The sequence below is a fragment of the Rutidosis leptorrhynchoides genome, chromosome 3, assembly GCF_046630445.1.
Source record: "Rutidosis leptorrhynchoides isolate AG116_Rl617_1_P2 chromosome 3, CSIRO_AGI_Rlap_v1, whole genome shotgun sequence".
Lineage (NCBI taxonomy): Eukaryota > Viridiplantae > Streptophyta > Magnoliopsida > Asterales > Asteraceae > Rutidosis > Rutidosis leptorrhynchoides.
Genome location: NC_092335.1, coordinates 156,725,955 through 156,793,240, shown reverse-complemented (window position 1 = coordinate 156,793,240; position 67,286 = coordinate 156,725,955). Strand labels below are relative to the sequence as shown.

General features: G+C 36.0%; 3 protein-coding genes and 1 long non-coding RNA gene across 4 annotated transcripts in view; all 4 read left to right on the top strand.

The window, feature by feature from the left end:
- The first annotated feature begins 6,810 nt into the window (after window positions 1-6,810).
- On the top strand, window positions 6,811-22,030 carry LOC139900521 (uncharacterized). Its single transcript, XM_071883288.1, has 4 exons — window positions 6,811-8,065; window positions 8,283-8,658; window positions 20,671-21,596; window positions 21,711-22,030. Exons 1-4 carry the CDS (start codon window positions 6,811-6,813, stop codon window positions 22,028-22,030), a joined length of 2,877 nt encoding a protein of 958 aa, XP_071739389.1.
- A 72-nt stretch (window positions 22,031-22,102) lies between these two features.
- On the top strand, window positions 22,103-23,014 carry LOC139900520 (uncharacterized). Its single transcript, XM_071883287.1, has one exon. The coding sequence runs from the start codon at window positions 22,103-22,105 to the stop codon at window positions 23,012-23,014; it is 912 nt and encodes a 303-aa protein (XP_071739388.1).
- A 1,170-nt stretch (window positions 23,015-24,184) lies between these two features.
- On the top strand, window positions 24,185-25,468 carry LOC139896925 (uncharacterized). The gene is made up of 3 exons (XR_011776376.1): window positions 24,185-24,615; window positions 24,830-24,906; window positions 25,254-25,468. It is a non-coding gene; the product is annotated as an uncharacterized lncRNA (long non-coding RNA).
- A 38,047-nt stretch (window positions 25,469-63,515) lies between these two features.
- LOC139896924 (mediator of RNA polymerase II transcription subunit 25) overlaps window positions 63,516-67,286 on the top strand; it is a 5,995-nt gene continuing 2,224 nt past the window's right edge. Inside the window, exons 1-8 of the mRNA XM_071879555.1 lie at window positions 63,516-63,791; window positions 64,182-64,206; window positions 64,762-64,825; window positions 64,928-65,058; window positions 65,146-65,352; window positions 65,841-66,114; window positions 66,535-66,602; window positions 66,684-67,286. The exon at window positions 66,684-67,286 is cut by the window's right edge and continues 288 nt beyond it. Of these exons, the coding sequence (XP_071735656.1) occupies window positions 63,685-63,791; window positions 64,182-64,206; window positions 64,762-64,825; window positions 64,928-65,058; window positions 65,146-65,352; window positions 65,841-66,114; window positions 66,535-66,602; window positions 66,684-67,286 (1,479 nt within the window). The 5' untranslated portion in view covers window positions 63,516-63,684. The remainder of the gene's footprint in view (window positions 63,792-64,181; window positions 64,207-64,761; window positions 64,826-64,927; window positions 65,059-65,145; window positions 65,353-65,840; window positions 66,115-66,534; window positions 66,603-66,683) is intronic.

The following is a 67,286-nucleotide window of genomic DNA, read 5'->3' as shown; positions in this document are numbered from 1 at the left end:
CATTCAAATTTCATATTCAGATTTTGATCTATCAGAATCCAACAAGTGGCATAAAGAAGAAAACATTGGACAAAAATAAAATTTGTTAGAAACACACGAATTAACTAATTGAAAATCTGTTAAGGATTCCACGCTAACTGTTCCGGCTAACTGTTCCCAGCTAACTGATTAACATTTAATTTATCGCAATTTACATTCTCGCAATTTTAATTTCTGCACTGTACATACTGTCGGGACATATGTACAACAATACGTCGGATTAATTCTGAGACAACACGTTGTATAATGGGTCATGATATATATTTATTTATTTTACGCAATTTAATTAACGGGACACGTATACAAGGTTTCGATTTATCATATCGACCCATCTATATATATATTTCGGAACGATCATAGACACTCTATAGTTGGCTATACAGGGTTGAGGTGGATTCCAAAATATATATATGGTTTGAGTTGTGATCGACACTGAGACCGGTACACGGGTCACGATACGTATTAATTAATTATGTATATTAAATTATATATGAATATATTGAACTGTTGAATTATTGGACCATTGGACAATCGGACTATTGGGTTGCTAACTTTGGACAATTAAAAATGAGTTAAAATGTTGATTATAACATATGAAACTAAACAATTCTTCAAGTTTGCCACTTGATTCTATCTTAAACCTCATTCGAATCTTGACAATTACAATTCTCATTCACAACTTTTCATGATTCTAGAAAACACCTCGATCGGAAAGATGAACCAACCACACCTTATCTCTGAAAGAAAAGATTGTGCATAAAATTTTTGCACCTGGAACCTCTCGAAAACTGAGTAAATGTTTAACCCGTATTCGTGTTAGTTCTTTTGGCGATGTTATTGTCACAAATAACCTTGCAATTCTTCTCCAAAGTAGTCAATTTTGTCACAGCTCCACTTCGACTTCTCAATAAGATTACTCTTAGTATAACCTCGATATATATATACGTTGTTCTTTCGCCATCGTTACCGGAGAACCTTTTATATCCCATCATATTACCATCAGCGTTTAATCATCTAAGAATACAACTCTTCTGAAACCATCTTGGTTTGATAACCGATGACCCAGATCTGATAACTTTGAAAATGCTGACGAAGCAGCATGTTGTAGATGGTCTTAATGACCAAAAGTTGATGATAGAAGAACGAAGTGTTAGGAATGCTCGATAGAAAATTTGGTACTGAAAACCGGATTGAGCAAACCGTGAAGGAGACTCTGAACAAATTACAAGGACTAAACTTGTACATAAAAGAATCATGACGACTTTGTAGCAAACACCTTGCTTTTGAATCTAAACCCTTACGGGTCAATTTTCATCATCATCCTTCGGCATTAGAAATTCCAAAATATTATCATATCTTCCATTATAAATATCCTCGATATTTCTGAAGATATTCTCACAACTATCCTTATTTGACATCATTTATTCCTCTGTAATATCTGCGTTACAATATAAAAGAAACTGTGTTGGTTTCTAAGTTCTACAATCTTCGAGTTTAAAATAGGAATGTTCTGAAGCAGTGTTGGGAACTGATGCATGAATTAGTATAATATAATGAAACTTGATCAACTTCATTATATTACAGTAACTCATGTTAAGTTTCTAATGAAATGTGATGATTCACAGTACCATCATCATATGCCATGTTACACGGCTCTTACATTCTATCCAATCTCCAAACATATCAGGAACATATCATCTTGATAGTTCTATCTTCCTGGATATTCTGGTAATTTGACAAATCAAAATCGTGCTATTACCATTTCTTTCTAAGAGCATTAGCTATGTTCATTCCAAATTTCATACCTACGAATTCCAGACCATTGCTCGCTTAACTCGAGGATGGGAAGATATAAAACTCAACAACCACCCAGAAACTACAAACCGTGTATATCAATACATATTGCAACGTAAAGACACGGGAGAATTAGAAGTATAACAACAATCAGAACGGGATGGAGCATACTAACGAATATGGATTAAGGGGGAAAGAGTAAAAGATGTGAGTTGTGGAACATAAGTAAAACGAAGGGGTGAATTTATAGTAAAATATCCGACAAAGAAATCAAAATCGATTTGCTGCATTAACTCAAAGAAGATCTTGATCGCCGAAGAACAAAATCTTATTACATAAGATTTTCCCTAAATTCCTTAAATTCTGGAAATCAATTCTAGTCACGTCATCATATTCACTCATTTCATTCTTTTGTGATAGCTTCACTAGTGCGCTTCACATGATCGAATCGTTTTATCCAATTCTTCCGATAATGATGAAACTCTATTATTACCTCATATTCGTCATGAAAACATTCCTATTGTTATTTATGACAACCTCTACCAAATTTCGGGGACGAAATTTCTTTAACGGGTGGGTACTGTAACGACCCGGAAATTTCCGACCAAATTTAAACCTTAAACTCTATATGTTTCCGACACGGTAAGCAAAAACCTTAATGTTAAGTCTAGAAAGTTTGAAATCTATATTCGGATAACTAGTTACCCTTTGACCAAGCCTGACGATTCACGAACCACCATTTGTAAATAGAATTGTGTATGTAAATAATTATATATTATGAATTAAGTTATTGTATGAGTTAGTTATAATGAAAGTAATATATTTATTTAAGTTATATATATAAAAGGAATGGGCTTTATTTAAAATTTATCATTTTTTTTTTATCATTAATCTTATCATTTAATATTATTATCATTATTAATATTAGTATTGATATAGTTAATATTATTACAAATAATAATCTTAATGATATAAACCTTTATAGTTACAATTTAATTATTTATTATTATTAATTAATTAGTACATTATTAATAATTTTATTTGTGATATAATATGTATAATACAGATATTTATATGCGTATGATATCAAAATCAACATCTTGTTTCAATATCTATCATTTTCAATATCTGTTTCTGTGCTACCCGTGACACAAGAAGACAATCCATTAACTTGCATAAAGCAAATCGATCCACATTGGTGATAAAGGGATCACTCATTTTTTTTTTCCCATCTTCAATTATCATTAACACTAACAGTTAAATTAATTCAATTTAGCAAAGATGAAGACATATAACATCTCACCACCTCTATTCATCCTTCTTCATATAAACCGACACCATCACCACCACTTGTAACCGAACACCATATTATACCAAACATGAAACCATGGAGCTGTTGTACTAATCGATTTCAACTATGAGCCAAGACAACCACCATCATCCCACCCCTATCAACCCAACATTACCACTTTTGACCAACGCCACCACTTTCGTCGGCCTTGAACCACCGTATCACCTTCAATCCCCATGAGACACCACCATCCGTCACCTTACAGCCCACAAACACGACACCTTGTTGTTTTTGTTCCGTTCGAAAACAACCATCGTACAACCTCCACACCCCACGTCGACTACCATTCCCATACCTATCTATCGCTGTATTTCTGTTTACAATTCGAATTGAGTAAACTACTGATATACAACTTCTCCTTTCTAGTTTAACCGTGAACCATGTCCACCCGTGACTACCACAATGATCACCAAAAACCGCCGCCATATCCCTTCACTCTCTTCTCCTTCTCTTCTTGTTATCTCTTTCATGAACTCACAAAAACCATCGGTTACCATCTCTAATCCAATTAACCACCTTCCATCACCTTCATAAAGGTTAGACGATCGCCACCACCTTTCGAAACCACAATAACAAACCATCGTGAATCAACCCTTAAATCACGACACCCACTAAACATCATCTTATTAAACGATATTGTTGCTGCTCATTAACTGCACCGTTTCATCATCTTCAAACACCACGCTACCACCTCCATGAATACCAACTTGAATTAACCACTATTGAGTCTAGGTTGCTACGGTTTCTGTGGACTGTTTCCTGTTCCAAACGTCAATGAACCATCATGCCTATCAAACGTTTTGATTTTTTTGGAAAAGATGGATATGTAAGACTATAATATTATGGGAGACAATTTGAATACCTAGTGGCAGACAAGTTAGGTAACTAATTGAAATTATTTAACTTATGCTGGACTACTTTAATAGATATGTTTTCACTTTAAAACACTAAGGAACGGATGTGGTATAAGTGCCGAGTATTTTTTTTTAGGCCATCGAATATAATTGTTTTACTTGGACGGTGAGTTTTGGGATTGTTGATGGGCCATAATATGTAAATATGGGATTTTACTTGGGCCGTACATTTGAGTTGTCAAATGGGTTGGAATAGTAAACGAATCCTAAACTAGTGTAGACATCCTACAATGAAATAATGTAAGGATTATGAGACGATTAAGAAAATGATGCGTGTGAGTTAAGATTATGATGATATTGTATTAACATGATGATGATAGTTAGAGTGTGAGGATGACAAGGATTTCGGTATTGTTAATAATAAAATGATTATGATGATCATTAAGTTGATGATGATGCTATAAATTGATATTGTGCGGGGTAATTGAATTCTTGAAAATGAAGAAGAAATAGGACAGAAAAAGAAGTGCTACATAAATTTAAAATGGGTTATAATCAGAAAAAAAAAATGGAAGAATGGTTAGGGTGATAAGCGGGTGAGCGGGAGGTTGTGGGTTCGAGTCCCGGCTTGGGCAGTTTAATATCTTTTTGAGCATTTAAAGGTAGTTTCCATCACCAAAGAAATTATTATTATTATTATTATCATTATTAGTAAAAGTATAATTTTTATAAAAATTATAGTAATTATTATTATTACTATAATTACTATCATTATTATTTTATCAAAAATATCATTAATACTAAGAATTTCCATTTTTTTTAAAAAGTTATCATTATTACTAAAATTATTATTTAAAGATTATTATTATCAATATTATTATTATTATTATTATTATTATTATTATTATTATTATTATTATTATTATTATTATTATTATTATTATTATTATTATTATTATTATTATTATTTTGATATTAACAATATTATTATTACGAACTAAATATATAAGGTATATATAATTTAAGATATATATATATATATATATATATATATATATATATATATATATATATATATATATATATATATATATATATATATATATATATATATATATTCGATTACAATTATGTGTGTTGACATATATAAATTAATGATATAGGTTCGTGAATCCGAGGCCAACCTTATACGTGTTCAATGGTGTTATATGTATTTTTACTACAAAATACAGTATGGTGAGTATATAGTCCCACTTTTAAACTCTAAGTATTTCGGGATGAGAATACATGTATTTTATGTTTTACGTTATGGACACAAGTAACTGAAAAATATATTCTACGTTGAGTTGTACCACTGGCATACTTCCCTGTAGCTTGGTAACTATTATTTACAGCGGTATTGTAAACGCGAATCCTGTTGATAGATCTATCGGGCCTGACAACCCCAACCGGACTGGACGACCAGTATTCAACGGTTGCACAGTACTTCGTTTCGTGACTACACTCGGTACAGTGTAGTAAGATTTCATAATAAAGGGAATATGCGACGTGATTAAATGTTAAGTATGGTTACCAAGTGCTCAACCACTTAGAATATCTTTATTTTACATATGAAATCTTGTGGTCCATGGTTATCACGCTGCTAGCATCAAACCTATATCTCACCAACTTTATGTTGACATTTTAAAGCATGTTATTCTCAGGTACGAATTAAGTCTTCCGCTGTGCATTTGCTCAAATTAAGGATATTACTTGGAGTCGATCATCGCAATGGGACCAACTGTTGAAGACTTCGTCCGGGAGGGTTAGGACCGGTCCTTTCACACATCCTCAGGAAACACGAACAGCTTCTCACACTCCCTAAATTCCTACCACTACTGACTTAATCTTTTCAATAGGTCAAGTTTACACAGCCTGCATCTGATTGATCATTCATCTGCTATGTCTTCACCTGACATTCCATCCACATCCACCAACAATTTCAAGGGTATGTCATTTGTGGTTTCTACCTTTATATACTTTCATACTTTATGATTTTTTACATGCAAAATATGTCAACACCAGCTACTATCGAATATTCATGTCTTGCAGAGTTATTAAATGGCCCTGTATCATTTTTCTCATACACTGTACACACATCGGATGGGAAAACACAGACATATTGTGGGTTGAAAATAAATGAAACAGCCTCCCTGCAATCAGGTAGTCTCTTAAATGTCCAATAATCTGAGATCCACGCCAGTCTAGAATTGTTTCTGATTTCTATACAGCAGCCTCACGAACAACTTTTTTCAGAAACCCAGACTATTGGCATTCATAGGCAGCCCGGGTCAACTTCCGCACCAGGTATCTTACACGTTACATCTTCTTCGCCTTCTGTTATTATGAAAGCTGACTCCTTAGGGTTCTTTTCCTGTTTCAGCTGCAACATATACACAGAAACAATGCCGTGGTAAATCCACGTTCAAAGAAGCATTCAATTCGTCGGGTAATTTATCTGCAAACTAATTGCATATTAGTTTGACCCTTTAATTACGATACCTATTTAAATTTCTTGGTAACAGGTGTTTGTTGACGTGTTTACACACCGCCACTCAAGACTAGACAACCTGGCAGGCCAACTAACCTTATCTTATGTTAATTCGTGTAGGATCAAGTGTATCTTATCATAGTCAAGGGCCTCCAACACACAAATTCCGCAACTGCAACGCTACGATGTGGTATGAAGAACGAAACAACAAACCCAAAAACACTACCAACCCATCGTTCTCAATGTGCTGCCAAAATGGTAAAGTATTACTCCCAAAATTGAAGGAGCCTCCTATACTTTTGAAAACATTACTCGACTACAATGAACCTCAGGGTGCCAAATTCAGAGAACAAATACGAGTTTATAATAGTATGTTTTCTTTCACGTCTTTTGGTGCGAAGATAGACCACTCTATCAACCGAGGGCGCGGCCCATACACTTTTAGAATTAGTGGCCAAACATACCATCAAATTGGTTCACTACTCCCGGAAGAGGGTGGGCGACCAAGATACGCACAACTATACTTTTACGACACAGAGAATGAGGCTAGAAATTGCATGTCGGCCTTTATGGCTACCGACTCAAAAACCTCGATAGACGAAACACTAACCAGGCGTCTGATTGCCATGCTTGATGAATCAAGTGCTGTTGCAAAAGCCTTCCGCATGGCTCGGGATTGGTCAGCTCACAATATGATGTCAGACTGCGCCCTCCGTTTGATTGCAAAGGTCACCACCTCTCGACAATACAATACTCCCCACGTTGCTGAGGTGGCTGCATTGATTACCAGTGACTTTGGCCACAGTAATTCCACACGTGATATTATAGTTAACAAAAAAAACTCCACACCACATAGAATATCCGAACTGCATCAGTTATATATGGCGCTTCAATACCCGTTGTTATTTCCATACGGGGAAACTGGTTATCATGAGGAAATACCGTATCATAGTAACAGTGGCCGACGACAGACCACACGAGGCCACGTTACCATGCGGGAGTATTATTGCTATAGAATTCAGCAACGCGAAAACGAAGCGACGACCATACTTAGAGGTGGCCGATTATTCCAACAATACTTGGTCGACGCTTATACGGCGGTAGAAGAACAACGTCTAAAGTGGCTCAGACACCATCAAAATGAGCTCCGCACTGACCTATACAATAATGTGTGTGACGCGGTAACAAGAGGCGATACGTCAGCTACTTCAATCGAAAAACGAATAATCCTCCCGTCTTCACATACAGGGAGCCCACGGTACATGGTACAAAACTACCAAGATGCAATGGCTTTATGTAGGGAGTATGATAATCCGGATTTGTTTATCACTTTCACCTCGAACCCTCGATGGCCGAAAATCGAGAGCATGCTGTGCTATGTTAACGGCCAAAAGGCACCTGACCGGCCGGATATCGTTGCTCGCTTATTTAAACAGAAACTAGATGGGCTCATTACAGACATTATGAAGGCAGAAATCTTTGGTACATGTCAAGCAGGTACTTTCAAGCCCACATTTTTTCCTTTCTTACAATTTTATTATCAAACACTCACATCTGAGAAACACATATTGAACACAAAGTCTCAAGCCACAAAACCAACAAGTGTAGTCCTAGATATACTTTGGTTTTCGCGTTCTGTGTCACCAGCAACATTAGCGTGTATTATAGTTATCGACCCTGTTATCAATGTTTAAATAAACTTCTATTCATGCAGGTCTCTACATTATCGAGTTCCAAAAATGCGGGTTACCCCACGTACACATGCTAATCTGGTTGATCCCCCGTGACAAGTGCAAGACACCGTCTGAGATTGACGACCTAATATCAGCTGAGATCCCCTGTGAAACACTCGATCCAGATGGGTTTAAAGTTGTCACCGAATACATGCTACACGGGCCTTGCGGTGGGAAACACATGGACGCTCCTTGCATTATCGATAGGCAGTGTACTAAACATTTCCCTAAACCGTATTACACCGAAACAACAATTGACGAAGACGGATACGCTAACTACAGGCGTCGCAACAATGGCGTTAAGTTCATTAAGAACAACACCCCACTTGATAATGGTTTCGTGGTTCCCTACAACAGGTACCTACTCCTAAAATACAACGCCCATATAAATGTGGAGTGGTGTAATCGATCTCGGGCAATAAAATATTTATTCAAGTATCTAAACAAGGGCCCCGACCGAGCCACAATAGTCATTCAAGAAAATGTTATTCCAGGTGGTGAATTCTGTGGCGAAAAAGTGATTGACGTTGACGAGATAAAAAATTATTTAGATTGTCGTTATTTATCTCCCTGCGAAGCGGTCTGGAGATTGTTCTCCTTTGACATCCATTATTCCAAACCATCCGTGATTAAATTGTCATACCATCTTCCAAATCAACAATCGGTGACACTTCATGATTCACAGAAACTACCTTGTAACGACCCTGGTTTTTCCAACGTTATTTATTAATAATTATTATTATTAATACGCTTGATTAAACGAATGTATGTTATTACATTTACATGTTGCTTTAATTGCCCGTACTTGAACTTTAAATGCCCGAAACGTCTTTGTGACACCCGGAACTTGCACGAATAATATTTTAAGGTATTATTTACATTCATGATTAATTTTATTAATCATTTTAATTAACTAAGATGGTTAGTTAATTACTTGGGCTTAAGTTGGACTTATTTGGATTATTTGCAACTTGGGCTTTAATTAGTGTAATGGACTATTGAATAAGACTCACAAGCCCACCCTACTTCTTTTAATGGACATTAAGCCCACTCTTGCATACTTGTAAGTATCATTTAAACATAAACTAACTAGTTACTTGCTTAAGGAATCTAGTTGCCTTATAATCCCCATGAGACTAACCCTTATATCCAACTTTTGTAAGCTTTTCAAGCAAGTATTTTGTGGACAATGGACTTCCCCTTGACCCCCATTTTGGCCGTGAGTTTTGAGGCCCTTTATGGGTGTTTTTGCTTCCAAATTTTCATTACTACTTGCTCACAAACTCTCTCATTTACACACACACAAAATACTTGAAACTTCTCTCAAACTTTACTCTCTTTTTCTCTCATATACTTGTAAGTATGATGAACTTTTTCTCTTCTCCTCTCCTTGTAAAAACCGATTTCAAACACCTCTCAATCATCATCAATCTTTGTTGTTATTACTTGTTCTTGTTAAAGATTAATTACTTGTCTTGATTACTAGTTATTATTTACTTACTTACTTGTCTTTCTTTACCAAGTTACAAGATCAAACTTTCTAGTTTTGATTCTTCATTTATATCTTGTATTTAACAAGAACATCAAGAACATAATCTCTCTAGTTATGTTCTACATATTTTGTTTCAAAGAATTAAAATTCATAGTTGTATAAACTCTTTACTTGTAGTTCTTGAAGTAACTTGAAGTTACTTCACTTAAAGATCAACTTGGGTTGAATCTTTAAAAGTAAGAGCAACTATGAATCATCTTCTTGTTTAGTTAGCTTTCTACTTTATTTATTTCAAAGATTTAAAGTTTATAATCTTTAATTTTTGTTACTTGTGTTCTTGTTTGTTGTATGTTACTAGAATACCACCTTCATGGTTGGTTTAGGCTTATCATTCATTTTTATTTATTTCTTATTGTTAGTTGCTTACTACACATTTGAACAAGGACATGAAACCAACAAGAGCTTACACTTTGGTGCAAGTATCATGGATCCAACACTTGGTTGTGATCTTTCTTAGTGTTCATGAACTTGTTCATAAACTTACATGTAACCTTGGTTCATCAAACACTTACAACACTTGCACTTGAGTTATGATGGACAAACCTTGGTCAAAATGATGTTAACATATCAACGAGTTGTACACTTGAAGCTATACGCATCAAGGATGAGAACCGTGATGAACATCAAGCACCGAGACAACCGGAACTCTCCAAAACCCACTGTTCTGTCCAAGACCTACTGACCTGATGCTTCTGGAACAGACCAGTATACCTGGGCTGTTCTAACCTTGATTTTTAGATATAACTTTTCGAGTAGATAACTTTTCATATAGGACTCGTCTTAATCCGAGTTACGGTTTAGGATTTATGGCCCTCCGATCGTTACCATGTCCTTTAACGTTGTGCAGAAATTTCTGACCTACTCGCACTTAGACCGTCGCCACGGTCAAACCAAGACGAGTTTGCTTCTGTAAATTTTACCACACTTAAAGGACTCATAGACGGAGCCATGACCACTGGTCTCACCTTAATTCAGTAAGGGTAGAGGCCGTGGTGACTGACCGAAGTCAGCCTTTGTTTTAAACGACTTTCATAAACGAGTCTTACTTGTTACCTTTTGTTTAATGATGATTGATGATGACCCTTATGACCTTAATTACGTACTTGTAAACCTTTTGAGACGACTTATTGACTTAGTGCTATTTGACTTAGGTTGAGGACGTTTGGACCGTTACTTGCACACCACTTTCCGACTACTACCTTACCATTACTACTAATCATTGTGAGTTATAGCATTCCCTTTTTACTTTAACTTATTTTGGGAACTGAGAATACATGCGGATTTTATGTTTTACATACTAGGCACGAGTACTTAAACTTTATATATGTGTGGGTTATATAACGGCATAAACATTCCCTTTAGCTCGGTAACGTTTAATCATCGGTTTTTGAACCGTGAACGCGAATCTTAGATATGGATCCATAGGGTTTGACATCCCCACTCGGGCTAGTAGCGCTAGCATTTAACGAGTGTTTAATACTTCGAGGTTATACGCACTTGCCAAGTGCACTTTAAGGGGGTACATTAAACGTTAAGTTAGTTACCGGGTGCCCACGGTTAAACATATACTTTTACATACTTTTGAATCGCTCGTTGTAGCACTGAAATCTCGTGGCCTACTTACATTACTGTTATACTTAAACTATAGCTCACCAACCTTTGTGTTGACCTTTTTAAGCATGTATTTTCTCAGGTGTTTGAAGTCGCTTCCGCTATCTTACTAGTCGTGCTGTAGAACCCGCTGCCTAGAGTTGTTATCGCATGACTACTTATGTTGCATTCAAACTTTTTACTTATGAACTTATGTTATGTAACGACCATTATGGTCACGTACACTTATTTAATGCTTCTACTTAGTGAAGCATACCTTTGATTTGTAAAACAATTGACGTATGTTATGACGTCACTTTTATTAATGAATGCAAACTCTGTTTTGAAAACGCATATAGTACTTAACCTTGTAATGATCCTGTTGTTGATGGTCCGTACATGATGATTTAGTACGGGGTGTCACATTTGGTATCAGAGCATTGGTTGTAGGGAATTAGGATGCATTAGTGAGTCTAAGACCGACCCGAGTAGGATTCACTAATAGGGCTAATCTACAACTTGTTAGTTTACTTGTTTCCGCTGAACTTACTGCATGCTGCTGCTTACTGTTACTGCTATATGCCGTATGCTACTACGTGATTTCACTACTGCATGCTATTACTTGCTTTCGATTGCATGCTAGTTTCGTACGATTACTGATATTGCCATGCTACTTATTGTTATACATGAATTAAACTGTTGGCCTATTATTTGCTTGCTTTATGACATACTGACATGGAAAATTTATTTTTCCTTGTTCAGATGTCGGACGTTCCACCTACTGACATCCCGAGCGGCTCAGGCCCCGTTGTTCCACCCACTGCTGCACCTGTTGCTGCTGCTGATGCTGCCGACATTCCGGCCCCGACACCCACTGGCGACCCCGGCGCCTCTAGTTCTGGAGCTAGCTCTAGTGTGCCTATCCCGACGTCTTCTTCCAGACCCCTGAGGCAACTGGCTCGCATTGGTGGCATGGAAATCCCCGCGGAGTTCGGGGAAGGTCCCTTCCGTAATCACTGGCGCACACCTTGCCGACGCACTGCCGACGGCCGCTTAGCCGTGATTACGCCAGGCCGACACCGACAGATGTTGGCCGCTTTCGGATACGTTGAGCCACCCGCGCCACCACCGCATGATTCAGACGACGGTTCTTCCACCGATGCTTCTTCAGACGACACCTCATCTGACGACTCCAGTGATGAGGAGGATCCCGCTGACCGACCGATTCAGGCACCTTCTACCCCGCCGAAGAAGCGGTATCGCTTCGCTGGCATAATTCCTGGTCGTACTGTCACTGACGCTTATGGTCGGCGTCGCAGGATCACTGCTCGTAAACGGCTAGTGCCGTACCCCGCCGACCCACTGATATTACCGTCTCCACCCAGAGCCGGACCATCCACTTCAGCACCACCGGCTCCACCTGCACCGCCAGCACCACCTGCCCCACCATCCTCCTCTAATGAGGAAATGAGGCGGGAGATTGAGATTCTCCAGACTCGAGTTACTGAGCTCGAGGAGCAGTTGGCTCATGTTTTGGACATCTTGTACCCACCATCGCCGTAGGACTTTGTACTAGATTCTGTATTGTAATCTCTTTTGTAATTTCATATTTCACTTATGTAATGTACGAACTTATTGTGATGTATGAACTTATTATCATTAATGAATGGAATTTGTGTTGTTACTTTGTGCGCAAGTGTTCTATTTACGTTATCATATCATGGTTTTGTGGTACTTATATATGCTTGCATTACTTAATCAACATGTGTTGTGCTGTTTTCATGTTGGTTGTTATATACTATATTATTATTACTTGCATAATGGATTTTGACTTGAGTCAAAATGTTTGTATAGAACATCATGGCCAACGGGAGATCTATCCCCACCGCGGCACAAATTGAGGAAATGATTAACGAGCGAGTCGCTGCTGCACTAGCTGAAAGACAACCCCAAGTTCCACCACCACCGCCTGTCAATCCACCTGTCGTCCGAGATGGGTGTACTTACAAGGAATTCCAAAACTGCAAGCCACACTACTTCAGTGGCACTGAGGGACCCGTCGGTCTCACCAGATGGTTCGAAAAGTTGGAATCGGTATTCAGGGTTAGCAATTGTTCTGAGGCTAACAAAACGAAATTTGCATCTTGCACACTTTCCGATGGCGCGCTTACATGGTGGAATACCATGGCCCAAGCGCAAGGAATTGATGAGGCGTATGCTACGCCTTGGGAAGAATTTAAATGTGCTATGATCGAGGAATACTGTCCGAGAACCGAGATTCAAAAGATGGAAATCGAATTTATGCAATTGAAAACCGTAGGGAACGACCTTAACAGCTACAACCGTAGGTTTTTGGAATTGGCTCTTATGTGTCCAACCATGGTCACCCCCGAATTTAAGCGTTTGGAGAAATACTTCTCGGGACTTCCTAAGTCCATCAAAGGAAATGTTACCTCATCCAAGCCACCAAGCGTTCCCGAAGCAATGCGCATGGCGCATACTCTCTTGAATCAAATCATCCTGGACGAGCCGGAGAAGGCTAAGTTTGAAACTGTTAGTGGTGAAAAGAGGAAATGGGACAACAACCACAACAACAACAGGGGTAGGAACTATGATCAAAACCCGGCAAAACGACATGAAGGGTTCAGGCAAAACAACAACATGCACAACAACAACACCAACCCCAACAACAACAACCGCACCAATCTGAACTACAAAGGAACCTTACCACAATGCAATAGGTGCTACAAGCACCACACTGGGTATTGCAATGTTATCTGTGAGAAGTGCCAACGATCTGGACATGTTGGCAAGGATTGCAAGGTTACCACTTTGAATGTGAAGCCAAACCACAACAACAATGGGCCTAAGAAGTGTTATGAATGTGGGAAGACGGGCCATTTCAGAAACGAGTGTCCTAACAAGCGTAAGGATGGCGGACCACCACGTGCTAGAGCCTTCAATGTTAATGCAAGGGACGCTCGCGACAACCCCGACTTGGTGACAGGTATATTCAAGATCAACAATCTTTTAGCTTCTGTCCTATTTGATACGGGTGCCGATAGGAGCTATGTGTGTAAACATTTTTGTGATAAGTTAGATTGGTCGTTAGTTCCCTTAAAGGAAAGTATGCTTGTCGAGGTAGCCAATGGAAAACTTGAAAAGGTTGACCATATTAGTCGTGGAGCTATTATCAACATAGCTGGTGCAGATTTCGAAATTGATTTGATACCTATCAAACTGGGAAGTTTTGACGCAATCGTCGGTATGGATTGGTTGAGCAAGATAAAGGCCGATGTTATCTGTGGAGATAAAGCACTTCGCATACCTCAAGGAGATGGCGAACCACTGGTTATCTATGGAGAGAGATGTACCTCGAAGTTGAACCTCATTAGTTGCGTGAAAGCGCAAAAGATTATGAAGAAGGGACGCTTTGCTATCCTAGCACATGTGAAAGCAGTAGAAACTGAGGTGAAGAACGTGAACGATGTGCGTATTGTGAACGAGTTTTCCGATGTCTTTCCCGAAGAACTGCCTGGATTACCGCCACCGAGGGCAGTAGAGTTTCAGATTGACTTAGTGCCAGGAGCTGCACCTGTAGCTCGCGCACCTTATAGACTCGCACCTTCCGAGATGCAAGAATTACAGAGTCAACTACAAGAGCTATTAGATCGAGGGTTTATCCAACCAAGCTTTTCGCCTTGGGGCGCACCTGTGTTGTTTGTAAAGAAGAAGGATGGATCCTTCCGTATGTGTATCGACTACCGTGAACTCAACAAATTGACTATCAAGAATCGATATCCTCTTCCACGAATTGATGATCTTTTTGATCAACTACAAGGATCGAGCGTTTATTCAAAGATCGATTTGCGATCCGGATATCACCAGCTGAGGGTGAAGGAAAGTGACGTGATGAAAACTGCATTCAGGACCCGTTATGGTCATTATGAGTTCCTCGTGATGCCATTCGGTTTGACAAATGCACCTGCCGTGTTCATGGATCTCATGAATCGTGTCTGCAAGCCTTACTTGGATAAGTTTGTTATCGTCTTCATAGATGATATCCTCATCTACTCTAAGAGTGAAGAAGAACATGAGCAACACCTCCGATTAGTGCTTGAACTCTTAAGACAAGAGCAACTTTACGCCAAATTTTCCAAGTGTGAATTTTGGTTGAAGGAAGTACAGTTTTTGGGTCATGTTGTGAGCGACCAGGGTATCAAAGTTGATCCCGCCAAGATTGAAGCCATCAGCAAGTGGGAGACCCCCACTACTCCAACGCATATTCGCCAATTTCTAGGTCTCGCCGGTTATTATCGAAGGTTTATCGAAGGATTTTCTCTGATTGCGCGTCCTTTGACCGCACTGACTCACAAGGGCAAGAAGTTCATTTGGGAGCCCACACACGAATCAGTATTCCAAACTTTGAAGAAGAAGTTAACCTCCGCACCTATCCTATCACTTCCTGAAGGCAGTGACGACTTTGTTGTTTATTGCGATGCATCGAAGAGTGGTTTTGGTTGTGTACTGATGCAACGATCAAAGGTTATTGCCTATGCCTCCCGCCAATTGAAGATTCACGAGCGGAACTACACTACACATGATCTTGAACTTGGAGCCGTTGTCTTTGCACTCAAATTGTGGAGACATTATTTGTATGGAACTAAGAGCACTATCTTCACTGATCACAAGAGTCTCCAGCACATCTTCGATCAGAAGCAATTGAATATGAGACAGCGTCGATGGATCGAGACGCTCAACGACTACGATTGTGAACTCCGTTATCACCCTGGCAAGGCCAATGTTGTAGCTGACGCTTTAAGCCGAAAGGAGAGGACGGCACCTCTCCGTGTTAGGGCTCTGAACATCACCATCCATTCGAACCTCAACAACCAGATCAGAGTAGCCCAAGTTGAGGCTCTCAAGGAGGAGAACATATCTCACGAGCATTTGAACATACTTGTCTCTCGATTCGAGGTTAGAGAGTCTGGACTCCGATGTTATGCCGGAAGAATTTGGGTACCTTACTATGGAGATCTACGAAGCCTGATACTTGATGAAGTACACAAATCGAGATATTCGATTCACCCCGGTGCAGGTAAGATGTACCACGACCTTAAAGAACAGTATTGGTGGCCGAATCTTAAGAAGGACGTTGCGACTTATGTTGGTAAGTGTTTGACTTGCTCGAAGGTTAAAGCCGAGCATCAGAGACCTTCTGGGTTACTTCAACAGCCGGAAATCCCACAATGGAAGTGGGAAAGGATCACAATGGATTTCATTACTAAGCTGCCGAAGACGGTGGGCGGATGCGATACTATTTGGGTTATTTTTGACCGCCTCACCAAATCTGCACACTTCCTAGCGATGAAGGAAACTGATACAATGGAAAGACTTGCTCAGCTGTACATCAAAGAGGTTGTATCTCGTCATGGTGTACCTTTATCAATCATCTCCGATCGCGATCCCCGTTTTGCTTCCAGATTTTGGCGTTCTTTGCAAGAAGCCATGGGAACTCGTCTTGACATGAGTACTGCTTATCATCCTCAGACTGACGGGCAAAGTGAACGAACGATTCAGACCTTGGAGGACATGCTGCGTGCATGTGTCATTGATTTTGGAAAGGCCTGGGAAAGGCATTTGCCACTCGCCGAATTCTCGTACAACAACAGTTATCACTCAAGCATTAATGCTGCACCTTTTGAAGCATTGTATGGTCGTAAGTGCCGATCTCCTATTTGTTGGGCCGAAGTAGGCGAAAAGCAAATCACCGGACCCGAGGTAGTTCACGAAACCACGGAGAAGATTGCTCAGATCCAAGCTAGACTTAAGACTGCCCGTGATCGCCAAAAGAGCTATGCCGATCTTAAACGGAAAGACTTTGAATTTAATGTTGGTGATCGTGTAATGTTGAAGGTTGCACCTTGGAAAGGTGTGATCCGTTTTGGAAAACGTGGAAAGTTGAACCCACGATACATTGGTCCTTTCGAGATCTTGGAACGTGTTGGACCAGTTGCTTACCGTTTGGATCTACCAGCACAATTGAGCTCAGTTCATCCTACCTTCCATGTGTCAAACTTGAAGAAGTGTCTTGCTGCACCCGAACTCATCATACCTTTGGAAGAACTTACTATTGATGACAAACTCCACTTTGTGGAGGAACCTGTTGAGATTATGGATCGTGAGATCAAAACTTTGAAACGCAACAAGATTCCGATTGTACGAGTACGATGGAATGCCAAACGAGGACCTGAGTTTACTTGGGAGCGAGAGGATCAAATGATGCGAAAGTATCCTCACCTTTTCCCGACTCCTCCATCTACCTCAGCTTAAATTTCGGGACGAAATTTTCTTTAACAGGTGGGTAATGTAACGACCCTGGTTTTTCCAACGTTATTTATTAATAATTATTATTATTAATACGCTTGATTAAACGAATGTATGTTATTACATTTACATGTTGCTTTAATTGCCCGTACTTGAACTTTAAATGCCCGAAACGTCTTTGTGACACCCGGAACTTGCACGAATAATATTTTAAGGTATTATTTACATTCATGATTAATTTTATTAATCATTTTAATTAACTAAGATGGTTAGTTAATTACTTGGGCTTAAGTTGGACTTATTTGGATTATTTGCAACTTGGGCTTTAATTAGTGTAATGGACTCTTGAATAAGACTCACAAGCCCACCCTACTTCTTTTAATGGACATTAAGCCCACTCTTGCATACTTGTAAGTATCATTTAAACATAAACTAACTAGTTACTTGCTTAAGGAATCTAGTTGCCTTATAATCCCCATGAGACTAACCCTTATATCCAACTTTTGTAAGCTTTTCAAGCAAGTATTTTGTGGACAATGGACTTCCCCTTGACCCCCATTTTGGCCGTGAGTTTTGAGGCCCTTTATGGGTGTTTTTGCTTCCAAATTTTCATTACTACTTGCTCACAAACTCTCTCATTTACACACACACAAAATACTTGAAACTTCTCTCAAACTTTACTCTCTTTTTCTCTCATATACTTGTAAGTATGATGAACTTTTTCTCTTCTCCTCTCCTTGTAAAAACCGATTTCAAACACCTCTCAATCATCATCAATCTTTGTTGTTATTACTTGTTCTTGTTAAAGATTAATTACTTGTCTTGATTACTAGTTATTATTTACTTACTTACTTGTCTTTCTTTACCAAGTTACAAGATCAAACTTTCTAGTTTTGATTCTTCATTTATATCTTGTATTTAACAAGAACATCAAGAACATAATCTCTCTAGTTATGTTCTACATATTTTGTTTCAAAGAATTAAAATTCATAGTTGTATAAACTCTTTACTTGTAGTTCTTGAAGTAACTTGAAGTTACTTCACTTAAAGATCAACTTGGGTTGAATCTTTAAAAGTAAGAGCAACTATGAATCATCTTCTTGTTTAGTTAGCTTTCTACTTTATTTATTTCAAAGATTTAAAGTTTATAATCTTTAATTTTTGTTACTTGTGTTCTTGTTTGTTGTATGTTACTAGAATACCACCTTCATGGTTGGTTTAGGCTTATCATTCATTTTTATTTATTTCTTATTGTTAGTTGCTTACTACACATTTGAACAAGGACATGAAACCAACAAGAGCTTACACTTTGGTGCAAGTATCATGGATCCAACACTTGGTTGTGATCTTTCTTAGTGTTCATGAACTTGTTCATAAACTTACATGTAACCTTGGTTCATCAAACACTTACAACACTTGCACTTGAGTTATGATGGACAAACCTTGGTCAAAATGATGTTAACATATCAACGAGTTGTACACTTGAAGCTATACGCATCAAGGATGAGAACCGTGATGAACATCAAGCACCGAGACAACCGGAACTCTCCAAAACCCACTGTTCTGTCCAAGACCTACTGACCTGATGCTTCTGGAACAGACCAGTAGACCTGGGCTGTTCTAACCTTGATTTTTAGATAGAACTTTTCGAGTAGATAACTTTTCATATAGGACTCGTCTTAATCCGAGTTACGGTTTAGGATTTATGGCCCTCCGATCGTTACCATGTCCTTTAACGTTGTGCAGAAATTTCTGACCTACTCGCACTTAGACCGTCGCCACGGTCAAACCAAGACGAGTTTGCTTCTGTAAATTTTACCACACTTAAGGGACTCATAGACGGAGCCATGACCACTGGTCTCACCTTAATTCAGTAAGGGTAGAGGCCGTGGTGACTGACCGAAGTCAGCCTTTGTTTTAAACGACTTTCATAAACGAGTCTTACTTGTTACCTTTTGTTTAATGATGATTGATGATGACCCTTATGACCTTAATTACGTACTTGTAAACCTTTTGAGACGACTTATTGACTTAGTGCTATTTGACTTAGGTTGAGGACGTTTGGACCGTTACTTGCACACCACTTTCCGACTACTACCTTACCATTACTACTAATCATTGTGAGTTATAGCATTCCCTTTTTACTTTAACTTATTTTGGGAACTGAGAATACATGCGGATTTTATGTTTTACATACTAGGCACGAGTACTTAAACTTTATATATGTGTGGGTTATATAACGGCATAAACATTCCCTTTAGCTCGGTAACGTTTAATCATCGGTTTTTGAACCGTGAACGCGAATCTTAGATATGGATCCATAGGGTTTGACATCCCCACTCGGGCTAGTAGCGCTAGCATTTAACGAGTGTTTAATACTTCGAGGTTATACGCACTTGCCAAGTGCACTTTAAGGGGGTACATTAAACGTTAAGTTAGTTACCGGGTGCCCACGGTTAAACATATACTTTTACATACTTTTGAATCGCTCGTTGTAGCACTGAAATCTCGTGGCCTACTTACATTACTGTTATACTTAAACTATAGCTCACCAACCTTTGTGTTGACCTTTTTAAGCATGTATTTTCTCAGGTGTTTGAAGTCGCTTCCGCTATCTTACTAGTCGTGCTGTAGAACCCGCTGCCTAGAGTTGTTATCGCATGACTACTTATGTTGCATTCAAACTTTTTACTTATGAACTTATGTTATGTAACGACCATTATGGTCACGTACACTTATTTAATGCTTCTACTTAGTGAAGCATACCTTTGATTTGTAAAACAATTGACGTATGTTATGACGTCACTTTTATTAATGAATGCAAACTCTGTTTTGAAAACGCATATAGTACTTAACCTTGTAATGATCCTGTTGTTGATGGTCCGTACATGATGATTTAGTACGGGGTGTCACATACCTGCTCTGTTACAAAGACAAAGTATTAAAGAAACCATGTTCACACAATGGTTTGAGCTGAACAAAGAGGATCCAGTTGCCCAGTCACTTACTTACGCAAAAATCCCTATACATTATGTATGGAATCAAGATGCGAAAATGTGGACGCCCAGGAAACTAAGGAGCTGTATTGGTCGTATTGTGTATGCACACCCTGCGTCAGGAGAACGTTACTATCTACGTATGTTACTAAATATAGTGAAAGGCCCCCGGTCTTTTGAAGAACTCCACACGGTCAACGGAATATTACACCCAACGTTTAAAGATGCATGCTTCGCATACGGTTTGATAAATGATGACAGAGAATGGACACACGCCATCTCAGAAGCAAAAAGTTGGGCATCAGGTGGACAATTACGGGAATTATTTGTCACAATGTTACTATTTTGCCACGTAAATAAACCACTACAATTATGGGAGTTACATTGGGAAGCTTTGTCCGACGACATCGTCCGTAAAAAACGAAAATTATTTAACTTCCCGGACCTAATCCTAACTGAAGCACAGATAAAGAATTACTGTTTAGTGGAAATACAGGGGATACTAAATAGAAATGGAAAGTCCCTAGGTGATTTTCCCGATCTCCCACAACCCGATCCATCGATGCTGACCCAAATGGACAACCGTTTAATTCGAGAAGAGTTAAACTATAATGTTAAAGAGATGCATACGTTACACTCAAGGCTTTTCAATTCCCTCAACCCAGAACAACTATCAATATATCAAAAGGTCATCGACGCTGTCACTGAAAAAAAAGGAGGTTTCTTTTTCTTATACGGGCCCGGAGGCACCGGGAAGACATTCGTATACAACACTATTCTGGCCAAATTAAGATCAGAACGGATGATTGTGCTTGCAGTTGCATCATCAGGTTAGCTTAACTCCCTTTATTTTTTAGTCAGTATATCTTTGCATACAAATTTCACCCATAGTGTTACTTAGATTTCGTAGACACATAACAGAACTACTGGTGTGAAAACCACAGGTATAGCATCTCTCCTTTTACCCGGAGGGCGGACAGCCCATAGCCGATTCGTGATTCCTCTTGAGCTAATGGAGAATAGTACGTGCGGGATCAAACAAAACACGCATTTGGCGGCACTCATGCAAGAAGTGAGATTAATTATCTGGGACGAAGCCCCGATGACACAAAGGTTTGCTTTTGAGGCATTAGACAAAACTTTAAAAGACATTTTAGGTGCTAAAGATGACGATAACAGATTAAAACTTTTTGGTGGTATGCCTATGTTATTAGGCGGTGACTTCAGACAGATCCTTCCCGTAATACCAAAGGGAAAAAGATAAGAGGTTGTTCATGCGTGTATCAACAGGTCAGACCTCTGGCAACATTGTCAATTGCACACACTTTTGCGTGTTATGAGGGTAAACGAATACAACGCCGAAGGACAACTTGATACCCGGAAACAAGAATTCAACGAGTGGGTCCTCAAAATAGGAGAAGGTAAAGTACCCGCACAATGCAAGGATGGGGAAGATGAACCAACATGGGTACGGATTCCTCCCAAGTTCATTATTAAGTCCAAAAAAACAGAGATTGAGTCAATTGTGGATGCCATTTTCCCAGATTTCACGTTACACCAGGATGATGAAGAGTACTTGCGTGAACGCGCTATTTTAACACCCCGTAACGACGATGCAAACGCAATCAACAAACACATGTTCAGGAAACTAAATGGTGTAAGCATGACATTCAAAAGCTCCGATGAAATCTGCAAGGGTTCCACAGATAACATTGAACAACACTATGCATATCCAGTTGAGTTCTTGAACAAGCTCAATTTTCCCGGTGTCCCTCCGCATAAACTGAAATTAAAAATAGGACAGCCAGTTATGCTGCTACGAAATCTGGGGCCGAGCGGTGGGATGTGTAACGGAACGCGCCTTATTATAACCGACTTCCAACAGTTTGTGCTTCATGCTAGAATAATCACCGGGTCGCATATTGGGAAAACAGTAATAATTCCTAGAATTGTACTGACATCCACAGAAACCAAATGGCCTTTTGTGATGCAACGAATCCAATTCCCGGTCAGGCCATGTTATGCAATGACAATAAACAAGAGTCAAGGCCAATCGTTGAAATTGGTAGGCCTATACCTCCCTAAGCCCGTCTTCAGCCACGGTCAACTATATGTCGCGCTTTCTAGGGTTACCGACCCCGATGGTCTTAAAATAGTGATGATAGATGACAGTGATCAGAATCTGCAGTCCCACACCCGAAACATTGTCTACAAAGAAACCTTCTTCAATTTAAATCACAATTTATAAAGGTACTGCGTCTTCCTTCTTACTTTCCACATGCTCATTACATTAACCTACTTTATTTTATTCTGCATTAATGATAGGCTTCGTTTTTCCGTCCGTAGTACACCTTCTACGTACCACTAAATCCTAATATTATATACATATATCACATTAACAATCTTCGTTACATGTAGGTGAAATCTAAAGTCCCATACTAATAGTAAAGCATTTATAGTAACTTTTATGTTGTCCCTTAAATTCACCTTGCAGGGAACCGTCCCAACAACCATCTCATATGTAGCTAAATTGATTGTAAAATCGTTTACTCCTCTTCCATGAGGTATGTTATGACTACTACCTAAATACTACATACATCACTTTGCTACCGTTGTAAACACCCACACAAAAAAAGGCAGTCACTGGAATACTTTCGCCAACAGCTACCTGTATTAGAGCAGTCCCCAATAACCTACGCCCCATGAATGCTTTGTTGCCTGTTATACGATTGTACTTCTCCGATATTTCTACAGATGGCTACTCAGCAAATTTGCCAACACATAGTAATTTTTATTTTTGGTTGGAAAGTTTGCCTACAGGTCTTATCCACTAACAATACAGGTTTGTTTCGTGTAAACAGGAATGGTAGCGCCCCACCCTCCTTCATCAGACTGCCATTGAGAACATCACTGATTTGGTGAAGTTACAACTCGACAGCCCAGGTTCACCACTTACATCACACGCATTGCGCCGGAATAACTTACATGTTTATGATTACTCCTTTGTATGCCAACATACAGTTAGGCGTTTGTAGTTGTCCTGGAATTTCATGTTTATGTTCAAATTGTAACTTAATCAGCGTACAAGTTTTGGTTTAGCTGGAACTTTATATTACTGGGCAAGTTTTGGTCTATGCACTGCATCTGCCCATAGTAGAGAATGTATCAACTTAACCAGGTTTCCCATCTATTATTCAACCTGCTTTAGTGGCTATGACAATTGATATTGGATTTGTGTCACGTTCATTCATTAACTGTTGCAATTAGTTTCAGATTTGTCCTCAAACACACGTCCGATACAACAAAAAGTACCCTCTTCGTGCAACGCACGGGCAATGGACCTAGTTAGTAAAATGATTGTCCATACGAAAGCAAAAGTTTATTTTTTATGACCCGAGATAGAGAATTATACCTATATATATCAACACAAGGGTTGGATTGCCGTTTCACGTATTAAAGGTAGTGTCGTTTTTAGATGGCGTCAGCGACTGCCCAACCTGGCTCTCATAGTCAAACAAATTAAATTAAATATTCACATAACACATATTTGGTTTACATCTTTTCTTCTACACACCTCTATCTGTGTACGCCACCAACTACTTCCACCATCCCCTCGCCCAACTATTCTAGCGCTTTACAGTTTTTCCCTTCGTTGCAATTGACTTTAACAATTATTATTTTTTACTCTGTTGTTAAAGATTTTGAGCCAGCAATCGTTACGAAGACGCATTTTTTTCCCTGGTTTCTTAAAATCGGTTGAAGATTTGGGGTACTGATAAGGTTTGAGGCGATAATTTGCTTCTGTTGTTGATCCTATAACGCTGATTACAAAAAATTTATTCATTCCAGGTTTGTGTGGTTATGATCTTGGCCTAGGGTTTATGATTTGGTGGGTTTATCTTGGTAATTGTTAAATTTCGAAGACGAATTAGGTAGAAATCCGTAACTTTTGTTCGATTACAACAAAAATTGGGTTTATGGGCTTATTAATTGTTGTCGATGTTTGTTGCTTCACATAAAAAATTAGGGTTGTCTAATTAACTGTGTTGATTAATTTCTGCAGATGTTTGTTGCAGGTATTATTGGTGCTTTCTCTCTACAATGTTAAGTACTAAGTTTGTTCGATGTAAATTCACAGAGGTAACTATTACTTACAAAACTAAAGTTCCAGATTCTTAAAAGATTGCATAAAAATTGGTATGTGTGACCCTTTTCTAGAGAAGGTAAATTAATCACCATAACTGCTATAAACGCATAACATCGTATACAACTGGTAAAAATTGAAACTTTGTTTCCTTTTGCATTTTATTTTCTTTTAGTTATATGAGGAATTGAGGATATAAGCTTTTTTATATGAATAATATAAAATATTAACTTTATACATTTGATAATAAGGTGAATGTATGAAGAAAATAATAAGGTTAATGTATGAAACAGTATAATATATGAAGGTGGATTGTTTATAAGGTGTTTGTTTGTTGAATTAGGTTATTTACAACATCGATACTGATCAAAGTAGGGGTTTTCAGTTGGTAACAAGGAATGTTGTTGCAGAAGCTTATAAGGCTGTTGATTTGAACAATCGTTATGAAAGTTTGTTCATCTTTAAGAAGTTTTTTTATACAGTTGTTGGATCACTGTTATAAGTTTTTTATTGCGACCATGATTGTTTATGAAATGTCCCGTTCATATTGATTATAAACGTTCCATATTAATTGATTTCGTCGCGAGGTTTTGACCTCTATATGAGACGTTTTTCAAAGACTGCATTCATTTTTAAAACAACCATAACCTTTATTTTATCGATAAAGGTTTAAAAAGTATTACGTAGATTATCAAGTAATGATAATCTAAAATATACCGTTTACACACGACCATTACATAATGGTTTACAATAAGAACATATTACATCAAAAATAAGTTTCTTGAATGCAGTTTTTACATAATATCATACAAGCATGGACTTCAAATCTTGTTCTTATTTTAGTATGCAACAGCGGAAGCTCTTAATAATCACCTGAGAATAAACATGCTTAAAACATCAACAAAAATGTTGGCGAGTTATAGGTTTATCCTATATATTATCAAATCATAATAATAGACCACAAGATTTCATATTCCAATATACATCCCATACATAGAGATAAAATTCATTCATATGGTGAACACCTGGTAACCGACATTAACAAGATGCATATAAGAATATCCCCTATCATTTCGGGAAATCCTTCGGACATGATAAAAACGAATTCGAAGTACTAAAGCATCCGGTACTTTGGATCGGGTTCGTTAGGCCCAATAGATCTATCTTTAGGATTCGCGTCAATTAGTAGATCAGTTTACTAATTCTTAGGCTACCAAGCAAAAGAGGCATATTCGGCTTCGATCATTCACCCATATAATGTAGTTTCATTTACTTGTGTCTATTTCGTAAAACATTTAAAAAACTGCATGTATTCTCATCCCAAGATATTAGATTTTAAAAGTGGGACTATAACTCACTTTCACATATTTTTACTTCGTCGGGAAGTAAGACTTGGCCACTGGTCGATTCACGAACCTATAACAAATATGTACATATATATCAAAGTATGTTCAAAATATATTTACAACACTTTTAATACATTTTGATGTTTTAAGTTTATTAAGTCAGCTGTCCTCGTTAGTAACCTACAACTAGTTGTCCACAGTTAGATGTACAGAAATAAATCGATATATATTATCTTGAATCAATCCACGACCCAGTGTATACACGTCTCAAGCTAGATCACAACTCAAAGTATATATATTTTTGGAATCAACCTCAACCCTGTATAGCTAACTCCAACATTACTGCATATAGAGTGTCTATGGTTGTTCCAAATAATATATATACATGGGTCGATGTGATATGTCAAAACATTTGCATACGTGTCTATGGTATCCCAAGATTACATAATATATTAGAATACATGTATAATACAATATAAGTTAGCTAGGATATGATTTGTATAGAATTGTTAATATTTCCCGTAGCTACAAAAATCAAAAAATATCCAATCTTGTTTTACCCATAACTTCTTCATTTTAAATCTGTTTTGAGTGAATCAAATTGCTATGGTTTCATATTGAACTCTATTTTATGAATCTAAACAGAAAAGGTATAAGTTTACAGTCAGAAGTATAAGTTACAAGTTATTTTTGTAAGAGGTAGTCATTTCCGTCGAAAGAACGACGTCTTGATGACCATTTTGAAAAACATACTTCCACTTTGAGTTTAATCATGATTTTTGGATATAGTTTCATGTTCATAAGAAAAATCATTTTTCCAGAAGAACAACTTTTAAATCAAAGTTTATCATAGTTTTTAATTATCAAACCCAAAACAGCCCGCGGTGTTACTACGACGGCGTATGTCCGGTTTTACGGTGTTTTTCGTGTTTCCAGGTTTTAAATCATTAAGTTAGCATATCACATAGATATAGAACATGTGTTTAGTTGATTTTAAAAGTCAAGTTAGAAGGATTAACTTTTGTTTGCGAACAAGTTTAGAATTAACTAAACTATGTTCTAGTGATTTCAAGTTTAAACCTTCGAATAAGATAGCTTTATATATATGAATCGAATGATGTTATGAACATCATTACTACCTCAAGTTTTGTGGATAAACCTACTGGAAAAGAGACAAATGGATCTAGCTTCAAAAGATCTTGGATGGCTTGAAAGTTCTTGAAGTAGAATCATGACACGAAAACAAGTTCAAGTAAGATTTCCATTCGAAATAAGATTGTTATAGTTATAGAAATTGAATCAAAGTTTGAATATGAGTATTACCTTGTATTAGAAAGATATATTACTTTAAATAAGAAAGATTTCTTGAGGTTGAATGATCACTCTACAAGATTGGAAGTAAGCTAGCAAACTTGGAAGTATTCTTGATTTTATGAAACTAGAACTTGTAGAATTTATGAAGAACACTTAGAACTTGAAGATAGAACTTGAGAGAGATTAATTAAATGAATAAAATTGAAGAGTGAAAGTGTTTGTAGGTGTTTTTAGTCGTTGGTATATGGATTAGATATAAAGGATGTGTAATTTTGTTTACATGTAAATAAGTCATGAATGATTACTCATATTTTTGTAATTTTATGAGATATTTCATGCTAGTTGCCAAATGATGGTTCCCACATGTGTTAGCTGACTCACATGGGCTGCTAATAGCTGATAATTGGAGTGTATATACCAATAGTACATACATCTAAAAGCTGTGTATTGTACGAGTACGAATACAGGTGCATACGAGTAGAATTGTTGATGAAACTGAACGAGGATGTAATTGTAAGTATTTTTGTTAAGTAGAAGTATTTTGATAAGTGTCTTGAAGTCTTTCAAAAGTGTATGAATACATATTAAAACACTACATGTATATACATTTTAACTGAGTTGTTAAGTCATCGTTAGTCGTTACATGTAAATGTTGATTTGAAACATTTAAGTTAACGATCTTGTTAAATGTTGTTAACCCAATGTTTATTATATCTAATGAGATGTTAAATTATTATATTATCATGATATTATGATATATTAATATATCTTAATATGATATATATATACATTTAAATGTCGATACAACGATAATCGTTACATATATGTCTCGTTTCGAAATCATTAAGTTAGTAGTCTTGTTTTTACATATGTAGTTCATTGTTAATACACTTAATGACATGTTTACTTATCATTTATCATGATTAAACATAGTGTATCAATATTTTAATTTGATTCATATGTATTTAGTAAGAAGTTGTTATAACGATAATCGTTATATATATCGTTTCGAGTTTCCTAATTCAATAAACTCAATTTTATGTATATATCTCATTGTTAAAATACCTAATGAGATACTTACTTATCATAATATCATGTTAACTATATATATAATTATATATATGTCATCATATAGTTTTTACAAGTTTTAACGTTCGTGAATCACCGGTCAACTTGGGTGGTCAAATGTCTATATGAAACCTATTTCAATTAATCAAGTCTTAATAAGTTTGATTGCTTAACATGTTGGAAACACTTAATCATGTAAATAACAATTTTATTTAATATATATATAAACATGGAAAAGTTCGGGTCACTACAGTACCTACCCGTTAAATAAATTTCGTCCCGAAATTTTAAGCAGTTGGAGGTGTTGACGTATCTTCTGGAAATAAATGCGGGTATTTCTTTTTCATCTGATCTTCTCGTTCCCAGGTGAACTCGGGTCCTCTACGAGCATTCCACCGAACCTTAAAAATTGGTATCTTGTTTTGCTTAAGTCTTTTAACCTCACGATCCATTATTTCGACGGGTTCTTCGATGAATTGAAGTTTTTCGTTGATTTGGATTTCATCTAACGGAATAGTGAGATCTTCTTTAGCAAAACATTTCTTCAAATTCGAGACGTGGAAAGTGTTATGTACAGCCGCGAGTTGTTGAGGTAACTCAAGTCGGTAAGCTACTGGTCCGACACGATCAATAGTCTTGAATGATCCGATATACCTTGGATTTAATTTCCCTTGTTTACCAAATCGAACAACGCCTTTTCAAGGTGCAAATTTAAGCATGATCATCTCTCCAATTTCAAATTCTATATCTTTTCTTTTAATGTCAGCGTAGCTCTTTTGTCGACTTTGGGCGGTTTTCAACCGTTGTTGAATTAGGATGATCTTCTCGGTAGTTTCTTGTATTATCTCCGGACCCGTAATCTGTCTATCCCCCACTTCACTCCAACAAATCGGAGACCTGCACTTTCTACCATAAAGTGCTTCAAACGGCGCCATCTCAATGCTTGAATAGTAGCTGTTGTTGTAGAAAAATTCTGCTAACGGTAGATGTCGATCCCAAGTGTTTCTGAAATCAATAACACATGCTCGTAGTATGTATTCAAGCGTTTGTATCGTCCTTTCGCTCTGCCCATCAGTTTGTGGATGATAGGCAGTACTCATGTCTAGACGAGTTCCTAATGCTTGCTGTAATGTCTGCCAGAATCTTGAAATAAATCTGTCATCCCTATCAGAGATAATAGAGATTGGTATTCCATGTCTGGAGACGACTTCCTTCAAATACAGTCGTGCTAACTTTTCCATATTGTCCTCTTCTCTTATTGGCAGGAAGTGTGCTGATTTGGTGAGACGATCAACTATTACCCAAATAGTATCAAAACCACTTGCAGTCCTTGGCAATTTAGTGATGAAATCCATGGTAATGTTTTCCCATTTCCATTCCGGGATTTCGGGTTGTTGAAGTAGACCTGATGGTTTCTGATGCTCTGCTTTGACCTTAGAACACGTCAAACATTCTCCTACGTATTTAGCAATATCGGCTTTCCTACCCGGCCACCAAAAATGTTTCTTGAAATCCTTGTACATCTTCCCCGTTCCAGGATGTATTGAGTATCTGGTTTTATGAGCTTCTCTAAGTACCATTTCTCTCATATCTCCAAATTTTGGTACCCAAATCCTTTCAGCCCTATACCGGGTTCCGTCTTCCTGAATATTAAGATGCTTCTCCGATCCTTTGGGTATTTCATCCTTTAAATTTTCCTCTTTTAAAACTCCTTGTTGCGCCTCCTTTATTTGAGTAGTAAGGTTATTGTGAATCATTATATTCATAGATTTTACTCGAATGGGTTCTCTGTCCTTCCTGCTCAAGGCGTCGGCTACCACATTTGCCTTCCCCGGGTGGTAACGAATCTCAAAGTCGTAATCATTCAACAATTCAATCCACCTACGCTGCCTCATATTCAGTTGTTTCTGATTAAATATGTGTTGAAAACTTTTGTGGTCGGTATATATAATACTTTTGACCCCATATAAGTAGTGCCTCCAAGTCTTTAATGCAAAAACAACCGCGCCTAATTCCAAATCATGCGTCGTATAATTTTGTTCGTGAATCTTCAATTATCTAGACGCATAAGCAATTACTTTAGTTCGTTGCATTAATACACAACCGAGACCTTGCTTTGAGGCGTCACAATATATCACAAAATCATCATTCCCTTCAGGTAATGACAATATAGGTGCCGTAGTTAACTTTTTCTTCAATAACTGAAATGCTTTCTCTTGTTCATCCTTCCATACAAATTTCTTCCCTTATGCGTTAATGCAGTCAAGGGTTTTGCTATTCTGGAAAAGTCTTGGATGAACCTTCTGTAGTAACCAGCTAGTCCTAAAAACTGGCGTATGTGTTTCGGAGTTTTTGGGGTTTCCCACTTTTCAACGGTTTCAATCTTTACTGGATCCACCTGAATACCTTCTTTGTTCACTATGTGACCGAGGAATTGAACTTCTTCAAACCAAAATGCACACTTTGAAAACTTAGCGTACAGTTTTTCTTTCCTTAACAATTCTAGCACTTTTCTCAAGTGTTCTTGGTGCTCTTGATCATTCTTCGAGTAAATAAGTATGTCATCGATGAAAACAATGACAAACTTGTCAAGATATGGCCCACACACTCGGTTCATGAGGTCCATGAACACAGCTGGTGCATTAGTCAATCCAAATGGCATAACCATAAACTCGTAATGACCATAACGCGTCCTAAAAGTAGTCTTTGGAATATCATCCTCCTTCACCCGCATTTGATGATATCCAGAACGTAAATCGATCTTCGAATAAACAGACGAGCCTTGTAGTTGATCAAATAAGTCGTCGATTCTCGGTAGTGGGTAGCGGTTCTTGATGGTAAGTTTTTTCAACTCTCGGTAGTCGATACACAACCTGAATGTACCATCTTTCTTCTTAACAAACAAAACAGGAGCTCTTCACGGTGATGTGCTTGGTCGAATGAAACCACGCTCTAAAAGTTCTTGTAATTGGCTCTGAAGTTCCTTCATTTTGCTAGGTGAGAGTCTGTATGGAGCACGAGCTATTGGTGCAGCTCCCGATACAAGGTCTATTTGAAATTCAACGGATCGGTGTGGAGGTAGTTGTAGTGACCCGAACTTTTCCATGTTTATATATATATTAAATGAAATTGTTATTTACATGATTAAGTGTTTCCAACATGTTAAGCAATCAAACTTGTTAAGACTTGATTAATTGAAATAGGTTTCATATAGACAATTGACCACCCAAGTTGACCGGTGATTCACGAACGTTAAAACTTGTAAAAACTATATGATGACATATATATGGTTATATATATAGTTAACATGATATTATGATAAGTAAACATATCATTAAGTATATTAACAATGAACTACATATGTAAAAACAAGACTACTAACTTAATGATTTTGAAACGAGACATATATGTAACGATTATCGTTGTAACGACATTTAATTTATATATATCATATTAAGAGATATTCGTACATCATGATAATATAATAATTTAAAATCTCATTTGATATTATAAACATTGGGTTAACAACATTTAACAAGATCGTTAACCTAAAGGTTTCAAAACAACACTTACATGTAACGACTAACGATGACTTAACGACTCAGTTAAAATGTATATACATGTAGTATTTTAATATGTATTCTTACACTTTTGAAAGACTTCAAGACACTTATCAAAATACTTCTACTTAACAAAAATGCTTACAATTACATCCTCGTTCAGTTTCATCAACAATTCTACTCGTATGCACCCGTATTCGTACTCGTACAATACACAGCTTTTAGATGTATGTACTATTGGTATATACACTCCAATGATCAGCTCTTAGCAGCCCATGTGAGTCACCTAACACATTTGGGAACCATCATTTGGCAACTAGCATGAAATATCTCATAAAATTACAAAAATATGAGTAATCATTCATGACTTATTTATATGAAAATAAAATTACATATCCTTTATATCTAATCCATACACCAACGACCAAAAACACCTACAAACACTTTCATTCTTCAATTTTCTTCATCTAATTGATCTCTCTCAAGTTCTATCTTCAAGTTCTAAGTGTTCTTCATAAATTCTACAAGTTCTAGTTTCATAAAATCAAGAATACTTCCAAGTTTACTAGCTTACTTCCAATCTTATAGAGTGATCATCCAACCTCAAGAAATCTTTCTTATTTACAGTAAGATATCTTTCTAATATAAGGTAATACTCATATTCAAATTTTGATTCAATTTCTATAACTATAACAATCTTATTTCGAGTGGAAATCTTACTTGAACTTGTTTTCGTGTCATGATTCTACTTCAAGAACTTTCAATCCATCCAAGATCCTTTGAAGCTAGATCCATTTGTCTCTTTTCCAGTAGGTTTATCCACAAAACTTGAGGTAGTAATGATGTTCATAACATCATTCGATTCATACATATAAAGCTATCTTATTCGAAGGTTTAAACTTGAAATCACTAGAACATAGTTTAGTTAATTCTAAACTTGTTCGCAAACAAAAGTTAATCCTTCTAACTTGACTTTTAAAATCAACTAAACACATGTTCTATATCTATATAATATGCTAACTTAATGATTTAAAACCTGGAAACACGAAAAACACCTTAAAACTGGACATACGCCGTCGTAGTAACACCGAGGGCTGTTTTGGGTTTGATAATTAAAACTATGATAAACTTTGATTTAAAAGTTGTTCTTCTTGGAAAATGATTTTTCTTATGAACATGAAACTATATCCAAAAATCATGGTTAAACTCGAAGTGGAAGTATGTTTTTTCAAAATGGTCATCAAGACGTCGTTCTTTCGACTGAAATGACTACCTCTTACAAAAATGACTTATAACTTATATTTCTGACTATAAACCTATACTTTTTCTGTTTAGATTCATAAAATAGAGTTCAATATGAAACCATAGCAATTTGATTCACTCAAAACGGATTTAAAATGAAGAAGTTATGGGTAAAACAAGATTGGATATATATATATATATATATTTTTTTTTTGTAGCTACGAGAAATATTAACAATTCTATACAAATCATATCCTAGCTAACTTATATTGTATTATACATGTATTCTAATATATTATGTAATCTTGGGATACCATAGACACGTATGCAAATGTTTTGACATATCATATCGACCCATGTATATATATTATTTGGAACAACCATAGACACTCTATATGCAGTAATGTTGGAGTTAGCTATACAGGGTTGAGGTTGATTCCAAAAATATATATACTTTGAGTTGTGATCTAGCCTGAGACATGTATACACTGGGTCGTGGATTGATTCAAGATAATATATATCGATTTATTTCTGTACATCTAACTGTGGACAACTAGTTATAGGTTACTAACGAGGACAGCTGACTTAATAAACTTAAAACATCAAAATGTATTAAAAGTGTTGTAAATATATTTTGAATATACTTTGATATATATGTACATATTTGTTATAGGTTCTTGAATCGACCAGTGGCCAAGTCTTACTTCCCGACGAAGTAAAAATCAGTGAAAGTGAGTTATAGTCCCACTTTTAAAATCTAATATTTTTGGGATGGGAATACATGCAGGTTTTATAAATGATTTACAAAATAGACACAAGTACGTGAAACTACATTTTATGGTTGAATTATCGAAATCGAATATGCCCCTTTTTATTAATTCTAGTAATCTAAGAATTAGGGAACAGACACCCTAATTGACGCGAATCCTAAAGATAGATCTATTGGGCCTAACAAACCCCATCCAAAGTACCGGATGCTTTAGTACTTCGAAATTTATATCATATCCGAAGGGTGTCCCGGAATGATGGGGATATTCTTATATATGCATCTTGTTAATGTCGGTTACCAGGTGTTCACCATATGAATGATTTTTATCTCTATGTATGGGATGTATATTGAAATATGAAATCTTGTGGTCTATTGTTACGATTTGATATATATATATAGGTTAAACCTATAACTCACCAACATTTTTGTTGACGTTTTAAGCATGTTTATTCTCAGGTGATTATTAAGAGCTTCCGCTGTCGCATACTTAAATAAGAACAAGATTTGGAGTCCATGCTTGTATGATATTGTGTAAAAAACTGCATTCAAGAAACTTATTTCGTTGTAACATATTTGTATTGTAAACCATTATGTAATAGTCGTGTGTAAACAGGATATTTTAGATTATCATTATTTGACAATCTACGTAAAGCTTTTTAAACCTTTATTGATGAAATAAAGGTTATGGTTTGTTTTAAAATGAATGCAGTCTTTGAAAAACGTCTCATATAGAGGTCAAAACCTCGCAACAAAATCAATTAATATGGAACATTTTTAATAATAAGAACGGGACATTTCAGTTGGTATCAGAGCGTTGGTCTTAGAGAACCAGAATTTTGCATTAGTGTGTCTTATCGAGTTTGTTAGGATGCATTAGTGAGTCTGGACTTCGACCGTGTTTACTTGAAAAATAATTGCTTAACAAATTTTGTTGGAAACTATATATTTTTAACATGTGAATATTATGTGATATATTAATCTCTTAACGTGTTTGATATTATGTGATAGATGTCTACCTCTAGAACAAGTCCCATTGACTCACCTAATAATAATGAAGAGTCAAATGTCAATTGGAATGATTCGTGGACTGATTCACAAGTTCCCGAAGAGGAACCGGAAGAAGAGTCGGAACCGGAAGAAGAATCGGAACCGGAAGAAGAAATAGAACCAGTGGGAGAAATAATAAAACGGTTAAGGCAAAAGAGATCAATAAGGGAAAGGGCATAAAAATAGAGAAATTTGATTCCAAACCCGATGAACTTTATATGTATCGTCAACACTCGTATTTCTTAAGTTGTGACAATAACTCGGGAACCTCTAAACCACCAGATTTTTCTAAACCAATGTGGAAAACGACGGCTCGTATTAGGGGAACATCATATATCCCTAGAAACTTGGCAAAACGAACCAAAACCGAAGAAGAAGAAACGAGCAAGTCGGAATAAGATAGTTGTATTCGTGTGGTGTAATATATGTAATATAGTGTGCTTATGCTTTATGATATATGTAAAAATTGCTTGTATTAATAAGTATTTTTTTATGAATCTAACTCTTGTATATTTTACAGTATAAAAACACAAAATGGATAGACAACCCAATATTTTAAGAGACCTACCCGGAGACATGATTGATGAAATCTTGTCTAGAGTCGGTCAGAATTCCTCGGCACAACTATTTAAGGCGAGATCAGTTTGTAAGACATTCGAAGAACGTTCCAAGAATGCCTTGGTTTATAAAAGGCTTTCGTTCGAAAGATGGGGGATATCACATTGGGAAATCCATAAGTTACGATGTGTTTACTTTGACGCATATATTGCGGGGAACCCAAATGCTATTTTACGTAACGGGTTAAGAAATTATTTTGACTCAATATATCCGAATATAGGACTTCGTGATTTAGAAAAAGTGGCTAACATGCAACATAAAGAAGCATGTTATGCTTACGGGTTAGTAATGTTCGCTTCTCACCAAAGTGAGAACAAGAACATCGGGCTACAACTATTAAACAAAACGTTCCCACAAGTGACGGATTCAGTAATTGGGGTAAGAAATGAGGTTTTTAGGTTATTACGAGACTGTTGGTCATTACGTAACCTTCATCCTTTTGACGACGTTACAACACATTGTCTTACTATCGGTCACAACGGTTATGTTCCACAAAACCAAGGATGGGAAGTGGTATTAGTAAAAGCAAAATGCATGACTCGTTTCTGGACGTATGAATTACGTGTCTTTATTGCCTTTGCTGAACGCCTTATTTATTAACTAGAATTATCTTCGCAACTACTTTGTATCAAAGTTTTATGTGCTATATTTCATGCTATATGTAAAATAGCGGTATTGTAAGTTTGCAAGTTATTGTATAAAGGTTTGAATATGATATATATTTTTTTGTGATTAGTTTTTCATATAGAATTGTAGTAGTTGAAATGGTATGTTAGCTACTAAGTATGAACTTAACGGGTAGGTACTACCCGAATTAAAGAGTATAAAATGCTAATATGAAGAAAGAGCTTTTATAAATAAGTTCATATTACGCTACGAAATACTATTGACTACTCTTGACATTCTATATGATTAACTCGTTTCATTTGACTATTTTGAAGGAAATGGCACCGACTACTCGACACACCTTGAATATGAGCGAAGAGGAATTTCGTGCCTTTCTTGCTTCAAACATAGCCGCAGTACAGGCCACGCTACATACCAACAATAACTCTGAATCTAGCAATACAGCTAATGGCGCAAGAAATCGTGTAGGATGCTCCTACAAGGAATTCACTACCTGCAAACCTTCAGAATTTGATGGGACCGAAGGACCAATCAAATTGAAACGGTGGACCGAGAAAGTTGAATCGGTCTTTGCCATAAGTAAGTGTGCTGAAGGAGACAAAGTGAAGTACGCTACGCATACCTTCACAAGTATTGCGTTAACATGGTGGAATACCTATCTAGAGCAAGTAGGACAAGATACTGCTTACGCGCTACCGTGGTCAGCATTCAAGCACTTGATGAACGAGAAGTACCGTCCTAGAACCGAGGTCAATAAGCTCAAGTCAGAACTTAGAGGGTTACGAACACAGGGATTCGATATTACTTCGTACGAAAGACGATTCACAGAATTGTGCCTATTGTGTCCGAGAGCGTTCGAAGATGAGGAAGAGAAGATCGACGCGTTTGTGAAAGGGTTACTGGAGAGAATCCAAGAAGATATAAGTTCACACGATCCTGCCTCCATACAAAAGGCATGTAGAATGGCTCACAAACTAGTGAACCAGATTGAGGGAAGAATTAAAGAACAGGCGGCCGAAGAGGCCAACGTGAAGCTAGTCAAAAGAAAGTGGGAGGAAAACGGTGATAAGAGTCACCAAAACAACAACAACTATCCCAACAATCGCAACATCAATCGCAGCTACAACAAACGGCAAAACAACAACAACAACAACTACAATAATCATTCCAACAACAATAACAACCGCAACAACAACAACAATCAGAAGCAGCTATGCCAAAGGTGTGAAAAGTATCACTCGGGGTTCTGCACCAAATTTTGCAACAAGTGTAAAAGAAATGGTCATAGCGCGGCGAAGTGTGAGGTCTACGGACCAGGGGTTAACAGAACGAAAGGAACAAATGGTGTCAGAACGAGTAATGGCGGAGCAAGTTATGCCAATGTAGTTTGTTATAAATGTGGAAAATTGGGCTACATTATTAGAAATTGCCCGAACCAGGAGAACACGAATGGACAAGGCCGCGGAAGAGTTTTCAATATTAATGCGGCAGAGGCACAGGAAGACCCAGAACTTGTTACGGGTACGTTTCTTATTGACAATAAATCTGCTTACGTTTTATTTGATTCGGGTGCGGATAGAAGCTATATGAGTAGAGATTTTTGTGCTAAATTAAGTTGTCCATTGACGCCTTTGGATAGTAAATTTTTACTCGAATTAGCAAATGGTAAATTAATTTCAGCAGATAATATATGTCGGAATCGAGAAATTAAACGGGTTAGCAAAACATTTAAGATTGACTTGATACCAGTAGATTTAGGGAGTTTTGATGTGATAATCGGTATGGACTGGTTGAAAGAAGTGAAAGCAGAGATCGTTTGTTACAAAAATGCAATTCGCATTATACGAGAAAAAGAAAAACCCTTAATGGTGTACGGAGAAAAGGGCAACACGAAGCTACATCTTATTAGTAATTTGAAGGCACAAAAACTAATAAGAAAAGGTTGCTATGCTGTTCTAGCACACGTCGAGAAAGTATAAACTGAAGAAAAGAGCATCAATGATGTTCCCGTCGCAAAAGAATTTCCCGATGTATTTCCGAAAGAATTACCGGGATTACCCCCACATCGATCCGTTGAATTTCAAATAGATCTTGTACCAGGAGCTGCACCAATAGCTCGTGCTCCTTACAGACTCGCACCCAGCGAGATGAAAGAACTACAAAGCCAATTACAGGAACTTTTAGAGCGTGGTTTCATTCGACCAAGCACATCACCGTGGGGAGCTCCTGTTTTGTTTGTCAAGAAGAAAGATGGTACATTCAGGTTGTGTATCGACTACCGAGAGTTGAACAAACTTACCATCAAGAACCGCTATCCACTACCGAGAATCGACGACTTATTTGACCAACTACAAGGCTCGTCTATTTATTCAAAGATTGACTTACGTTCCGGGTATCATCAAATGCGGGTGAAAGAAGATGATATTCCAAAGGCTGCTTTCAGAACACGTTACGGTCATTACCAGTTTATGGTCATGCCGTTTGGTTTAACTAATGCATCAGCTGTGTTCATGGACTTTATGAATCTTGTGTGTGCACCATACCTTGACAAGTTTGTCATTATTTTCATTGATGACATACTTATTTACTCAAAAAATGACCAAGAACACGGTGAACATTTGAGAAAGGTGTTAGAAGTATTGAGGAAGGAAGAATTGTACGCTAAGTTTTCAAAGTGTGCATTTTGGTTGGAAGAAGTTCAATTCCTCGGTCACATAGTGAACAAAGAAGGTATTAAGGTGGATCCGGCAAAGATAGAAACCGTTGAAAAGTGGGAAACCCCGAAAACTCCGAAACACATACGCCAGTTTTTAGGACTAGCTGGTTACTACAGAAGGTTCATCCAAGACTTTTCCAGAATAGCAAAACCCTTGACTGTATTAACGCATAAAGGGAAGAAATTTGAATGGAATGATGAACAAGAGAAAGCGTTTCAGTTATTGAAGAAAAAGCTAACTACGACACCTATATTGTAATTGCCTGAAGGGAATGATGATTTTGTAATTTATTGTGACGCATCAAAGCAAGGTCTCGGTTGTGTATTAATGCAACGAACGAAGGTGATTGTTTATGCGTCTAGACAATTGAAGATTCATGAACAAAATTATACGACGCATGATTTGGAATTAGGCGCGGTTGTTTTTGCATTAAAGACTTGGAGGCACTACTTATATGAGGTCAAAAGTATTATATATACCGACCACAAAAGTCTTCAACACATATTTAATCAGAAACAACTGAATATGAGGCAGCGTAGGTGGATTGAATTGTTGAATGATTACGACTTTGAGATTCGTTACCACCCGAAGAAGGCAAATGTGGTAGCCGACGCCTTGAGCAGGAAGGACAGAGAACCCATTCGAGTAAAATCTATGAATATAATGATTCACAATAACCTTACTACTCAAATAAAGGAGGCGCAACAAGGAGTTTTAAAAGAGGGAAATTTAAAGGATGAAATACCCAAAGGATCGGAGAAGCATCTTAATATTCGGGAAGACGGAACCCGGTATAGGGCTGAAAGGATTTGGGTACCAAAATTTGAAGATATGAGAGAAATGGTACTTAGAGAAGCTCATAAAATCAGATACTCAATACATCCTGGAACGGGGAAGATGTACAAGGATCTCAAGAAATATTTTTGGTGGCCGGGTATGAAAGCCGATGTTGCTAAATACATAGGAGAATGTTTGACGTATTCTAAGGTCAAAGCTGAGCATCAGAAACCATCAGGTCTACTTCAACAACCCGAAATTCCGGAATGGAAATGGGAAAACATTACCATGGATTTCGTCACTAAATTGCCAAGGACTGCAAGTGGTTTTGATACTATTTGCGTAATAGTTGATCATCTCACTAAATCAGCACACTTTCTGCCAATAAGAGAAGATGACAAGATGGAGAAGTTAGCACGACTGTATTTGAAGGAAGTCGTCTCCAGACATGGAATACCAATCTCTATTATCTCTGATAGGGATGGCAGATTTATTTCAAGATTCTGGCAGACATTACAGCAAGCATTAGGAACTCGTCTAGACATGAGTACTGCCTATCATCCACAAACTGATTGGCAGAGCGAAAGGACGATACAAACGCTTGAATACATGCTACGAGCATGTGTTATTGATTTCGGAAACAGTTGGGATCGACATCTACCGTTAGCAGAATTTTCCTACAACAACAGCTACCATTCAAGCATTGAGATGGCGCCATTTGAAGCACTTTATGGTAGAAAGTGCAGGTCTCCGATTTGTTGGAGTGAAGTGGGGGATAGACAGATTACGGGTCCGGAGATAATACAAGAAACTACCGAGAAGATCATCCAAATTCAACAACGGTTGAAAACCGCCCAAAGTCGACAAAAGAGCTACGCTGACATTAAAATTAAAAGAAAAGATATAGAATTTGAAATTGGAGAGATGGTCATACTTAAAGTTGCACCTTGGAAAGGCGTTGTTCGATTTGGTAAACGAGGGAAATTAAATCCAAGGTATATCGGACCATTCAAGATTATTGATCGTGTCGGACCAGTAGCTTACCGACTTGAGTTACCTCAACAACTCGCGGCTGTACATAACACTTTCCACATCTCGAATTTGAAGAAATGTTTTGCTAAAGAAGATCTCACTATTCCGTTAGATGAAATCCAAATCAACGAAAAACTTCAATTCATCGAAGAACCCGTCGAAATAATGGATCGTGAGGTTAAAAGACTTAAGCAAAACAAAATACCAATTGTTAAGGTTCGATGGAATGCTCGTAGAGGACCCGAGTTCACCTGGGAACGAGAAGATCAGATGAAGAAGAAATACCCGCATTTATTTCCAGAAGATACGTCAACACCTCCAACTGCTTAAAATTTCAGGACGAAACTTATTTAACGGGTAGGTACTGTAGTGACCCGAACTTTTCCATGTTTATATATATATTAAATGAAATTGTTATTTACATGATTAAGTGTTTCCAACATGTTAAGCAATCAAACTTGTTAAGACTTGATTAATTGAAATAGGTTTCATATAGACAATTGACCACCCAAGTTGACCGGTGATTCGCGAACGCTAAAACTTGTAAAAACTATATGATGACATATATATGGTTATATATATAGTTAATATGATATTATGATAAGTAAACATATCATTAAGTATATTAACAATGAACTACATATGTAAAAACAAGACTACTAACTTAATGATTTTGAAACGAGACATATATGTAACGATTATCGTTGTAACGACATTTAATGTATATATATCATATTAAGAGATATTCGTACATCATAATATCATGATAATATAATAATTTAAAATCTTATTTGATATTATAAACATTGGGTTAACAACATTTAACAAGATCGTTAACCTAAAGGTTTCAAAACAACACTTATATGTAACGACTAACGATGACTTAACGACTCAGTTAAAATGTATATACATGTAGTATTTTAATATGTATTCATACACTTTTGAAAGACTTAAAGACACTTATCAAAATACTTCTACTTAACAAAAATTCTTACAATTACATCCTCTTTCAGTTTCATCAACAATTCTTCTCGTATGCACCCGTATTCGTACTCGTACAATACACAGCTTTTAGATGTATGTACTATTGGTATATACACTCCAATGATCAGCTCTTAGCAGCCCATGTGAGTCACCTAACACATGTGAGAACCATAATTTGGCAACTAGCATGAAATATCTCATAAAATTACAAAAATATGAGTAATCATTCATGACTTATTTATATGAAAACAAAATTACATATCCTTTATATCTAATCCATACATCAACGACTAAAAACACCCACAAACACTTTAATTCTTCAATTTTCTTCATCTAATTTATCTCTCTCAAGTTCTATCTTCAAGTTCTAAGTGTTCTTCATAAATTCTACAAGTTCTAGTTTCATAAAATCAAGAATACTTCCAAGTTTGCTAGCTTACTTCCAATCTTGTAGAGTGATCATCCAACCTCAAGAAATCTTTCTTATTTATAGTAAGATATCTTTCTAATATAAGGTAATACTCATATTCAAACTTTGATTCAATTTCTATAACTATAACAATCTTATTTCGAGTGGAAATCTTACTTGAACTTGTTTTCGTGTCATGATTCTACTTCAAGAACTTTCAAGCCATCCAAGATCCTTTGAAGCTAGATCCATTTGTCTCTTTTCCAGTAGGTTTATCCACAAAACTTGAGGTAGTAATGATGTTCATAACATCATTCGATTCATACATATAAAGCTATCTTATTCGAAGGTTTAAACTTGAAATCACTAGAACATAGTTTAGTTAATTCTAAACTTGTTTTCAAACAAAAGTTAATCCTTCTAACGTAACTTTTAAAATCAACTAAACACATGTTCTATATCTATATGATATGCTAACTTAATGATTTAAAACCTGAAAACACGAAAAACACCGTAAAACTGGACATACGCCGTCGTAGTAACACCGCGGGCTGTTTTGGGTTTGATAATTAAAAACTATGATAAACTTTGATTTAAAAGTTGTTCTTCTGGAAAAATGATTTTTCTTATGAACATGAAACTATATCCAAAAATCATGGTTAAACTCGAAGTGGAAGTATGTTTTTTCAAAATGGTCATCAAGACGTTCTTTCGACTGAAATGACTACCTCTTACAAAAAAGACTTATAACTTATATTTCTGACTATAAACCTATACTTTTTCTATTTAGATTCATAAAATAGAGTTCAATATGAAACCATAGCAATTTGATTCACTCAAAACGGATTTAAAATGAAGAAGTTATGGGTAAAACAAGATTGGATATATTTTTTTTTTTGTAGCTACGGGAAATATTAACAATTCTATACAAATCATATCCTAGCTAACTTATATTGTATTATACATGTATTCTAATATATTATGTAATCTTGGGATACCATAGACACATATGAAAATGTTTTGACATATCATATCGACCCATGTATATATATTATTTGGAACAACCATAGACACTCTATATGCAGTAATGTTGGAGTTAGCTATACAGGGTTGAGGTTGATTACAAAAATATATATACTTTGAGTTGTGATCTATCCTGAGACGTGTATACACTGGGTCGTGGATTGATTCAAGATAATATATATCGATTTATTTCTGTACATCTAACTGTGGATAACTAGTTGTAGGTTACTAACGAGGACAGCTGACTTAATAAACTTAAAACATCAAAATGTATTAAAAGTGTTGTAAATATATTTTGAACATACTTTGATATATATGTACATATTTGTTATAGGTTCGTGAATCGACCAGGGGTCAAGTCTTACTTCCCGACGAAGTAAAAATCTGTGAAAGTGAGTTATAGTCCCACTTTTAAAATCTAATATTTTTGGGATGAGAATACATGCAAGTTTTATAAATGATTTACAAAATACACACAAGTACGTGAAACTACATTCTATGGTTGAATTATCGAAATCGAATATGCCCCTTTTTATTAAGTCTGGTAATCTAAGAATTAGGGAACAGACACCCTAATTGACGCGAATCCTAAAGATAGATCTATTGGGCCTAACAAACCCCATCCAAAGTACCGGATGCTTTAGTACTTCGAAATTTATATCATATCCGAAGGGTGTCCCGGAATGATGGGGATATTCTTATATATGCATCTTGTTAATGTCGGTTACCAGGTGTTCACCATATGAATGATTTTTATCTCTATGTATGGGATGTATATTGAAATATGAAATCTTGTGGTCTATTGTTACGATTTGATATATATATATATATATATATATATATATATATATATATATATATATATATATATATATATATATATATAGGTTAAACCTATAACTCACCAACATTTTTGTTGACGTTTTAAGCATGTTTTTTCTCAGGTGATTATTAAGAGCTTCCGCTGCCGCATACTTAAATAAGGACAAGATTTGGAGTCCATGCTTGTATGATATTGTGTAAAAAACTGCATTCAAGGAACTTGTTTCGTTGTAACATATTTGTATTGTAAACCATTATGTAATAGTCGTGTGTAAACAGGATATTTTAGATTATCATTATTTGATAATCTACGTAAAGCTTTTTAAACCTTTATTGATGAAATAAAGGTTATGGTTTGTTTTAAAATGAATGCAGTCTTTGAAAAACGTCTCATATAGAGGTCAAAACCTCGCAACGAAATCAATTAATATGGAACGTTTTTAATCAATAAGAACGGGACATTTCAGTAGTCCCGGTAATTCTTTCGGAAATACATCGTTAAATTCTTTTGCGACGGGAATATCATTGATGTTCTTTTCTTCGGAATTGACTTTCTCGACATGTGCTAGCACAACATAGCAACATTTTCTTATTAGTTTTTGTGCCTTCAGGTTACTAATAAGATTTAACTTTGCGTTGCTCTTTTCTCCATACGCCATTAAGGGTTTTCCTTTTTCTCGTATAATGCGAATTGCATTTTTGTAACAAACGATCTCTGCTTTCACTTCTTTCAACCAGTCCATACCGATTATCACATCAAAACTCCCTAACTCTACTGGTATCAAGTCAATCTTAAATGTTTCGCTAACCAGTTTAATTTCTCGATTCTGACATATATTATATGCTGAAATTAATTTACCATTTGCTAATTCGAGTAAAAATTTACTATCTAAAGGCGTCAATGGGCAACTTAATTTAGCACAAAATTCTCTACTCATATAGCTTCTATCCGCTCCCGAATCAAATAAAACATAAGCAGATTTATCGTCAATAAGAAACGTACCCGTAACAAGCTCCGGGTCTTCCTGTGCTTCTCCCGCATTAATATTGAAAACTCTTCCACGGCCCTGCCCATTAGTATTCCCCTGATTCGGGCAATTTCTAATAATGTGGCCCGGTTTTCCACATTTATAACAAACAGCGTTGGTATTACTTGCTCCAACACTATTTGTTTCGGCATTACTTGTTTCGGCATTATTTGCTCCCTTAGTTCTGTTAAACTTTGGTCCGTAGACCTCACACTTTGTCGCGCTATGACCATTTCTTTTACACCTGTTGCAAAATGTCGTGCAAAATCCCTGGTGATTTTCTTCACACCTATAACATGGCTGTTTTTGGTTTTTGTTGTCGTTGTTGTTATTGAGGTTGTTGTTGGGATTGTTATTGTTGTTGAAACAGTTGTTGTAGTTGTTGTTGTTGTTGGGATGTTTGTTGTAGTTATTGTTAGGATTGCGGTTATTGTTGCGATTGTTGTTGCGATTGTTGGGATAGTTGTTGCGAATGTGGTTGTAATTGTTATTGTTGTTGTACTGGTGACTCTTATCACCGTTTTCCTCCCACTTCCTCTTGAGTTGTTTCGTGTTGGCTTCTTCGGCCGCCTGCTCTTTAATTCTTCCCTCAATCTGATTTATGAGTTTATGAGCCATTTGACTTGCCTTCTGTATAGAAGCGGGCTCGTGTGAACTTACATCTTCTTGAATCCTTACTGGTAACCCTTTTACAAACGCGTCGATCTTCTCTTCTTCATCTTCGAATGCTCCCGGACACAATAGGCACAACTCTGTGAATCGTCGTTCATATATGGTAACGTCGAACCCTTGTGTTCGTAACTCTCTAAGTTCTGCCTTGAGTTTATTGACTTCGTTTCTAGGACGGTACTGCTCGTTCATCAATTGCTTGAATGCCGACCACGGTAGTGCGTAAGCAGCATTTTGTCCTACCTGTTCAAGATAGGTGTTCCACCACGTTAACGCAGTACCTGTGAAGGTATGCGTAGCGTACTTAACTTTGTCCTCTTCAGTACACTTACTTATGGCAAACACCGATTCGACTTTCTCGGTCCACCGTTTCAATCCAATTGGTCCTTCAGTTCCATCAAATTCCAAAGGTTTGCAGGCAGTGAATTCTTTGTAGGTGCATCCTACACGATTTCTTGCGCCGTTAGCTGCATTGCTAGATTCAGCGTTATTGTTGGTATGTAGCGCAGCCTGTACTGCGGCTATGTTTGCAGCAAGAAAGGTACGAAATTCCTCTTCGTTCATATTCATGGTGTGTCGAGTAGTCGGTGCCATTTCCTTCAAAATAGACAACTGAATCGAGTTAATCATATAGAATATTAAGAGTAGTCAATAGTATTTCGTAGCATAATATGAACTCATTTATAAAAGTTTTTTCTTCATATTAGCGTTTTATAAGTTTAAATTCAGGTACTACCTACCCGTTAAGTTCATACTTATTAGCTAATATACAATTCAACTACTACAATTCCATATGAAAAACTGATTATAATAATATATCACATACAAATATTCTTCAAACTAACAACTTCGCTATATTACATATAACATGAAATATAGTACACTATGATACAGGACAGTTTTGAAGATAAATCTAGTTAATACGCAAGTTGTTCAGCAAAGGAAATAAAGACACGTAATTCATAAGTCCAGAAACAAGTCATGGATTCTGGTTTTACTAAGACGACTTCCCATCCTTGGTCTTGTGGAAAATAACTGTTATGACCATTGGCTAGGCAGCATGTTGTAACGTCGTCAAAAGGACGAGGGTTTCGTAATGTTCAACAGCCCCGTAATAATCTAAAAACCTTGTTTCTCACCCCAACTACTGAATCCGTCACTTGTGGGAAGGTTTTATTTAAAAGTTGCAATCCGATATTCTTTTTCTCACTTTGGTAAGAAGCGAACATCACTAACCCGTAAGCATAACATGCTTCTTTATGTTGCATGTTAGAAGCTCTTTCTAATTCACGAAATCCTATGTTGGGATATGTTGAGTCAAAATAGGTTCTTAACCCGTAGCGTAAAATTGCATTTGGGTTCCCCGCATTTAACGCTTTAAAGAAAACACGACGTAACTTACGGTCTCCCCAATGTGATATACCCCACCTATCAAAGGAAAGCCTTTTATAAACTAAGGCATTTCTGAAAAGTGTTTCAAATGTTTGACAAGTTAATTTCGCCATAACTAAATGTGCTGATGAATTCTGACCGACTCTAGACAAGATTTCCTCAATCATATCCTCTGGTAGGTCTTCTAAAATATTCGGTTGTCTACCCTTAACGTCCATTTTATTTTTATACTGTAAAATAGACAAGAATTAGATTCGTAAAAGATAATTAACAAACAATACAAGCAATTTTTACATAGAACAAAAAAAAAATACAAGCACACTACAATACATATAATACACAATATGATTACAACCCTCTAATCTGAATCACTGGTTTCTTCTTCTTCGAACTTGGTTCGTTTTCCTAATTTTCTAGGAATATATGGTGTTCCTCTAATACGAGCCGTCGTTTTATATAATGGTTTAGAAAAACCTGGTGGTTTAGAGGTTCCCGGGTCATTGTTACATTTTAGGAAATACGGATGTTGTCGATACATATAAAGTTCATCGGGGTTGGAATCGGGTTTCTCTATTTTTATACCTTTTCCCTTATTATTTTCTTTCGCTTTATTAAATTGGGTCGAGGTAATTTCTATAACATTATCGAAATCCTCATCGGGATCCGATTCATTGAAAAATTAGTAATCTTCCCAATATTTTGCTTCCTCGGCGGAAACACCATTGACCATTATTAACTTTGGTCCGTTGGTTGAGGATTTTCTTTTATTTAATCGATTTACTATAGGTATCAATATTTCTTCCTCCGGAACCTCTTCTTCTTCTGGTTCCTCCTCTTCTAATTCCTCCTCTTCTGGTTCCTCCTCTTATGGTTCCTCTTCTTCCGGTTCCTCCTCTTTCGGTTCCTCCTCTTCCGGTTCCTCTTCTTTCGGTTCCTCTTCGGGAATTTGTGAATCTTCCCAAAATATATTTGACTCTTCATTATTATTAGGTGAATCAATGGGATTTGTACTAGAGGTAGACATCTATCACACAATATCAAACATGTTAAGAGATTAATATATCACATAATATTTACATGTTAATAATATATAGTTTCCAACAAAAAAATGTTAAGCAATTGTTTTTTTTTTTGAAGAAAAACACGGTAGAAGTCCAGACTCACTAATGCATTCTAACAAACTCGGTAAGACACACTAATGCAATTTTATGGTTCTCTAAGACCAACGCTCTGATACCAACTGAAATGTCCCGTTCATATTGATTATAAACGTTCCATATTAATTGATTTCGTTGCGAGGTTTTGACCTCTATATGAGACGTTTTTCAAAGACTGCATTCATTTTTAAAACATGTTAAACATATATATATGGGTCGATATGTGTAGTGACCAGAACTTTTCCATGTTTATATATATTAATTGAGATTGATATTTACATGATTAAATGTTTCCAACATGTTAAGCAATCAAACTTGTTAAGACTTGATTAATTGAAATATGTTTCATATAGACAATTGACCACCCAAGTTGACCGGTGATTCACGAACGTTAAAACTTGTAAAAACTATATGATGACATATATATGGATACATATATAGTTAACATGAGACTATGATAAGTAAACATATCATTAAGTATATTAACAATGAACTACATATGTAAAAACAAGACTACTAACTTAATGATTTTTAAACGAAACATATATGTAACGATTATCGTTGTAAAGACATTTAATGTATATATATATATCATATTAAGAGATATTCATACATGATAATATCATGATAATATAATAATTTAAAATCTCATTTGATATTATAAACATTGGGTTAACAACATTTAACAAGATCGTTAACCTAAAGGTTTCAAAACAACACTTACATGTAACGACTAACGATGACTTAACGACTCAGTTAAAATGTATATACATGTAGTGTTTTAATATGTATTTATACACTTTTGAAAGACTTCAATACACTTATCAAAATACTTCTACTTAACAAAAATGCTTACAATTACATCCTCGTTCAGTTTCATCAACAATTCTACTCGTATGCACCCGTATTCGTACTCGTACAATACACAGCTTTTAGATGTATGTACTATTGGTATATACACTCCAATGATCAGCTCTTAGCAGCCCATGTGAGTCACCTAACACATGTGGGAACCATCATTTGGCAACTAGCATGAAATATCTCATAAACAGGATATTTTAGATTATCATTATTTGATAATCTACGTAAAGTTTTTTAAACCTTTATTGATGAAATAAAGGTTATGGTTTGTTTTAAAATGAATGCAGTCTTTGAAAAACGTCTCATATAGAGGTCAAAACCTCGCAACGAAATCAATTAATATGGAACGTTTTTAATCAATAAGAACGGAACATTTCAGTTGGTATCCGAGCGTTGGTCTTAGAGAACCAGAATTTTGCATTAGTGTGTCTTATCGAGTTTGTTAAGATGCATTAGTGAGTCTGGACTTCGACCGTGTTTACTTGAAAAATGATTGCTTAACAAATTTTGTTGGAAACTATATATTTTTAACATGTGAATATTATGTGATATATTAATCTCTTAACGCGTTTGATATTATGTGATAGATGTCTACCTCTAGAACAAGTCCCATTGACTCACCTAATAATAATGAAGAGTCAAATGTAAATTGGAATGATTCGTTGACTGATTCACAAGTTCCCGATGAGGAACCGGAAGAAGAGTCGGAACCGGAAGAAGAATCGGAACCGGAAGAAGAATCGGAACCGGATGAAGAAATAGAACCGGTGGGGGAAATAATAAAACGGTTAAGTAAAAGAAAATCCTCAACCAACCGACCAAGGTTAATTATGGTCAATGGTGTTTCCGCCAAGGAAGCAAAATATTGGGAGGATTACCAATTCTTCGATGAATCGGATTCCGACGAGAATTCCGATGATGTTATAGAAATTACCCCAACTGAATTTAAAAAGGCAAAAGAAAATAATAAGGGAAAGGGCATAAAAATAGAGAAATCTAATTCCAACCCCGATGAACTTTATATGTATCGTCAACCCCCGAAGTCCTTAAGTTGTAACAATGACCCGGGAACCTCTAAACCACCAGGTTTTTCTAAACCAATGTGGAAAACGACGGCTCGTATTAGGGGAACATCATATATCCCTAGAAACTTGGCAAAACGAACCAAAACCGAAGAAGAAGAAACAAGCGAGTCGGAATAAGATAGTTGTATTCGTATGGTGTAATATATGTAATATAGTGTGCTTATGCTTTATGATATATGTAAAAATTGCTTGTATTAATAAGTATTTTTTTTTTTATGAATCTAACTCTTGTCTATTTTACAGTATAAAAACACAAAATGGATAGACAACCCAATATTTTAAGAGACCTACCCGGAGACATGATTAATGAAATCTTGTCTAGAGTCGGTCAGAATTCTTCGACACAACTATTTAAGGTGAGATCAGTTTGTAAGACATTCGAAGAACGTTCCAAGAATGCCTTGGTTTATAAAAGGCTTTCGTTCGAAAGATGGGGGATATCACATTGGGAAATCCATAAGTTACGATGTGTTTACTTTGACGCATATATTGCGGGGAACCCAAATGCAATTTTACGCAATGGGTTAAGAAATTATTTTGACTCAATATATCCGAATATTGGACTTCGTGATTTAGAAAAAGCGGCTAACATGCAACATAAAGAAGCATGTTATGCTTACGGATTAGTAATGTTCGCTTCTCACCAAAGTGAGAACAAGAACATCGGGCTACAACTATTAAACAAAACGTTCCCACAAGTGACGGAGTCGGTAATTGGGGTAAGAAATGAGGTTTTTAGATTGTTACGAGACTGTTGGACATTACGTAACCCTCGTCCCTTTGACGACGTTACAACACGCTGTCTTATCAACAGCCATAACGGTTATGTTCCACAAGACCAAGGATGGGAAGTAATCCTAGTAAAACCAGAATGCATGACTTGTTTCTGGACGTATGAATTACGTGTCTTTATTGCCTTTGCTGAACGACTTGTGTACTAGCTAGAATTATCTTCACAACCATCTTGTATCAAATTTATTGTGTGCTATATTTCATGCTATATGTAAAATAAGCGGTATTGTAAGTTTGTAAAATATTGTGTAAAAGTTTGAACGCGAAATATTATTATAATCAGTTTTTCATATAGAATTGTAGTAGTTGAATTGTATATTAGCTACTAAGTATGAACTTAACGGGTAGGTACTACCCGAATTTAAACTTATAAAACGCTAATATGAAGAAAAAGCTTTTATAAAGGAGTTCATATTATGCTACGAAATACTATTAACTACTCTTAATATTCTGTATGATTAACTTGTTCCATTTGACTATTTTAAAGGAAATGGCACCGACTACTAGACACACCGTGTATATGAATGAAGAGGAATTCCGTACTTTTCTAGCTTCAAACATAGCCGCAGTACAGGCTGCGCTACATACCAACAATAACCTTGGATCTAGCAGTACAGGAAATCGTGTAGGATGCACCTACAAAGAATTCACTGCCTGCAAACCTTTGGAATTTGATGGAACCGAAGGACCGATCGGATTGAAACGGTGGACCGGGAAGGTCGAATCGGTGTTTGCCATAAGTAAGTGTACTGAAGAGGATAAAGTGAAGTACGCTACGCATACCTTCACAGGTTCTGCGTTAACATGGTGGAATACCTATCTAGAGCAAGTGGGACAAGACGATGCGTACGCACTACCGTGGTCAGCATTCAAGCACTTGATGAACGAGAAGTACCGTCCCAGAACCGAGGTCAATAAGCTCAAGACAGAACTTAGAGGGTTACGAACCCAAGGATTTGATATTACCACGTACGAAAGACGATTCACAGAATTGTGCCTATTGTGTCCGGGAGCATTCGAAGATGAGGAAGAGAAGATCGACGCGTTTGTGAAAGGATTACCGGAAAGAATCCAAGAAGATATAAGTTCACACGAGCCCGCCTCCATACAACAGGCATGTAGAATGGCTCACAAACTAGTGAACCAGATTGAAGAAAGAATTAAAGAACAGACTGCTGAAGAGGCCAATGTGAAGCAAGTCAAAAGAAAGTGGGAGGAAAACGGTGATAAGAATCACCAATACAACAACAACAGCAATTACAACAATAATCGCAACAATTATCCCAACAATCGCAACATCAATCGCAACTACAACAAATGGCCCAACAACAACAACAACAACAACAGCAACTACAACAATCATCCCAACAACAATAATAACCGCAACAACAACAACAATCAGAAACAGCTATGCCAAAGGTGTGAAAAGTATCACTCGGGGCTCTGCACCAAATTTTGCAACAAGTGTAAAAGAAATGGTCATAGCGCGGCGAAGTGTGAGGTCTACGGACCAGGGGTTAATAGAACGAAAGGAACAAATGGTGTCGGAACTAGTAATGGCGGAGCAAGTAGTGTCGGAGCAAGTTATGCCAATGTAGTTTGTTATAAATGTGGAAAACCGGGCCACATTATTAGAAATTGCCCGAACCAGGAGAACACGAATGGACAAGGCCGCGGAAGAGTTTTCAATATTAATGCGGCAGAGGCACAGGAAGACCCGGAGCTTGTTACGGGTACGTTTCTTATTGACAATAAATCTGCTTACGTTTTATTTGATTCGGGTGCGGATAGAAGCTATATGAGTAGAGATTTTTGTGCTAAATTAAGTTGTCCATTGACGCCTTTGGATAGTAAATTTTTACTCGAATTAGCAAATGGTAAATTAATTTCAGCAGATAATATATGTCGGAATCAAGAAATTAAACTGGTTAGTGAAACATTTAAGATTGATTTGATACCTGTAGAGTTAGGGAGTTTTGATGTGATAATCGGTATGGACTGGTTGAAAGAAGTGAAAGCAGAGATCGTTTGTTACAAAAATGCAATTCGCATTATACGAGAAAAAGGAAAACCCTTAATGGTGTACGGAGAAAAGGGCAACACGAAGCTACATCTTATTAGTAATTTGAAGGCACAAAAACTAATAAGAAAAGGTTGCTATGCTGTTCTAGCACGCGTCGAAAAAGTACAAACTGAAGAAAAGAGCATCAATGATGTTCCCATTGCAAAAGAATTTTCCGATGTATTTCCGAAAGAATTACCGGGATTACCCCCACATCGATCCGTTGAATTTCAAATAGATCTTGTACCAGGAGCTGCACCAATAGCTCGTGCTCCTTATAGACTCGCACCCAGCGAGATGAAAGAACTGCAAAGCCAATTAAAAGAACTTTTAGAGCGTGGTTTCATTCGACCAAGCACATCACCGTGGGGAGCTCCTGTTTTGTTTGTCAAGAAGAAAGATGGTACATTCAGGTTGTGTATCGACTACCGAGAGTTGAACAAACTTACCATCAAGAACCGCTACCCACTACAGAGAATCGACGACTTATTTGATCAACTACAAGGCTCGTCTGTTTATTCAAAGATTGACTTACGTTCTAGGTATCATCAAATGCGGGTGAAAGAAGATGATATTCCAAAGACTGCTTTCAGAACACGTTACGGTCATTACGAGTTTATGGTCATGCCGTTTGGTTTAACTAATGCACCAGCTGTGTTCATGGACCTTATGAACCGAGTGTGTGGACCATACCTTGACAAGTTTGTCATTGTTTTCATTGATGACATACTTATTTACTCAAAGAATGACCAAGAACACGGTGAACATTTGAGAAAGGTGTTAGAAGTATTGAGGAAGGAAGAATTGTACGCTAAGTTTTCAAAGTGTGCATTTTGGTTGGAAGAAGTTCAATTCCTCGGTCACATAGTGAACAAAGAAGGTATTAAGGTGGATCCGGCAAAGATAGAAACTGTTGAAAAGTGGGAAACCCCGAAAACTCCGAAACACATACGCCAGTTTTTAGGACTAGCTGGTTACTACAGAAGGTTCATCCAAGACTTTTCCAGAATAGCAAAACCCTTGACTGCATTAACGCATAAAGGGAAGAAATTTGAATGGAATGATGAACAAGAGAAAGCGTTTCAGTTATTGAAGAAAAAGCTAACTACGGCACCTATATTGTCATTGCCTGAAGGGAATGATGTTTTTGTGATTTATTATGACGCATCAAAGCAAGGTCTCGGTTGTGTATTAATGCAACGAACGAAGGTGATTGCTTATGCGTCTAGACAACTGAAGATTCACGAACAAAATTATACGACGCATGATTTGGAATTAGGCGCGGTTGTTTTTGCATTAAAGACTTGGAGGCACTACTTATATGGGGTCAAAAGTATTATATATACCGACCACAAAAGTCTTCAACACATATTTAATCAGAAACAACTGAATATGAGGCAGCGTAGGTGAATTGAATTGTTGAATGATTACGACTTTGAGATTCGTTACCACCCGGGGAAGGCAAATGTGGTAGCCGATGCCTTGAGCAGGAAGGACAGAGAACCCATTCGAGTAAAATCTATGAATATAATGATTCATAATAACCTTACTACTCAAATAAAGGAGGCGCAACAAGGAGTTTTAAAAGAGGGAAATTTAAAGGATGAAATACCCAAAGGATCGGAGAAGCATCTTAATATTCGGGAAGACGGAACCCGGTATAGGGCTGAAAGGATTTGGGTACCAAAATTTGGAGATATGAGAGAAATGGTACTTAGAGAAGCTCATAAAACCAGATACTCAATACATCCTGGAACGGGGAAGATGTACAAGAATCTCAAGAAACATTTTTGGTGGCCAGGTATGAAAGCCGATGTTGCTAAATACGTAGGGGAATGTTTGACGTGTTCTAAGGTCAAAGCGGAGCATCAAAAACCATCAGGTCTACTTCAACAACCTGAAATCCCGGAATGGAATTGGGAAAACATTACCATGGATTTCATTACTAAATTGCCAAGGACTGCAAGTGGTTTTGATACTATTTGGGTAATAGTTTATCGTCTCACCAAATCAGCACACTTCCTGCCAATAAGAGAAGATGACAAGATGGAGAAGTTAACACGACTGTATTTGAAGGAAGTTGTCTCGAGACATGGATTACCAATCTCTATTATCTCTGATAGGGATGGCAGATTTATTTCAAGATTCTGGCAGACATTACAGCAAGCATTAGGAACTCGTCTAGATATGAGTACTGCCTATCATCCACAAACTGATGGCAGAGCGAAAGGACGATACAAACGCTTGAAGACATGCTACGAGCATGTGTTATTGATTTCGGAAACAGTTGGGATCGACATCTACCGTTAGCAGAATTTTCCTACAACAACGGCTACCATTCAAGCGTTGAGATGGCGCCGTTTGAAGCACTTTATGGTAGAAAGTGCAGGTCTCCGATTTGTTGGAGTGAAGTGGGGGATAGACAGATTACGGGTTCGGAGATTATACAAGAAACTACCTAGAAGATCATCCAAATTCAACAACGGTTGAAAACCGCCCAAAGTCGACAAAAGAGCTACGCTGACATTAAAAGAAAAGATATAGAATTTGAAATTGGAGAGATGGTCATGCTTAAAGTTGCACCTTGGAAAGGCGTTGTTCGATTTGGTAAACGAGAGAAATTAAATCCAAGGTATATTGGACCATTCAAGATTATTGATCGTGTCGGACCAGTAGCTTACCGACTTGAGTTACCTCAACAACTCGCGACTGTACATAACACTTTCCACGTCTCTAATTTGAAGAAATGTTTTGCTAAAGAAGATCTCACTATTCCATTAGATGAAATCCAAATCAACGAAAAACTTCAATTCATCGAAGAACCCGTCGAAATAATGGATCGTAAGGTTAAAAGACTTAAGCAAAACAAGATACCAATTGTTAAGGTTCGATGGAATGCTCGTAGAGGACCCGAGTTCACCTGGGAGCGTGAAGATCAGATGAAGAAGAAATACCCGCATCTATTTCCAGAAGATTCGTCAACACCTTCAACAGCTTAAAATTTCGGGACGAAATTTTTTTAACGGGTAGGTACTGTAGTGACCCGAAATTTTCCATGTTTATATATATTAATTGAGATTGATATTTACATGATTAAATGTTTCCAACATGTTAAGCAATCAAACTTGTTAAGACTTGATTAATTGAAATATGTTTCATATAGACAATTGACCACCCAAGTTGACCGGTGATTCACGAACGTTAAAACTTGTAAAAACTATATGATGACATATATATGGATATATATATAGTTAACATAATACTATGATAAGTAAACATATCATTAAGTATATTAACAATGAACTACATATGTAAAAACATATATGTAACGATTATCGTTGTAAAGACATTTAATGTATATATATATATATATCATATTAAGAGATATTCATACATGATAATATCATGATAATATAATAATTTAAATCTCATTTGATATTATAAACATTGGGTTAACAACATTTAACAAGATCGTTAACCTAAAGGTTTCAAAACAACACTTACATGTAACGACTAACGATGACTTAACGACTCAGTTAAAATGTATATACATGTAGTGTTTTAATATGTATTTATACACTTTTGAAAGACTTCAATACACTTATCAAAATACTTCTACTTAACAAAAATGCTTACAATTACATCCTCGTTCAGTTTCATCAACAATTCTACTCGTATGCACCCGTATTCGTACTCGTACAATACACAGCTTTTAGATGTATGTACTATTGGTATATACACTCCAATGATCAGCTCTTAGCAGCCCATATGAGTCACCTAACACATGTGGGAACCATCATTTGGCAACTAGCATGAAATATCTCATAAAATTACAAAAATATGAGTAATCATTCATGACTTATTTACATGAAAACAAAATTACATATCCTTTATATCTAATCCATACACCAACGACCAAAAACACCTACAAACACTTTCATTCTTCAATTTTCTTCATCTAATTGATCTCTCTCAAGTTCTATCTTCAAGTTCTAAGTGTTCTTCATAAATTCTACAAGTTCTAGTTACATAAAATCAAGAATACTTTCAAGTTTGCTAGCTCACTTCCAATCTTGTAAGGTGATCATCCAACCTCAAGAAATCTTTGTTTCTTACAGTAGTTTATCATTCTAATACAAGGTAATAATCATATTCAAACTTTGGTTCAATTTCTATAACTATAACAATCTTATTTCAAGTGATGATCTTACTTGAACTTGTTTTCGTGTCATGATTCTGCTTCAAGAACTTCGAGCCATCCAAGGATCCGTTGAAGCTAGATCCATTTTTTTCTTTTCCAGTAGGTTTATCCAAGGAACTTAAGGTAGTAATGATGTTCATAACATCATTCGATTCATACATATAAAGCTATCTTATTCGAAGGTTTAAACTTGTAATCACTAGAACATAGTTTAGTTAATTCTAAACTTGTTCTCAAACAAAAGTTAATCCTTCTAACTTGACTTTTAAAATCAACTAAACACATTTTCTATATCTATATGATATGCTAACTTAATGATTTAAAACCCGGAAACACGAAAAACACCGTAAAACCGGAATTACGCCGTCGTAGTAACACCGCGGGCTGTTTTGGGTTAGTTAATTAAAAACTATGATAAACTTTGATTTAAAAGTTGTTATTCTGAGAAAATGATTTTTATTATGAACATGAAACTATATCCAAAAATTATGGTTAAACTCAAAGTGGAAGTATGTTTTCTAAAATGGTCATCTAGACGTCGTTCTTTCGACTGAAATGACTACCTTTACAAAAATGACTTGTAACTTATTTTTCTGACTATAAACCTATACTTTTTCTGATTAGATTCATAAAATAGAGTTCAATATGAAACCATAGCAATTTGATTCACTCAAAACGGATTTAAAATGAAGAAGTTATGGGTAAAACAAGTTTGGATAATTTTTCTCATTTTAGCTACGTGAAAATTGGTAACAAATCTATTCCAACCACAACTTAATCAACTTGTATTGTATATTATGTAATCTTGAGATACCATAGACACGTATACAATGTTTCGACCTATCATGTCGACACATCTATATATATTTCGAAACAACCATAGACACTCTATATGTGAATGTTGAAGTTAGCTATACAGGGTTGAGGTTGATTCCAAAATATATATAGTTTGAGTTGTGATCAATACTGAGATACGTATACACTGGGTTGTGGATTGATTCAAGATAATATTTATCGATTTATTTCTGTACATATAACTGTGGACAACTAGTTGTAGGTTACTAACGAGGACAGCTGACTTAATAAACTTAAAACATCAAAATATATTAAAAGTGTTGTAAATATATTTTGAACATACTTTGATATATATGTATATATTGTTATAGGTTCGTGAATCAACCAGTGGCCAAGTCTTACTTCCCGACGAAGTAAAAATCTGTGAAAGTGAGTTATAGTCCCACTTTTAAAATCTAATATTTTTGGGATGAGAATACATGCAGGTTTTATAAATGATTTACAAAATAGACACAAGTACGTGAAACTACATTCTATGGTTGAATTATCGAAATCGAATATGCCCCTTTTTATTAAGTCTGGTAATCCAAGAATTAGGGAACAGACACCCTAATTGACGCGAATCCTAAAGATAGATCTATTGGGCCTAACAAACCCCATCCAAAGTACCAGATGCTTTAGTACTTCGACATTTATATCATATCCGAAGGGTGTCCCGGAATGATGGGGATATTCTTATATATGCATCTTGTTAATGTCGGTTACCAGGTGTTCACCATATGAATGATTTTTATCTCTATGTATGGGATGTGTATTGAAATATGAAATCTTGTGGTCTATTGTTACGATTTGATATATATAGGTTAAACCTATAACTCACCAACATTTTTTTGACGTTTAAAGCATGTTTATTCTCAGGTGAATACTAAGAGCTTCCGCTGTCGCATACTAAAATAAGGACAAGATTTGGAGTCCATCTTTGTATGATATTGTGTAAAAACTGCATTCAAGAAACTGATTTCGATGTAACATATTTGTATTGTAAACCATTATGTAATGGTCGTGTGTAAACAGGATATTTTAGATTATCATTATTTGATAATCTACGTAAAGCTTTTTAAACCTTTATTGATGAAATAAAGGTTATGGTTTGTTTTAAAATGAATGCAGTCTTTGAAAAACGTCTCATATAGAGGTCAAAACCTCGCAACGAAATCAATTAATATGGAACGTTTTTAATTAATATGGAACGTTTTTATTCAATAAGAACGGGACATTTCAATATGATATGTCAAAACATTTGCATACGTGTCTATGGTATCCCAAGATTACATAATATATTAGAATAAATGTATAATACAATATAAGTTAGCTAGGATATGATTTGTATAGAATTGTTAATATTTCCCGTAGCTACAAAAATCAAAAAATATCCAATCTTGTTTTACCCATAACTTCTTCATTTTAAATCTGTTTTGAGTGAATCAAATTGCTATGGTTTCATATTGAACTCTATTTTATGAATCTAAACAGAAAAGGTATAAGTTTACAGTCAGAAGTATAAGTTACAAGTCATTTTTGTAAGAGGTAGTCATTTCCGTCGAAAGAACGACGTCTTGATGACCATTTTGAAAAACATACTTCCACTTTGAGTTTAACCATGATTTTTGGATATAGTTTCATGTTCATAAGAAAAATCATTTTTCCATAAGAACAACTTTTAAATCAAAGTTTATCATTGTTTTTAATTATCAAACCCAAAACAGCCCGCGGTGTTACTACGACGGCGTATGTCCGGTTTTACGGTGTTTTTCGTGTTTCCAGGTTTTAAATCATTAAGTTAGCATATCATATAGATATAGAACATGTGTTTAGTTGATTTTTAAAAGTCAAGTTAGAAGGATTAACTTTTGTTTGCGAACAAGTTTAGAATTAACTAAACTATGTTCTAGTGATTTCAAGTTTAAACCTTCGAATAAGATAGCTTTATATGTATGAATCGAATGATGTTATGAACATCATTACTACCTCAAGTTTTGTGGATAAACCTACTGAAAAAGAGACAAATGGATCTAGCTTCAAAGGATCTTGGATGGCTTGAAAGTTCTTGAAGTAGAATCATGACACGAAAACAAGTTCAAGTAAGATTTCCACTCGAAATAAGATTGTTATAGTTATAGAAATTGAATAAAAGTTTGAATATGAGTATTACCTTGTATTAGAAAGATATCTTACTGTAAATAAGAAAGATTTCTTGAGGTTGGATGATCACTCTACAAGATTGGAAGTAAGCTAGCAAACTTGGAAGTATTCTTGATATTATGAAACTAGAACTTGTAGAATTTATGACGAACACTTAGAACTTGAAGATAGAACTTGAGAGAGATCAATTAGATGAAGAAAATTGAAGAATGAAAGTGTTTGTAAGTGTTTTTGGTCTTTGGTATATGGATTAGATATAAAGGATGTGTAATTTTGTTTACATGTAAATAAGTCATGAATGATTACTCATATTTTTGTAATTTTATGAGATATTTCATGCTAGTTGCCAAATGATTATTCCCACATGTGTTAGGTGACTCACATGGGCTGCTAAGAGCTGATAATTGGAGTCTATATACCAATAGTACATATATCTAAAAGCTGTGTATTGTACGAGTACGAATACGGGTGCATACAAGTAGAATTGTTGATGAAACTGAACGAGGATGTAATTGTAAGCATTTTTGTTAAGTAGAAGTATTTTGATAAGTGTCTTGAAGTCTTTCAAAAGTGTATGAATACATATTAAAACACTACATGTATATACATTTTAACTGAGTTGTTAAGTCATCGTTAGTCGTTATATGTAAATGTTGATTTGAAACCTTTAAGTTAACGATCTTGTTAAATGTTGTTAACCCAATATTTATTATATCTAATGAGATGTTAAATTATTATATTATCATGATATTATGATATATTAATATATCTTAATATGATATATATACATTTAAATGTCGATACAACGATAATCGTTACATATATGTCTCGTTTCGAAATCATTAAGTTAGTAGTCTTGTTGTTACATATGTAGTTCATTGTTAATACACTTAATGACATGTTTACTTATCATTTATCATGATTAAACATAGTGTATCAATATCTTAATATGATTCATATGTATTTAGTAAGAAGTTGTTATAACGATAATCGTTATATATATCGTTTCGAGTTTCCTAATTCAATAAACTCAATTTTATGTATATAACTCATTGTTAAAATACCTAATGAGATACTTACTTATCATAATATCATGTTAACTATATATATATATATATATATATATATATATATATATATATATATATATATATATATATATATATATATATATATATATATATATATATATATATATATATAATCATATATATGTCATCATATAGTTTTTACAAGTTTTAACGTTCGTGAATCACCGGTCAACTTGGGTGGTCAAATGTCTATATGAAACCTATTTCAATTAATCAAGTCTTAACAAGTTTGATTGCTTAACATGTTGGAAACACTTAATCATGTAAATAACAATTTCATTTAATATATATATATAAACATGGAAAAGTTCGGGTCACTACAGTTTATACTTTGATTGAAACAGTATAATCGTTATGTAAGTTTGTTATAAGTTTTTAATTAATTCTTATGCATCCTCCAAAGCTCTACAACCGCGACATTCACTATCTTCTCCCCCTTGCAGACAGAATTCTCAACCAAGATTGTACAAACCTCATCAGGACCAAGGATACGATAACGAAAATGAAGTGCCTCTGATTATACGCACAATAATCGGTGTGACTCGCATCTTCCAATTCCACTTCAACATCGTTTCCAGGAATATAACACCAGAATTCATAGTGGATGAGATTTACAACATCACACCACCAATTGAAGCAACTGAGACAACACACACAGGTAACAAACATTATCAGAAAAAACAAAAATTTGTGCCTAACAGATACAAAACTGAACTGTGTCAATAAAACAGGTTCAACGACAGAAGAATCAACATCACCGCCAGAGGTTAAAGAAAAAGAAGAAAAGCAAACGTCACCACTCCCACCTACGAATACAAAGCTAGCTCTTTTTAACGCACCAGGTGACAACTATAACATTGTTCCACATTTGCAACTTTCGTTTTCATATTAAACAATACTGACATTTACAACCACAAATGCAGCATAAACAAGCGAACCAAAAAGGAAGCAAGATTAAAGAGCAACCTAACCCATTAGGTACATAGTATCTTTTGAAGGAACGATCACTAGAACAAGACGAACGCACCAGCCTTTTGTTCAAATGAAAAACAAAAAACAGGCCGCAATCCTCTTATGCTTCTACGCTTAGCTTTTGTATAAACAACCCTGCTATGCTTCTACACTAGCTTAACTAATATTTATCCACCTCTTTTGTATTAACTATAACTGTATGATCAATACATGATCAGTTGACGATCACCGTATGATCTTTATTTGATCAGTGCATGATCACATATACAGATTATGTTATAACAATATCACGTAGTCGACTTAAAGCAGTATCGTAATATTTACATACTAAACATCCTGCTGTAAAAAATTGCAGAGCGCAGCGAAACGCGCACCTCCTATTTCTAGTTCTTAATATACTTGAAAATATAATCATACTGTTCTTTTATTCAAGTAACTTCTACTTTGGTTTATTTACTTTTATACTATTTGGTTTATTTACTTTTATACTATTGTGTCTGATTAAATAAAAACTCTTGGATAGATTTTAATTTGGTTAAATTAAATAATGATGTGCATTACGTGTGTTTTATATGTGTCTATTTTTATCATTTTATTCTTTTTTCAACGGCTCAAGCTACTTGCCAAACATTTAAATATAATTTAAAAGCTTCAACTACTAGTCATCAGCTAACAACTACAAGCTAAAACTATCAGTTAACATCTCCACCTACCAGCTAGTTTTACCAAACATAATCATAGTGTGATTCTATTTCTCATGCATGTAAATTTTTTGCCATGTAAATAAATATATAAAAGATACAGGTAGTTTTTTAAACATATTAAATTATAACAAGTTTTATTTATTTTATACTCCGTAATTCGCAATTTCCGAGTATTAAGCTAGTATTAAAAAAAAAAGGAAAAGTAATAATGAAACTGGCTTCTGTTATAGTAATAGTAATAGTAATGGTAACATAAATCGGGTCGTCTCCCGACACAAACTCCTTCGTGCAGTACTTTTCACTGCAGAACAAGCTTTGTTTGTTTTAGGACCCAAGATCACCAACAAAACATCACCGACCTTACTGATCGATCGATCAATTGAACGATTCAGGCAATTCAACAAACACATGGCGGCAGCTGACAAAAAACAACTAATTTTAGCCGTTGAAGGTACTGCCGCTTTGGGCCCTTATTGGCGCACCATCCTCTCCGATTACCTTGATAAAGTCATCAGGTAATTTCATATTTTGGTTAATAGATTTCAAATTAATTGAATTTATTTTGTATTTTTCAAATTTAGCCCTAGCTTAGCCTTTTTTTCATGTGTTGATTTTGCCCTAGATTAATTATCATCAATTGTAATGCAGTATTAGGGAGTATTATAATTGAATTAAATTGACCAATAAGAAATGGGCGGAATTTGGCATACTTTCTGTATATGTGTATATATCATTGATCACAATTATATAATGAAATGATGGATATTGAACAATAAGGTTTTTTTTTTTTTTTTTTTTTTTTTTTTTTTTTTTTTTTTTTTTTTTTTGGTTTTCAGACATTATGTGAATCATGTATATTTACATTTTTAGCTTTTTTCTAATTGCTTGTTTGTTTGTTCGTGTAGGTCGTTCTGCGATAATGATTCTATGGTAAGTGTCTGTTGATCAATCTATTTGGAGCTTGTAGCAATACAGATTTTTTGTCGATGGTATACTCGTGATTGTAGTTATAGATTTGAATTAATTATGTGCTTAATCTTCGTATGATATGAAAGCAGTGGGTCATAAGGTAATGTGCTAATGTATAATTGCAAACAAGACGTATGTGAGTGTATATATTGTGTAATGTCTATCTAGGGTGTTCAATTAGAACACACGGAATAAACAACTAAAAAAGTTACAAGTTTTTTATAAAAAAAAAATTTGTGTAATTTTAGGCTCACTATTAGAAATAAACCACGACGTTACAATGATATTCAATAACTAAAATAGTTAGCAATGCCATAACTAAAATATAGGTTTTTTTTTTTTTTTTTCTCTTATTCTTTCTGAACAACCTTTTAGCTTGTATGTTTATGAAAATAGTGTGATAACGATTTGATTATTGCGTAAGATCATTAGCTTTTTCTTGTTCTGGGATGTTCAAGTAATTTATCTTGCAATCTTGAATATAATTTTTTTATTTTTTATTCTAATCATATGCAGAAACCATCTGGGACTATAGTTGAGCTAGCTCTGGTAATATTCAACGCTCATGGATGTTATAGCTGTGAGCATTTCTTTTATCCTCTTACGAATAATAATCGTTTATTAAATTCTTACTGATTATTTTACTTACATTTTGTGTTTTACTACCATATAAAAAATGCAGCTTGCTTGGTACAACGGAGTGGTTGGACAAGAAACGTTGATTATTTCTTTGAGTGGTTATCATCTATACATTTTTCAGGTGGCGGTTTTTGTGATGCCGCAATTGCAGAAGGACTTGGTGAAGCTTTAACGGTATTCATCATTCACTATATAAACATCTCTCCAAATAATATTAACGCCATTGAATCAATTTCAAAATCATTTTCTTTTGATGATCAGATGTTTCCTTTTACAAACGTCTCCCAAAATCAAATCGGTTTGGGCGTTCAAAGGCATTGCATTCTTGTTGCTGCAAGTAATCCATATCCATTGCCGACACCGGTTTATCGACCACCGATGCAGAAAATTGAGCCTAGTGATAATAGTGAGGCACAGTCCGAAAGCCGTTTATCAGATGCCGAAAGTGTCGCTAAAGCATTTACTCAGGTATTAGTAGTGTTGTAAAACTCTCCGATCAATGCCAAGTACTCCTTTTTAGGAACGGACCCAGCCGATTTTTCAAAATCCGAGGGGTCAAAATCGGATTTAATTGGTCAATATCAGATCTAGTCATTCAAAATCTGGCAAATTCAATACTGGTTAACATTTTAATATGAATTTAATATTGAAGTTCTAGAGCTTTTGAACGAATGATAATTATATTTATGTTTCTAGGCTAATATGTTAACATTTATGTTTGTGGGATTCTTTTATATATACACATATAATTTTGAAATTTATTATTAAATGTATAAAAAGTCCTCCGATTACACCCCGAGTTGCCGATTACTCCCTCAAAAGTCCCAGCCGAATACTCTCTTAGTATCGATTTTTGTAACCTTGGGTATTAGCAATGAAGTTATATTATATATTATATAGTATATCTCTACTTGATTGTTTATTGTTTTATACTAACGTCTACTTTTTTGCGACAGTGTTCTGCTTCGTTGTCAGTCATATGCCCAAAGCAGCTTCCAAAACTCAGAGCAATTTTCAATGCGGGAAAAAGGAATCCGACATCAGCTGATCCTATTATTGATGTTGTAAAAAATCCACATTATCTTGTGCTCATTTCAGAAATGTTTATGGAGGCTCGTGCAGCTTTAAGTCGATCGGGAATTACAACTTTGCCCTCTCAGAGTCCTATTAAAGTCGATCAAACTTCTGTTCCTCCCGTATCAGGGCCTCCTATAACTTCAGTTCCTACAGGTTGTTTGCAACTTCAATTTTATTCACCTTTATAGTCTAATGCTTTACTGTTTATTGTAAATAGAATTAAAAGTAACCATAAAGGTTGAAACTTTATTGAGTAAGAATCACCATGGAGAAAAACCCACAAAACCTAATAAAATTTTAAAGAATTTATTTGATATAAAAATAGAAACTTGTTAACAGCTAATATAATACAAAATGCTGATAACCCATAAAAAAAAAACAATATGAAAACAAAATGTAGATCTGCTAACTAACAAGGAAACAGACATATGTACTATGAAAAAACAAACAAGAAGAAATAAAACATCAAGAATCAGTTAAAACACAACTGTAAAACTAGCTGCATCAGCATTGATTGTTTATTTGTCCATTAATTTAATTTCTTAATCCTGCATTTTGTCTTCTGTCTTTCAGTAAACGGATCTTTAATGAACCGCCAGCCAGTTTCTGTAGGACCCATTCCTCCCGCAACCGTAAAACTCGTAAGTTCCATCTTCTTTATATTATTTATGTTATACATAATTAAACATGGATACATAACTTATATTAATCTGAATATTTAGGAACCTACAACAGTACCTTCAATGCCACCTGTATCTGCACCCGTACCTATATCCGCACCCTCGTTTCAACACGGCCCACCCGTTCCGCGGGCCACCACTCAAGGAATACCAGCCATGCAAACCTCGTCGCCATTATCCGTTTCTCAAGAAATGTTATCAAATAACGACATGGTCCAAGATATGAAACCGAACGTTAGCGGGATACAACCACCACCTCGTCCCGGTCCCGTAAACCATAGCATTCTTAATAATCTTTCACAAGTTCGGTTAATGAACTCTGCCGCCCTTGGTGGCGGCACATCAATCGGGCTACCGTCAATCGGTGTTAATCCTATGGCCATGCATATGTCCAACATGATATCTAGTGGAATGGCATCAACCGTACCCCCCGCCCAAACTGTTATATCATCTGGTCAGACGCAATCGGGTCTTACATCGATTCCCGGGTCAGGAACTGCACAGAGTAATGTACCCGTATCCGTACCCGTATCGGTACCTGTACCGGGTTCGTTTACTTCAGCTACGTCTAACATGTCCGGTGTTTCAAATCAACCATTGGGTAATCTTCAAGGGAGCGTTGGAATGGGTCAACCTGTTTCTGGA

Bases quoted from the DNA above. Each gene is read 5' to 3' on its own strand.
- LOC139900520 (XM_071883287.1), top strand. From the start codon at position 22,103: ATGAGGGTAAACGAATACAACGCCGAAGGACAACTTGATACCCGGAAA.
- LOC139900521 (XM_071883288.1), top strand. From the start codon at position 6,811: ATGTGCTGCCAAAATGGTAAAGTATTACTCCCAAAATTGAAGGAGCCT. The intron at 8,066-8,282 runs GTACTTTCAAGC...CTATTCATGCAG, and splicing joins CTTTGGTACATGTCAAGCAG to GTCTCTACATTATCGAGTTC. The intron at 8,659-20,670 runs GTACCTACTCCT...ATGATGATTTAG, and splicing joins TTCGTGGTTCCCTACAACAG to TACGGGGTGTCACATACCTG.